Genomic DNA, 72,089 nt, shown 5'->3' with positions numbered 1-72,089 from the left:
CAGAAGAAAGAGAGGGGATCTCATTGAAACATATAAGATTCTGAGGAGGATTGACAAGGTGGATGCTGAGAGGATGTTTCCCCTCGTGGGGGTATCTAGAACTAGGGGGCATAGTTTCAGAATAAGGGGTCGCCCATTTAGGACTGAGATGGGGAGGAATTTCTTCTCTCAGAGGGTCGTGAATCTTTGGAATTCTCTACCCCAGAGAGCTGTGGAGGCGGAGTCAGTGAATATATTCAAGGCGGAGATTGACAGACATTTGAACTACAAGGGGGTCAAAGGTTATGGGGAGCGGGAAAGTAGAGTTGAGGCCAAGATCGGATCAGCCATGATTTTATTGAATGGCGGAGCAGGCTCGAGGGGCCGATTGGCCGACTCCAGCTCCTATTTCTTATGTTCTTATGGTCTTATGTGGCTGAGGTCACCTGCTGCAGCCTGGAAAGTATGGCCCAAGGTGACCTTGACAGCTCCAGGCAGGGCTGTCCATGCCCTGGTTGTCAGTGGTATAACTCAATGAAGTGCTCCTTCAATAGTCTCTGTGGATATGGCCTCTGGTTGAGCGCTCTTCGCCTCCGTAAACTTGAGCTCATCCAAGACCTGCAGCCCCATGTCCTAATTTGCAGCATGCTCCGTGCACGCACCACCCCCCTGTTCTCACTTACCTGTTCAAGAATGAGTTAGATATATTTCTTAAGGCTAAAAGGATCAAGGGATATGGGGAGAAGGCAGGGACAGGGTACTGAATTTGGATGATCAGCCATGATCTCATTGAAAGGTGGAGCAGGCGCGAGAGGCCGAATGGCCTACTCCTGATCCTATTTTCTATGTTTCTATGTTTCTGTGACAAAGAATGGCTCTCGATTGAACAGTGCCTCCAGTTTAAGATTCAGTTTTCAAATCCCTCCATGGCTTCAACCCTCCCGATCTCAGTCCCACAACACTCCCTATCTCAGTCCCACAACCATCCCTATCTCAGTCCCACAACCCTCCCTATCTCAGTCGCACAACCCTCCCAATCTCAGTCACACAACACTCCCTATCTCAGTCCCACAACCCTCCCTATCTCAGTCCCACAACACTCCCTATCTCAGTCCCACAACCCTCCCTATCTCAGTCCCACAACCCTCCCTATCTCAGTCCCACAACCCTCCATATCTTAGTCCCACAACCCTCCATATCTCAGTCCCACAACCCTCCATATCTCAGTCCCACAACCCTCACTATCTCTGTCCCACAACCCTCCCTATCTCAGTCCCACAACCCTCCATATCTCAGTCCCACAACACTCCCTATCTCAGTCCCACAACCCTCACTATCTCCGTCCCACAACCCTCCCTATCTCAGTCCCACAAACCTCCATATCTCAGTCCCACAACCCTCCCTATCTCAGTCCCACAACCATCCCTATCTCAGTCCCACAGCCTTCCCTATCTCAGTCCCACAACCCTCCCAATCTCAGTCCCACAACACTCCCAATCTCAGTCCCACAACCCTCCCAATCTCAGTCCCTCAACCCTCCCTATCTCAGTCCAACAACCCTCCCTATCTCAGTCCCACAACCCTCCATATCTCAGTCCCACAACACTCCCTATCTCAGTCCCACAACACCCCTATCTCTGTCCCTCAACACTCCCTATCTCAGTCCCTCAACCCTCCCTATCTCAGTCCCACAACCGTCCCTATCTCAGTCCCTCGACCCTCCCTATCTCAGTCCCACAACCCTCCGTATCTCAGTCCCTCGACCCTCCCTATCTCAGTCCCTCAAACCTCCCAATCTCAGTCCCCCAACCCCCCCATCTCAGTCCCTCAACCCTCGCTATCTCAGTCCCTCAACCCTCCCTATCTCAGTCCCACAACCCTCCCTATTTCAGTCCCACAATTCTCCCTATCTCAGTCCCACAACACTCCATAACTCAGTCTCTCTACCCTCCCTATCTCAGTCCCTCGACTCTCTCTATCTCAGTCCCACAACCCTCCCTATCTCAGTCCCACAACCCACCCTATCTCAGTCCCACAACCCTCCCTATCTCAGTCCCACAACCCTCCCTATCTCAGTCCCACAACCCTCCCTATCTCAGTCCAACAACCCTCCATATCTCAGTCCCTCAACCCTCCCTATCTCAGTCCCACAACCCTCCCTATCTCAGTCCCTCAAACCTCCCTATCTCAGTCCCACAACCCTCCCTATCTCAGTCCCACAACCCTCCCTATCTCAGTCCAACAACCCTCCACATCTCAGTCCCACAACGCTCGCGATCTCAGTCCGACAACACTCCCTATCTAAGTCCCACAACCCTCCCTATCTCAGTCCCACAACCCTCCCTATCTCAGTCCCGCAACCATCCCTATCACTGTCCCATGACCCTCCCTATCACTGTCCCACAAACCTCCCAATCTCATTCCCATAACCCTCCCTACCTCAGTCCCAAAACCCTCACTATTTCAGTTCCACAACCCTCCCTATCTCAGTCCAACTGTCCTCCCTATCTCAGTTCCACAACCCTCCATATCTCAGTCCCACAACCATCACTATCTCAGTCCTAGGACCCTCCCTATCTCGGCCCCACAACCCTCCCTATCTCAGGCCCACAACCCTCCTTATCTCGGTCCCACAACCATTCACTATCTCAGTCCTAGGACCCTCCCGATCCCGGTCCCACAACCCTCCCTATCTCAGTCCCTCAACCCTCCCTATCTCAGTCACACAACCCTCCCTATCTCAGTCCCACAACCCTCCCCATCTCAGCCCAACAACCGTCCCTATCTCCGTCCCATGGCCCTCCCTATCTCAATCCCACAACCCTCACTATCTCAGTCCCACTATCCTCATTATCTCAGTCCCGCAACCCTCCCTATCTCAGTCGCACAATCTCCCTATATCAGTCATACAACCCTCCCTATCTCAGTCTCACAACCCTCCCTATCTCAGTCCCACGACCCTCCCGATCTCTGTCCCACAACCCTCCCTATCTCAGTCCTCCAATCCTCCCTATCACAGTCCCACAACCCTGCCTATCTCAGTCCCTCAATCCTCCCTATCTCAGTCCCACAACCCTCCCTATCGCAGTCCCGCAACCCTCCCTATCTCATTCGCACAACCCTCCATATCTCAGTCCCACAACCCTCCCTATCTCAGTCCCACAACCCCACATATCTCAGTCCCACAACCATCTCTATCTCAGTCGCACAACCCTCCCAATCTCAGTCAGACAACACTCCCTATCTCAGTCCCACAACCATCCCTATCTCAGTCCCAGAACCCTCCCTATCTCAGTCCCACAACCCTCCCTATCTCAGTCCCTCGACCCTCCCTATCTCAGTCCCTCGACCCTCCCTATCTCAGTCCCTCAACCCTCCCTATCTCAGTCCCCCAACCCCCCCTATCTCAGTCCCTCAACCCTCCCTATCTCAGTCGCTCAACCCTCGCTATCTCAGTCCCACAACCCTCCCTATTTCAGTCCCACAATTCTCCCTATCTCTGTCCCACAACACTCCATATCTCAGTCTCTCTACCCTCCCTATCTCAGTCCCTCGACCCTCTCTATCTCAGTCCCACAACCCTCCCTATCTCAGTCCCACAACCCTCCCAATCTCAGTCCCACAACCCTCCCTATCTCAGTCCCACAACCCTCCCTATCACAGTCCCACAACCCTCCCTATCTCAGTCCAACAACCCTCCATATCTCAGTCCCTCAACCCTCCCTATCTCAGTCCCATAACCCTCCCTATCTCAGTCCCTCAAACCTCCCTATCTCAGTCCCACAACCCTCCCTATCTCAGTCCCACAACCCTCCCTATCTCAGTCCAACAACCCTCCCCATCTCAGTCCCACAACGCTCGCGATCTCAGTCCGACAACACTCCCTATCTAAGTCCCACAACCCTCCCTATTTCAGTCCCACAACCCTCCCTATCTCAGTCCCTCAACCATCCCTATCTCAGTCCCACAACCATCCCTATCACTGTCCCATGACCCTCCCAATCTCGGTCCCACAACCCTCCCTATCTAAGGCCCACAACCCTCCTTATCTCGGTCCCACAACCATCACTATCTCAGTCCAAGGACCCTCCCGATCCTGGTCCCACAACCCTCCCTATCTCAGTCCAACAACCCTCCACATCTCAGTTCCATAACCCTCCCTACCTCAGTCCCTCAACCCACACTATCTCAGTTCCACAAACCTCCCTATCTCAGCACAACTATCCTCCCTATCTCAGTCCCACAACCCTCCATATCTCAGTCCCACAACCATCACTATCTCAGTCCTAGGACCCTCCCTAACTCGGTCCCACAACCCTCCCTATCTCAGTCCCTCAACCCTCCCTATCTCAGTCACACAACCCTCCCCATCTCAGCCCCACAGCCGTCCCTATCTCAGTCCCATGACCCTCCCTATCTTAATCCCACAACCCTCACTATCTCAGTCCCACTATCCTCACTATCTCAGTCCCACAACCCTGCCTATCTCAGTCCCTCAATCCTCCCTATCTCAGTCCCACAACCCTCCCTATCGCAGTCCCGCAACCCTCCCTATCTCATTCCCATAACCCTCCATATCTCAGTCCCACAACCCTCCCTATCTCAGTCCCACAACCCTCCATATCTCAGTCCCACAACCCTCCCAATCTCAGTCCCACAACCCTCCATATCTCAGTCCCACAACCATCTCTATCTCAGTCGCACAACCATCCCAATCTCAGTCACACAACACTCCCAACTCAGTCCCAAAACCATCCCTATCTCAGTCCCACAACCCTCCCAATCTCAGTCCCACAACACTCCCTATCTCAGTCCCACAACCCTCCATATCTCAGTCCCACAACACTCCCTATCTCAGTCCCACAACCCACCTATCACTGTCCCTCAACCCTCCCTATCTCAGTCCCTCAACCCTCCCTATCTCAGTCCCACAACCGTCCCTATCTCACTCCCTCGACCCTCCCTATCTCAGTCCCACAACCCTCCCTATCTCAGTCCCTCGACCCTCCCTATCTCAGTCCCTCGACCCTCCCTATCTCAGTCCCTCGACCCTCCCTATCTCAGTCCCTCAACCCTCCCTATCTCAGTCCCCCAACCCCCCCTATCTCAGTCCCTCAACCCTCCCTATCTCAGTCGCTCAACCCTCCCTATCTCAGTCCCACAACCCTCCCTATTTCAGTCCCACAATTCTCCCTATCTCAGACCCACAACACTCCATATCTCAGTCTCTCTACCATCCCTATCTCAGTCCCTCGACCCTCTCTATCTCAGTCCCACAACCCTCCCTATCTCAGTCCCACAACCCTCCCTATCTCAGTCCCACAACCCTCCCTATCTCAGTCGCACAACACTCCCTATCTCAGTCCCACAACCCTCCCTATCTCAGTCCCACAACCCTCCCTATCTCAGTCCAACAACCCTCCATATCTCAGTCCCTCAACCCTCCCTATCTCAGTCCCACAACTCTCCCTATCTCAGCCCCACAACCCTCCCTATCTCAGTCCAACAACCCTCCACATCTCAGTCCCACAACGCTCGCGATCTCAGTCCGACAACACTCCCTATCTAAGTCCCACAACCCTCCCGTTCTCAGTCCCACAACCCTTCCGATCTCAGTCCCACAACCATCCCTATCTCAGTCCCACATTCATCCCTATCACTGTCCCATGACCCTCCCTATCACTGTCCCACGAACCTCCCAATCTCAGTCCCATAACCCTCCCTACCTCAGTCCCTCAACCCTCACTATCTCAGTTCCACAACCCTCCCTATCTCAGTCCAACTATCCTCCCTATCTCAGTCCCACAACCCTCCATATCTCAGTCCCACAACCATCATTATCTCAGTCCTAGGACCCTCCCTATCTCGGTCCCACAACCCTCCCTATCTCAGTCCCTCAACCCTCACTATCTCAGTCCCACAACCCTCCCCATCTCAGCCCCACAACCGTCCCTATCTCAGTCCCATGACCCTCCCTATCTAAATCCCACAACCCTCACTATCTCAGTCCCGCAACCCTCCCTATCTCAGTCGCACAATCTCCCTATATCAGTCATACAACCCGCCCTATCTCAGTCTCACAACCCTCCCTATCTCAGTCCCACAACCCTCCCGATCTCTGTCCCACAACCCTCCCTATCTCAGTCCCCCAATCCTCCCTATCTCAGTCCCACAACCCTCCCTATCTCAGTCCCACAACCCTGCCTATCTCAGTCCCTCAATGCTCACTATCTCAGTCCCACAAACCTCCCTATCTCAGACCCGCAACCCTCCCTATCTCATTCCCACAATCCACCATATCTCAGTCCCACAACCCTCCCTATCTCAGTCCCACAACCCTCCCCATCTGAGTCCCACAACCCTCCCTATCTCAGTCCCACAATCCTCCCTATCTTAGGCCTAGGAGCCTCCCTATCTCAGTCCCACAACACTCACTGCCTCTGTCCCATGACCCTCCCTATCTCAGTCCCACAACCCTCCCTATCTCAGTCCCACAACCCTCCCTATCTCAGTCCCACAACCATCCCTATCTGAGTCCCACAACCCTCCATATCTCAGTCCCAAAACCCTCACTATCTCAGTCCCACAACCCTCGCTATCTGAGTCCCACATCCCTCCCTATCTCAGTCCCACAACCCTCCCTATCTCAGTCCCACAACCCTCACTATCTCAGTCCCATGACCCTCCCTATCTCAGACCCACAACCCTCCCTATCTCATCCCACAACCATCCCTATCTCTGTCCCATGACCCTTCCTATCTCAGTTGCACAATCTCCCTATATCAGTCATACAACCCTCCTTATCTCAGTCTCACAACCCTCCCTATCTCAGTCCCACAACCCTCCCTATCTCAGTCCCCCAATCCTCACTATCTCAGTCCCACAACCCTCCCTATCTCAGTCCCACAACCCTGCCTATCTCAGTCCCTCAATCCTCCCTATCTCAGTCCCACAACCCTCCCTATCTCAGTCCCGCAACCCTCCCTATCTCATTCCCACAACCCTCCATATCTCATTCCCACAACCCTCCCTATCTCAGTCCCACAACTCTCCCCATCTGAGTCCCACAACCCTCCCTATCTCAGTCCCACAACCCTCCCTATCTCTGTCCCACAATCCTCCCTATCTCAGTCCCACAACCCTCCCTATCTCAGTACCACAACCCTCCCCATCTCAGCCCCACAACCGTCCCTATCTCAGTCCCATGACCCTCCCTATCTCAATCCCACAACCCTCAGTATCTCAGTCCCACTATCCTCACTATCTCAGTCCCGCAACCCTCCCTATCTCAGTCTCACAACCCTCCCTATCTCAGTCCCACAACCCTCCCTATCTCAGTCCCCCAATCCTCCCTATCTCAGTCCCACAACCCTCCCTATCTCAGTCCCACAACCCTGTCTATCTCAGTCCCTCAATCCTCCCTATCTCAAACCCACAACCCTCCTTATCTCAGTCCCACAACCCTCCCTATCTCATTCCCACAACCCTCCATATCTAAGTCCCACAACCCTCCCTATCTCAGTCCCACAACCCTCCCCATCTGAGTCCCACAACCCTCCCTATCTCAGTCCCACAACCCGCCCTATCTCAGGCCTAGGAGCCTCCCTATCTCAGTCCCACTACCCTCGCTATCTGAGTCCCACAACCCTCCCTATCTCAGTCCCACAACCCTCCCTATCTGAGTCCCACAACCCTCCCTATCTCAGTCCCACTTCCCTCACTATCTCAGTCCCATGAGCCTCCCTATCTCACACCCACAACCCTCCCTATCTCAGTCCCACAACACTCCCTATCCCTGTCCCATTACCCTCGCTATCTAAGTCCCACAACCCTCCCTAACTCTGTCCCATGACCCTCACTATCTCAGTCCCTCAACCCTCCCTATCTCAGTCCAACAACCCCCCTATCTCAGTCCCTCAACCCTCCCTATCTCAGTCCCTCAACCCTCCCTATCTCAGTCCCACAACCCTCCCTATTTCAGTCCCACAATTCACCCTATCTCAGTCCCACAACACTCCATATCTCAGTCTGTCTACCCTCCCTATCTCAGTCCCTCGACCCCCTCTATCTCTGTCCCACAACTCTCCCTGTCACAGTCCCACAACCCTCCCTGTCACAGTCCCACAACCCTCCCTATCTCAGTCCCACAACCCTCCCTATCTCAATCGCACAACACTCCCTATCTCAGTCCCACAACCCTCCCTACCTCAGTCCCACAACCCTCCCTATCTCAGTCCAACAACCCTCCATATCTCAGTCCCTCAACCCTCCCTATCTCAGTCCCACAACCCTCCCTATCTCAGTCCCTCAAACCTCCCTATCTCAGTCCCACAACCCTCCCTATCTCAGTCCCACAACCCTCCCTATCTCAGTCCAACAACCCTCCACATCTCAGTCCCACAACGCTCGCGATCTCAGTCCGACAACACTCCCTATCTAAGTCCCACAACCCTCCCTATCTCAGTCCCACAACCCTCCCTATCTCAGTCCCACAACCATCCCTATCTCAGTCCCACAACCATCCCAATCACTGTCCCATGACCCTCCCCATCACTATCCCACGAACCTCCCAATCTCAGTCCCATAACCCTCCCTACCTCAGTCCCTCAACCATCACTATCTCAGTTCCTCAACCCACCCTATCTCAGTCCAACTATCCTCCCTATCTGAGTCCCACAACCCTCCATATCTCAGTCCCACAACCATCACTATCTCAGTCCTAGGACCCTCCCTATCTCGGTCCCACAACCCTCCCTATCTAAGGCCCACAACCCTCCTTATCTCGGTCCCACAACCATCACTATCTCAGTCCTAGGACCCTCCCGATCCCGGTCCCACAACCCTCCCTATCTCAGTCCCTCAACCCTCCCTATATCAGTCACACAACCCTCCCTATCTCAGTCCCACAACCCTCCCCATCTCAGCCCCACAACCGTCCCTATCTCAGTCCCATGACCCTCCCTATCTCAATCCCACAACCCTCACTATCTCAATCCCACTATCCTCACTATCTCAGTCCCGCAACCCTGCCTATCTCAGTCGCACAATCTCCCTATCTCAGTCATACAACCCTCTCTATCTCAGTCTCACAACCCTCCCTATCTCAGTCCCACAACCCTCCCGATCTCTGTCCCACAACCCTCCCTATCTCAGTCCCCCAATCCTCCCTATCTCAGTCCCACAACCCTCCCTATCTCAGTCCCACAACCCTCCCAATCTCAGTCCCTCAATGCTCCCTATCTCAGTCCCACAACCCTCCCTATCTCAGTCCCGCAACCCTCCCAATCTCATTCCCACAACCCTCCCTATCTCAGTCCCACAACCATCCCTATCTCAGTCCCACAACCATCCCAATCACTGTCCCATGACCCTCCCCATCACTATCCCACGAACCTCCCAATCTCAGTCCCATAACCCTCCCTACCTCAGTCCCTCAACCATCACTATCTCAGTTCCTCAACCCACCCTATCTCAGTCCAACTATCCTCCCTATCTGAGTCCCACAACCCTCCATATCTCAGTCCCACAACCATCACTATCTCAGTCCTAGGACCCTCCCTATCTCGGTCCCACAACCCTCCCTATCTAAGGCCCACAACCCTCCTTATCTCGGTCCCACAACCATCACTATCTCAGTCCTAGGACCCTCCCGATCCCGGTCCCACAACCCTCCCTATCTCAGTCCCTCAACCCTCCCTATATCAGTCACACAACCCTCCCTATCTCAGTCCCACAACCCTCCCCATCTCAGCCCCACAACCGTCCCTATCTCAGTCCCATGACCCTCCCTATCTCAATCCCACAACCCTCACTATCTCAATCCCACTATCCTCACTATCTCAGTCCCGCAACCCTGCCTATCTCAGTCGCACAATCTCCCTATCTCAGTCATACAACCCTCTCTATCTCAGTCTCACAACCCTCCCTATCTCAGTCCCACAACCCTCCCGATCTCTGTCCCACAACCCTCCCTATCTCAGTCCCCCAATCCTCCCTATCTCAGTCCCACAACCCTCCCTATCTCAGTCCCACAACCCTCCCAATCTCAGTCCCTCAATGCTCCCTATCTCAGTCCCACAACCCTCCCTATCTCAGTCCCGCAACCCTCCCAATCTCATTCCCACAACCCACCATATCTCAGTCACACAACCCTCCCTATCTCAGTCCCACAACCATCCCCATCTGAGTCCCACAACCCTCCCTATCTCAGTCCCACAACCCACCCTATCTCAGTCCCACAACCATCCCTATCTGAGTCCCACAACCCTCCATATCTCAGTCCCACAGCCCTCCCTATCTCAGTCCCACAACCCTCGCTATCTGAGTCCCACAACCCTCCCTATCTCAGTCCCACAACCCTCCTTATTTCAGTCCCCCAATCCTCCCTATCTCAGTCCCACAACCCTGCCTATCTCAGTCCCTCAATCCTCCCTATCTCAGTCCCACAACCCTCCCTATCTCAGTCCCGCAACCCTCCCTATCTCATTCCCACAACCCTCCATATCTCAGTCCCACAACCCTCCCTATCTCAGTCCCACAACCCTCCCCATCTGAGTCCCACAGCCCTCCCTATCTCAGTCCCACAAACCTCCCTATCTCTGTCCCACAATCCTCCCTATCTCAGTCCCACAACCCTCCCTATCTCAGTCCCACAACCCTCCCCATCTCAGCCCCACAACTGTCCCTATCTCAGTCCCATGACCCTCCCTATCTCAATCCCACAACCCTCACTATCTCAGTCCCACTATCCTCACTATCTCAGTCCCGCAACCCTTCCTATCTCAGTCGCACAATCTCCCTATATCAGTCATACAACCCTCCCTATCTCAGTCTCACAACCCTCCCTATCTCAGGCCTAGGAGCCTCTCTATCTCAGTCCCACAACCCTCGCTATCTGAGTCCCACAACCCTCCCTATCTCAGTCCCACAACCCTCCCTATCTGAGTCCCACAACCCTCCCTATCTCAGTCTCACAACCCTCCCCATCTGAGTCCCACAACCCTCCCTATCTCAGTCCCACAACGCTCCCTATCTCAGGCCTAGGAGCCTCCCTATCTCACTCCCACAATCCTCGCTATCTGAGTCCCACAACCCTCCCTATCTCAGTCCCACAACCCTCCCTATCTGAGTCCCACAACCCTCCCTATCTCAGTCCCACAACCCTCACTATCTCAGTCCCATGGCCCTCCCTATCTCAGACCCGCAACCCTCCCTATCTCAGTCCCACAACACTCCCTATCTCTGTCCCATGACCCTCGCTATCTAAGTCCCACAACCCTCCCTATCTCTGTCCCATGACCCTCCCTATCTCAGTCCCTCAACCCTCCCTATCTCAGTCCAACAACGCCCCCTATCGCAGTCCCTCAACCCTCCCTATCTCAGTCCCTCAACCCTCCCTATCTCAGTCCCAAAACCCTCCCTATTTCAGTCCCACAATTCACCCTATCTCAGTCCCACAACACTCCATATCTCAGTCTCTCTACACTCCCTATCTCAGTCCCTCGACCCTCTCTATCTCAGTCCCACAACCCTCCCTGTCTCAGTCCCACAACCCTCCCTATCTCAGTCCCACAACCCTCCCTATCTCAGTCGCACAACACTCCCTATCTCAGTCCCACAACCCTCCCTATCTCAGTCCCACAAACCTCCCTATCTCAGTCCAACAACCCTCCATATCTCAGTCCCTCAACCCTCCCTATCTCAGTCCCACAACCCTCCCTATCTCAGTCTCTCAAACCTCCGTATCTCAGTCCCACAACCCTCCCTATCTCAGTCCCACAACCCTCCCTATCTCAGTCCAACAACCCTCCACATCTCAGTCCCACAACGCTCGCGATCTCAGTCCGACAACACTCCCTATCTAAGTCCCACAACCCTCCCTATCTCAGTCCCACAACCCTCCCTATCTCAGTCCCACAACCATCCCTATCTCAGTCCCACAACCATCCCTATCACTGTCCCATGACCCTCCCTATCACTGTCCCACGAATCTCCCAATCTCAGTCCCATAACCCTCCCTACCTCAGTCCCTCAACCATCACTATCTCAGTTCCACAAACCTCCCTATCTCAGTCCAACTATCCTCCCTATCTGAGTCCCACAACCCTCCATATCTCAGTCCCACAACCATCACTATCTCAGTCCTAGGACCCTCCCTATCTTTTTCCCACAACCCTCCCTATCTCAGGCACACAATCCTCCTTATTTCGGTCCCACAACCATCACTATCTCAGTCCTAGGACCCTCCCGATCCCGGTCCCACAACCCTCCCTATCTCAGTCCCTCAACCCTCCCTATCTCAGTCACACAACCCTCCCTATCTCAGTCCCACAACCCTCCCCATCTCAGCCCCACAACCGTCCCTATCTCAGTCCCAAGACCCTCCCAATCTCAATCCCACAACCCTCACTATCTCAATCCCACTACCCTCACTATCTCAGTCCCGCAACCCTCCCTATCTCTGTCGCACAATCTCCCTATCTCAGTCATACAACCCTCCCTATCTCAGTCTCACAACCCTCCCTATCTCAGTCCCACAACCCTCCCGATCTCTGTCCCACAACCCTCCCTATCTCAGTCCCCCAATCCTCCCTATCTCAGTCCCACAGCCCTCCCTATCTCAGTCCCACAACCCTGCCTATCTCAGTCCCTCAATCCTCCCTATCTCAGTCCCACAACCCTCCCTATCTCAGTCCCGCAACCCTCCCTATCTCATTCCCACAACCCTCCATATCTCAGTCCCCCAACCCTCCCTATCTCAGTCCCACAACCCTCCCCATCTGAGTCCCACAACCCTCCCTATCCCAGTCCCACAACCCTCCCTATCTCAGTCCCACAACCCTCCCTATCTCAGTCCCAAAACCATCCCTATCTGAGTCCCACAACCCTCCATATCTCAGTCCCACAACCCTCCCTATCTCAGTCCCACAACCCACACTATCTGAGTCCCACAACCCTCACTATCTCAGTCCCACAACCCTCCCTATCTCAGTCCCACAACCCTCACTATCTCAGTCCCATGACCCTCCCTATCTCAGACGCACAACCCTCCCTATCTCTGTCCCACAACCCTCCCTATCTCTGTCCCATGATCCTTCATTTCTCAGTCCCACAACCCTTCCTATCTCAGGCCTAGGAGCCTCCCTATCTCAATACCACAACCCTCACTATCTCAGTCCCATGCCACTCCCTATCTCAGTCCCACAACCACCCCTATCTCGGTCCCACAACCCTCCCTATCTCAGTCTCACAACACTTCCTATCTCAGTCCAACAACCCTCCCTATCTCTGTCCCACAACCATCACTATCTCAGTCATACGACCCTCCCTATTTCGGTCCCTCAACCCTCCCTATCTCAGTCTCTCAAACCTCTCTATCTCAGTCCCACAACAATCACTATCTCAGTCCTACGACCCTCCCTATCTCGGTCCCACAACCCTCCCTATCTCAGTCCCTCAACCCTCCCTATCTCAGTCCAACATCCCTCCCTATTTCTTTCCCACAATCTCCCTATCTCAGTCCCAAAACCCTCCCTATCTCATTCCCACAATCCTCACTATCTCAGCCCCACAACTCTCCCTTTCTCAGTCCCAAAATCTCCCTATCTCAGTCCCACAACCCTCCCTATCTCAGTCTCTCAATCCTCACTATCTCAGTCCCACAACCCTCCCTATCTCAGTCCCTCAATCCTCCCTATCTCAGTCACACAGCCCTCCCCATCTCAGTACCGCAACCCTCCTTATCTCAGTTCCACAACCCTCCCTATCTCAGTCCCACAAACCACCCTATTTCAGTCCCATGTCCCTCCCTATTTTACTCCCACAACCCTCCCTATCTCAGTCCCACAACCCTCCCTATATCAGTCCCTCAACCCTCCCTATCTCTGTCCCACAACCCTCTCTATCTCAGTCCCATTACCCTCCCTATCTCAGTCCCACAACCCTCCCTATCTCAGTCCCACAGCCCTCCCTATCTCAGTCCCTGAACCTCCCCTATCTCAGTCCCACAACCCTCCCTATCTCAATCCCATTACCCTCCCTATCTCAGTCCGACAACCTTCCCTATCTCAGTCCCAGAGCCTTCCCTATCTCAGTCCCTGAACCTCCCCTATCTCAGTCCCACAAACATCCCTATCTCAGTCCCACAAAATTCCCTATCTCAATCCTACAACCCTCACTATCTCAGTCCCACAACCCTCCCTATCTCAGTCCCACAACCCTCCCTATCTCTGTCCCATGACCCTCCCTATCTCAGTCCCACAATCCTCCCTATCTCAGTCCAACAACCCTCCATATCTCATTCCCACAACCCTCCCTATCTCAGTCCCACAACACTCCCTATCTCAGTCTCACAAAACTCCCTATCTCTGTCCCACAACCTGCCTATGTCAGTCCTTCAACCCTCCCTATCTCTGTCCAACAACCCTCCCTGTCACTGTCCCATGACCCTCCCTATCTCAGTCGCACGAACCTCCCAATCTCAGTCCCACAATTCTCCCTACCACAGTCCCTCAACCCCCACTATCTCAGTTCTACATCCCTCCCTATCTCAGTCACAAAACCTTCCCTATCTCAGTGCCACAACCCTCCCAATCTCAGTCCCACAACACTCCCTATCTCAGTCCAACAACCCTCCCTATCTCAGCCCCACAACCCTCCCTATCTCAGTCCCACAACCATCACTATCTCAGTCTCTCAAACCTCCCTATCTAGGTCCCACAACAATCACTATCTCAGTCCTACGACCCTCCCTATCTCGGTCCCACAACCCTCCCTATCTCAGTCCCTCAACCCTCCCTATCTCAGTCCAACATCCCTCCCTATTTCAGTCCCACAATCTCCCTACCTCAGTCCCAAAACCTCCCTATCACAGTCCCACAACCCTCCATATCTCAGTCCCACAACCCTCCCCATCTCAGTCCCAAACCCTCCGTATCTCAGTCCCACAACCCTCCTTAACTCTGTCCCACAACCCTCCCTATCGCAATCCCTCAATCCTCCCTATCTCAGTCCCACAACCCTCCCTATCTCAGTCCCACAACCCTCCCTATCTCAGTCCCTCAATCCCCCCTATCTCAGTCACACAGCGCTCCCCATCTCAGTCCCGCAACCCTGCCTATCTCAGTTCCACAACCCTCCCTATCTCAGTCCCACCACCCTCCCTATTTCAGTCCCATGACCCTCCCTATCACAGTCCCAAAACCCTCCCTATCTCAGTCCCACAACCCTCCCTAGCTCAGTCCCACAACCCTCCCTATCTCAGCCCCACAACCCTCCCTAGCTCAATCCCACAACCCTTCCTATCTCAGGCCTAGGAGCCTCCCGATCTCAGTACCACAACCCTCACTATCTCAGTCCCATGACACTCCCTATCTCAGTCCCACAACCATCCCTACCTCAGTCCCACAACCATCCCTATCTCAGTCCCACAACACTCGCTATCTCAGTCCCACAACCTTCCCTATCTGTGTCCCCCAACCCTCCCTATCTCAGTCCCAGGACTCTCCATATCTCCGTCCCAGGTCCCCCCCATCTCAGTCCCACAACCCTCCCTATCTCAGTCCCACAACCCACCCTATCTCAGTCCCACAACCCTCCCTATCTCAGACCCACAAACCTCACTACACAGTCCCACAACCTATCTATCTCAGTCACTGGACCCTCCCTATCTCAGTCCCAGGGCCCTCCCTATCTCAGTCCCTCAACCCTCCATACCTCAGTTCCATAAACCTAGATATCTCAGTCCCACAACCCTCCATATCTCAGTCTCACGACCCTCCCTATCTCAATCACACAACCCTTCTTATCTCCGTCCCTCAACCCTCCCTATCTCAGTCCCACAACCCTCTTTATCTCCGTCCCACAATCCTCCGTATCTCAGTCCCAGAACCCTCCATATCTCAGTCTCACAACCCTCCCTATCTCAGTCGCACAACCCTCACTATCTCAGTCCCTCAACTCTCCCTATATCAGTCCCACAACCCTCCCTACCTCGGTCCAACAACCCTCCCTATCTCAGTCCCGCAACCCTCTCTATCTCAGTCCCACAACCCTCCCTATCTCAGTCCCACAACCCTCCCTATCTGAGTCCCACAACCCTCCCTATCTCAGTCCGACAACCCTCCCTATCTCAGTCCCACAACCCTCCCTATCTCAGTCCCACAACCCTCCCTATCTCACTCCCACAACCCTCCCTATCTCAGTGCCACAATCCTCCCTATTTCAGTCCCACAATCATCCCTATCTCAGTCCCACAACCCTCCCTATCTCATTCCCAGGACCCCCCCTATCCCAGACACACAACCCTCCCTATCTCAGTCCCAGGACACTCCCTATCTCAGGCCCAAAAACCTCCCTATCTCAGTCCCACTACCCTCACTATCTCAGTCCCACAACCCTCCCTATCTCAGTCCCACAAACATCCCTATCTCTGTCCCACAACCCTCCCTATCTCAGTCCCACAACTCTCCCTATCTCAGTCCCACAACCCTCCCCATCTTAGTCCCACAACCCTCCCTATCTCAGTCCCATTACCCTCCCTACCTCAGTCCCTCAACCTTCCCAATCTCAGTCCCACAACCCTCCCTATCTCAGTCCCACAAACCTCCCTATCTCAGTCCCACAACCCTCCCCATCTCAGTCCCACAACCCTCCCTATCTAAGTCCCACAACCCTCCCTATCTCAGGCCCACAACCCTCCCTATCTCAGTCCCAAAACCATCACTATCTGAGTCCCACAACCCTCCATATCTCAGTCCCACAGCCCTCCCTATCTCAGTCCCACAAACCACACTATCTGAGTCCCACAACCCTCACTATCTCAGTCCCACAACCCTCCCTATCTCAGTCCCACAACCCTCACTATCTCAGTCCCATGACCATCCCTATCTCAGACGCACAACCCTCCCTATCTCTGTCCCACAACCCTCCCTATCTCTGTCCCATGATCCTTCTTATCTCAGTCCCACAACCCTTCCTATCTCAGGCCTAGGAGCCTCCCTATCTCAATACCACAACCCTCACTATCTCAGTCCCATGACACTCACTATCTCAGTCCCACAACCATCCCTATCTCAGTCCCACAACCCTCCCTATCTCAGTCCCACAACACTCCCTATCTCAGTCCAACAACCCTCCCTATCTCTGTCCCACAACCATCACTATCTCAGTCATACGACCCTCCCTATTTCGGTCCCTCAACCCTCCCTATCTCAGTCTCTCAAACCTCTCTATCTCAGTCCCACAACAATCACTATTTCAGTCCTACGACCCTCCCTATCTCGGTCCCACAACCCTCCCTATCTCAGTCCCTCAACCCTCCCTATCTCAGTCCAACATCCCTCCCTATTTCAGTCCCACAATCTCCCTATCTCAGTCCCAAAACCCTCCCTATCTCATTCCCACAACTCTCCCCATCTCAGTCCCAAAGCCCTCACTATCTCAGTCCCACAATCCTCACTATCTCAGCCCCACAACCCTCCCTATCTCAGTCCCAAAATCTCCCTATCTCAGTCCCAAAACCCTCCCCTATCTCAGTCTCTCAATCCTCACTATCTCAGTCCCACAAACCTCCCTAGCTCAGTCCCTCAATCCTCCCTATCTCAGTCACACAGCCCTCCCCATCTCAGTCCCGCAGCCCTCCTTATCTCAGTTCCACAACCCTCCCTATCTCAGTCCCACAAACCACCCTATTTCCATCCCATGACCCTCCCTATTTTACTCCCACAACCCTCCCTATCTCAGTCCCACAACCCTCCCTATCTCAGTCCCTCAACCCTCCCTATCTCTGTCCCACAACCCTCTCTATCTCAGTCCCATTACCCTCCCTATCTCAGTCCCACAACCCTCCCTATCTCAGTCCCACAGCCCTCCCTATCTCAGTCCCTGAACCTCCCCTATCTCAGTCCCACAACCCTCCCTATCTCAGTCCCATTACCGTCCCTATCTCAGTCCGACAACCTTCCCTATCTCAGTCCCAGAGCCTTCCCTATCTCAGTCCCTGAACCTCCCCTATCTCAGTCCCACAAACCTCCCTATCTCAGTCCCAAAAATTCCCTATCTCAGACCTACAACCCTCACTATCTCATTCCCACAACCCTCCCTATCTCAGTCCCACAACCCTCCCTATCTCTGTCCCATGACCCTCCCTATCTCAGTCCCACAATCCTCCCTATCTCAGTCCAACAACCCTCCATATCTCATTCCCACAACCCTCCCTATCTCAGTCCCACAACACTCCCTATCTCAGTCTCACAAACCTCCCTATCTCTGTCCCACAACCTGCCGATGTCAGTCCTTCAACCCTCCCTATCTCTGTGCAACAACCCTCCCTGTCACTGTCCCATGACCCTCCCTATCTCAGTCCCACAAAACTCCCAATCTCTGTCCCGCAATTCTCCCTACCACAGTCCCTCAACCCCCACTATCTCAGTTCTACATCCCTCCCTATCTCAGTCACAAAACCCTCCCCATCTCAGTGCCACAACCCTCCCTATCTCAGTCCCACAACACTCCCTATCTCAGTCCAACAACCCTCCCTATCTCAGCCCCACAACCCTCCCTATCTCAGTCCCACAACCATCACTATCTCAGTCTCTCAAACCTCTCTATCTAGGTCCCACAACAATCACTATCTCAGTCCTATGACCCTCCCTATCTCGGTCCCACAACCCTCCCTATCTCAGTCCCTCAACCCTCCCTATCTCAGTCCAACAACCCTCCCTATTTCAGTCCCACAATCTCCCTATCTCAGTCCCAAAACCCTCCCTATCACAGTCCCACAACCCTCCATATCTCAGTCCCACAACCCTCCCCATCTCAGTCCCAAATCCTCCCAATCTCAGTACCATGACCCTCCCTATCTCAGTCCCACAACCCTCCCTATCTCAGTCCCACAACCCTCCTTAACTCTGTCCCACAACCCTCCCTATCGCAATCCCTCAATCCTCCCTATCTCAGTCCCACAACCCTCCCTATCTCAGTCCCACAATCCTCCCTATCTCAGTCCCTCAATCCCCCCTATCTCAGTCACACAGCCCTCCCCATCTCAGTCCCGCAACCCTGCCTATCTCAGTTCCACAACCCTCCCTATCTCAGTCCCACAACCCTCCCTATTTCAGTCCCATGACCCTCCCTATCACAGTCCCAAAACCCTCCCTATCTCAGTCCCACAACCCTCCCAAGCTCAGTCCCACAACCCTTCCTATCTCAGGCCGAGGAGCCTCCCGATCTCAGTACCACAACCATCCCTAACGCAGTCCCACAACCATCCCTATCTCAGTCCCACAACACTCGCTATCTCAGTCCCACAACCTTCCCTATCTGTGTCCCACAACCCTCCCTATCTCAGTCCCAGGACTCTCCATATCTCCGTCACAGGTCCCCCCCCCATCTCAGTCCCACAACCCTCCCCATCTCAGTCCCACAACCCACCCTATCTCAGTCCCACAACCCTCCCTATCTCAGACCCACAAACCTCACTACACAGTCCCACAACCCTCCCTATCTCAGTCACTGGACCCTCCCTGTCTCAGTCCCAGGGCCCTCCCTATCTCAGTCCCACAACCCTCCATACCTCAGTTCCATAAACCTAGATATCTCAGTCCCACAACCCTCCATATCTCAGTCTCACGACCCTCCCTACCTCAATCACACAACCCTTCTTATCTCTGTCCCTCAACCCTCCCTATCTCAGTCCCACAACCCTCCTTATCTCCGTCCCACAACCCTCGCTATCTCAGTCCCAGAACCCTCCATATCTCAGTCTCACAACCCTCCCTATCTTAGTCGCACAACCCTCACTATCTCAGTCCCTCAGCTCTCCCTATATCAGTCCCACAACCCTCCCTATCTCGGTCCAACAACCCTCCCTATCTCAGTCCCGCAACCCTCTCTATCTCAGTCCCACAACCCTCCCTATCTGAGTCCCACAACCCTCCCTATCTGAGTCCCACAACCCTCCCTATCTCAGTCCCACAACCCTCCCTATCTCAGTCCCACAACCCTCCCTATCTCACACCCACAACCCTCCCTATCTCAGTGCCACAATCCTCCCTATTTCAGTCCCACAATCATCCCTATCTCAGTCCCACAACCCTCCCTATCTCATTCCCAGGACCCCCCCTATCCCAGACACACAACCCTCCCTATCTCAGTCCCAGGACACTCCCTATCTCAGGCCCAAAAACCTCCCTATCTCAGTCCCACTACCATCACTATCTCAGTCCCACAACCCTCCCTATCTCAGTTCCACAAACATCCCTATCTCTGTCCCACAACCCTGCCTAAGTCAGTCCCACAACCCTCCCTATCACAGTCCCACAACCCTCCCCATCTTAGTCCCACAACCCTCCCTATCTCAGTCCCACAACCCTCCCCATCTTAGTCCAACAACCCTCCCTATCTCAGTCCCACAGCCCTCCCTATCTCAGTCCCTCAACCTTCCCAATCTCAGTCCCACAACCCTCCCTATCACAGTCCCACAAACCTCCCTATCTCAGTCCCACAACCCTCCCCATCTCAGTCCCACAACCCTCCCTATCTAAGTCCCACAACCCTCCCTATCTCAGTCCCACAAAACTCCCTATCTCAGTCCCAGAACCCTCCCTATCTCAATCCCACAACCCTTCCTATCTCAGTCCTTCAGCCCTCCCTATCTCTGTCCCACCACCTGCCCTATCTCAGTCCCACAACCCTCCGTATCTCAGTCCCACAACCCTCCGTATCTCAGTCCCTCGTCGCTCCATATCTCAGTCCCACAACCTTCCCTATCTCAGTCCCACAACCCTCCCTATCTCAGTCCCACAACCCTCCGTATCTCAGTCCCTCGTCGCTCCATATCTCAGTCACACAACCCTCCCTATCTCAGTCCCACAACCCTCCCAATCTCAGTCCCACAACCCTCCCTATCTCAGTCCCACAACCATCCAAATCTCAGTCCCACAACCCTCCCTACCTCAGTCCCACAACCCTCCCTATCTCAGTCCCACAAACCTCCCTATCTCAGTCACACAACCCTCCCTATCTCAGTCCCACAACACTCCCTATCTCATTCCCACAACGCTCCATATCTCCGTCCCTCAAACCTCCCTATCTCCGGCCCACAACCCTCCCTATCTCATCCCACAACCCTCAATATCTCAGTCCCGCTTCCCTCTCTATTTCAGGCCCAAAACCCTCCCTATCTCAGGCCCACAACCCTCCCTATCTCTGTCCCACAAACCTCCCAATCTCAGTCCCACAACCCTCCCTAACGCAGTCCCACAACCATCCCTATCTCAGTCCCACAACCCTCGCTATTTCAGTCCCACAACACTCCCTATCTCAGTCCCACAACCCTCCTTATCTCAGTCCCACAACCCTCCCTATCTCAGTCCCACAACCCTCCCTATCTCAGTCCCACAACCCTCCCAATCTCATTCACACAACCCTCCCTATCTCTGTCCCACAACACTCCCTATCTCATTCCCACAACGCTCCATATCTCCGTCTCTCAAAGCTCCCTATCTCCGGCCCACAACCCTCCCTATCTCATCCCACAACCCTCCCTATCTCAGTCCCGCTTCCCTCTCTATCTCAGGCCCACAACCCTCCCTATCTCAGGCCCACAACCCTCCCTATCTCAGTCCCACAAACCTCCCAATCTCAGTCCCACAACCCTCCCTAACGCAGTCCCACAACCCTCCCTATCTAAGTCCCACAATCCTCGCTATTTCAGTCCCACAACACTCCCTATCTCAGTCCCATAACCCTCCTTATCTCAGTCCCACAACCCTCCATATCTCAGTCCCCAGACCCTCCCTATCTCAGTCCCAGGACCCTCCCTATCTCAGTCCCACAACCCTCCCTAACTCAGTCCCACAACCCTCGCTATCTCAGACCCACAACACTCCCTCTCTCAGTCCCACAACCTACCCTATCTGAGTACCACAACGCTCCCTATCTCATTCCCAGGACCCTCCATATCTCAGTCCCAGGACCCTCCCGATCTCAGTCCCACAACCCTCACTATCTCAGTCCCACAACACTCCCTATCTCAGTCCCACAACCCTACCTATCTCAGTCCCACAACCCTCCCTATCTCTGTCCCATGACCCTCCCTATCTCAGTCCCACAACTCTCCCAATCTCAGTCCCACAACCCTCCCTATCTCAGTCCCACAACCCTCCCTATTTCAGTCCCTCGACCCTCCCTATCTCAGTCCCACAATCCTCCCTATTTCAGTCCCACAATCATCCCTATCTCAGTCCCAGGACCCCCTCTATCCCAGTCCCACAACCCTCCCTATCTCAGTCCCAGGACACTCCCTATCTCAGGCCCACAAACCTCCCTATCTCAGTACCACTACCCTCCCTATCTCAGTCCCACAACCCTCCCTATCTCAGTCCCATTACCCTCCCTATCTCAGTCCAACAACCCTCCCTATCTCAGTCCCACAACCCTCCCTATCTCAGTCCCAAAAACCTCCCTATCTCTGTCCCATGTCACTCCATACTTCAGTCCCACAACCCTCCCAATCTCAGTCCCACAACCCCTCCCTATCTCAGTCTCACAACCCTCCCTATCTCAGTCCCACAACCCTCCCTATCTCAGTCCCACAACCCTCCCTATCTCAATCCCACAACCCTCCCTATCTCAGTCCCACATCCCTCCCTATCTCAGTCCCACAACCCGCCCTACCTCAGTCCCACAACCCTCCCTATCTCAGTCCCACAACACTCCCTATCTCATTCCCACAACGCTCCATATCTCCGTCCCTCAAACCTCCCTATCTACGGGCCACAACCCTCCCTATCTCAGTCCCACAACCCTCCCTATCTCACTCCCACAACCCTCCCTATCTCTGTCTCACAACCCTCCCTATTTCAGTCCCTCGACCCTCCCTATCTCAGTCCCACAATCCTCCCTATTTCAGTCCCACCATCATCCCTATCTCAGTCCCACAACCCTCCCTATCTGAGTCCCAGGACCCTCTCTATCCCAGTCCCACAACCCTCCCTATCTCAGTCCCAGGACCTTCCCTATCTCAGTACAACAACCCTCCCTATCTCAATCCTTCAGCCCTCCCTATCTCTGTCCCACAACCCTCCCTATCTCAGTCCCACAACCCTCCCTATCTCAGTCCCACAACCCTCCCTATCTCAGTCCCACAACCATCCCTATCTCAGTCCCACAACCCTCCCTATCTCAGTCCTTCAGCCCTCCCTATCTCTGTCCCACAACTCACCCTATCTCAGTCCCACAACCCTCCCTATCTCAGTCCCACAACACTCCCTATCTCAGTCCCACAACCTTCCCAACTCAGTCCCACAACCCTCCCTATCTCAGTCCCACAACCCTCACTATCTCAGTCCCACAACCCTCCCTATCTCAGTCCCAGAACCCTCCCTATCACAGTCCCACAACTCTCCCTATCTCAGTCCCACATCCCTCCCTATCTCACTCCCACAACCCTCACTATCTCTGTCCCACAACCCTCACTATCTCAGTTCCTCGACCCTCCCTATCTCAGTCCCACAATCCTCCCTATTTCAGTCCCACAAACATCCTTATCTCAGTCCCACAACCATCACTATCTCAGTCCCATGATCCCCCTATCCCAGTATCACAACACTCCCTATCTCAGTCCCACGACCCTCCCTATCTCAGTCCCACAACCCTCCCTATCTCAGCCACACAACTTTCGCTATCTCGGTCCCACAACACTCCCGATCTCATTCCCACAACACTCCCTATCTCATTCCCACAACGCTCCATTTCTCAGTCCCACAACACTCCCTATCTCATTCCCATAACGCTCCATATCTCCGTCCCTCAAACCTCCCTATCTACGGCCCACAACTCTCCCTATCTCAGTCCCGCATTCCTCTCTATCTCAGACCCACAACCCTCCCTATCTCAGGCCCACAACCCTCCGTATCTTAGTCCCACAATCCTCCCAATCTCAGTCCCACAACCCTCCCTATCTCAGTCCCACAACCCTCCCCATCTCAGTCCCACAACCCTCGCTATTTCAGTCCCACAACCCTCGCTATCTCAGTCCCACAACCCTCCTTATCTCATTCCCAGGACCCTCCATATCTCAGTCCCAGGACCCTCCCTATCTCAGTCCCACAACCCTCCCTATCTCAGTCCCACAACCCTCCCTATCTCAGTCCCACAACCCTCCTTATCTCATTCCCAGGACCCTCCATATCTCAGTCCCAGGACCCTCCCTATCTCAGTCTCACAACCCTCCCTATCTCAGTCCCACAACCCTCCCGATCTCAGTCCCACCACCGTCCCTATCTCTGTTCCACAACCCTCCATATCTCAGTCCCACAACCCTCATTATCTCAGTCCCACAACACTCCCTATCTCAGTCCCACAACCTTCCCTATCTGAGTCCCACAACCCTCCCTATCTCAGTCCCAGGACCCTCCATATCTCCGTCCCAGTTCCTCCCCCTATCTCAGTCCTTCAACCTTCCCTATCTCAGTCCCACAACCCTCCCTATCTCAGTCCCACAACCCTCCCTATCTCAGTCCCACAACCCTCCCTAACTCAGTCCCAGGACCCTCCCTATCTCAGTCCCAGGACCCTCCCTATCTCAGTTCCTCAACCCTCCATACCTCAGTCCCATAAACCTAGATATCTCAGTCCCACAACCCTCGCTATCTCAGTCTCACGACCCTCCCTATCTCAATCCCACATCCCTCCCTATCTCAGTCCCACAACCCTCCCTATCACAGTCCCACAACCCTCATTATCCCAGTCGCTCAACCCTCCCTATCTCAGTCCCACAACCCTCCTTATCTCCATCCCACAACCCTCCCTATCTCGGTCCCACTACCCTCCATATCACAGTCTCACAACCCTCCCTATCTCAGTCCCACAACACTCACTATCTCAGTCCCTCAACCCTCCTGATCTCAATCCCACAACCCTCCCTATCTCAGTCCCACAACCCTCCTTATCTCAGTCCCACAAACCTCCCTATCTCAGTCCCAAAACCCTCCCTATCTCAGTCACACAACCCTACATATTTCAGTCCCACAACACTCACTATCTCTGTCCCATAACCGTCTCTATCTCAGTCCCACAAGCCTCCCCATCTCAGTCTCACAACCATCCCTATCTCAGTCCCTCAACCCTCCATACCTCAGTCCCACAACCCTCATAATCTCAGTCCCACAACCCTCCCTATCTCAGTCCTTCAACCCTCCCTATTTCAGTCCTTCAACCCTCCCTATCTCTGTCCCACAGCCCTCATTATCTCAGTCCCACAACCCTCCATATCTCAGTCCCTCAACACTCACTATCTCAGTCGCACAACCCTCCCTATCTCAGTCCCACAACCATCCCTATCTCAGTCCCGCGACCCTCCCTATCTCAGTCCCAAAACCCTCCCTATCTCAGTCGCACAACCTTCACTGTCTCGGTCGCACAACCCTCCCTATCTCAATCCCTCGACCCTCCCTATCTCAGTCCCACAACCCTCCCTATCTCAGACCCACAACCCTCCGATCTCAGTCCCACAACCCTCCCCATCTCAGTCCCACAACCCTCACTATCTCAGTCCCACAACCGTCCCTATCTCAGTCCCACAACCCTCCCTATCTCAGTCCCACAACCCTCCCTATCTCAGTCCCACAACCCTCCCTATCTCAGTCCTACAACCCTCCCTATCTCAGGCCCACAACCCTCCCTATCTCAGTCCCACAATCCTCCCTATCTCAGTCCCACAACCCTCCATATCTCAGTCCCACAACACTCCCTATTTCAGTCCCACAACCCTCCCTATCTCAGTCGCAGGACCCTCCCTATCTGAGGCCTAGGAGCCTCCCTATTTCAGTTCCACAACCCTCACTATCTCAGTCCCATGACCCTCCCTATCTCAGTCCTACAACCCTCCCTATCTCAGTCCCACAAACCTCCCTAACTCAGTCCCACAACACTCCCTATCTCAGTCACACAACCTTCCCTATCTGAGTCCCACAACCATCCTGATCTCAGTCCCAGGACACTCCATATCTCAGTCCCACAACCCTCCCTATCTCAGTCCCACAACCCTCCCTATCTCAGTCACAGAAACCTCACTATCTCAGTCTCACAACCCTCCCTATCTCAGTCCCACAACCCTCCATATCTCAGTCCCAGGACCCGCTCTATTTCAGTCCCAGGACCCTCCCTATCTCAGTCCCTCAACCCTCCATACCTCAATCCCATAACCCTAGATATCTCAGTCCCACAACCCTCCCTATCTCAGTCTCACAACCCTCCCTATCTCAAGCCCACAACCCTCCGACTCTCAGTCGCACAACCCTCCCTATCTCAGTCCCACAACCCTCCCTATCTCAGTCACTCAACCCTCCCTATCTCAGTCCCACAACCCTCCTCATTTCTGTCCCACAACCCTCCCTATCTCGGTCCCACAACCGTCCGCATCTCAGTCCCAAAACCCTCCCTATCTCAGTCCCACAACCATCCCTATCCCAGTTCACAACTCTCCCAATCTCAGTCCCACAACACTCCCTATCTCAGTCCCACAACCCTACCTATCTCAGTCCCACAACCCTCCCTATCTCTGTCCCATGACCCTCCCTATCTCAGTCCCACAACTCTCCCAATCTCAGTCCCACAACCCTCCCTATCTCAGTCCCACAACCCTCCCTATTTCAGTCCCTCGACCCTCCCTATCTCAGTCCCACAATCCTCCCTATTTCAGTCCCACAATCATCCCTATCTCAGTCCCAGGACCCCCTCTATCCCAGTCCCACAACCCTCCCTATCTCAGTCCCAGGACACTCCCTATCTCAGGCCCACAAACCTCCCTATCTCAGTACCACTACCCTCCCTATCTCAGTCCCACAACCCTCCCTATCTCAGTCCCATTACCCTCCCTATCTCAGTCCAACAACCCTCCCTATCTCAGTCCCACAGCCCTCCCTATCTCAGTCCCAAAAGCCTCCCTATCTCTGTCCCATGTCACTCCATACTTCAGTCCCACAACCCTCCCAATCTCAGTCCCACAACCCTCCCTATCTCAGTCTCACAACCCTCCCTATCTCAGTCCCACAACCCTCCCTATCTCAGTCCCACAACCCTCCCTATCTCAATCCCACAACCCTCCCTATCTCAGTCCCACATCCCTCCCTATCTCAGTCCCACAACCCGCCCTACCTCAGTCCCACAACCCTCCGTATCTCAGTCCCACAACACTCCCTATCTCATTCCCACAACGCTCCATATCTCCGTCCCTCAAACCTCCCTATCTATGGGCCACAACCCTCCCTATCTCAGTCCCACAACCCTCCCTATCTCACTCCCACAACCCTCCCTATCTCTGTCTCACAACCCTCCCTATTTCAGTCCCTCGACCCTCCCTATCTCAGTCCCACAATCCTCCCTATTTCAGTCCCACCATCATCCCTATCTCAGTCCCACAACCCTCCCTATCTGAGTCCCAGGACCCTCTCTATCCCAGTCCCACAACCCTCCCTATCTCAGTCCCAGGACCTTCCCTATCTCAGTACAACAACCCTCCCTATCTCAATCCTTCAGCCCTCCCTATCTCTGTCCCACAACCCTCCCTATCTCAGTCCCACAACCCTCCCTATCTCAGTCCCACAACCCTCCCTATCTCAGTCCCACAACCATCCCTATCTCAGTCCCACAACCCTCCCTATCTCAGTCCTTCAGCCCTCCCTATCTCTGTCCCACAACTCACCCTATCTCAGTCCCACAACCCTCCCTATCTCAGTCCCACAACACTCCCTATCTCAGTCCCAGAACCCTCCCTATCACAGTCCCACAGCTCTCCCTATCTCAGTCCCACATCCCTCCCTATCTCACTCCCACAACCCTCACTATCTCTGTCCCACAACCCTCACTATCTCAGTTCCTCGACCCTCCCTATCTCAGTCCCACAATCCTCCCTATTTCAGTCCCACAAACATCCTTATCTCAGTCCCACAACCATCACTATCTCAGTCCCATGATCCCCCTATCCCAGTATCACAACACTCCCTATCTCAGTCCCACGACCCTCCCTATCTCAGTCCCACAACCCTCCCTATCTCAGCCACACAACTTTCGCTATCTCGGTCCCACAACACTCCCGATCTCATTCCCACAACACTCCCTATCTAATTCCCACAACGCTCCATTTCTCAGTCCCACAACACTCCCTATCTCATTCCCATAACGCTCCATATCTCCGTCCCTCAAACCTCCCTATCTACGGCCCACAACCCTCCCTATCTCAGTCCCGCATTCCTCTCTATCTCAGACCCACAACCCTCCCTATCTCAGGCCCACAACCCTCCGTATCTTAGTCCCACAATCCTCCCAATCTCAGTCCCACAACCCTCCCTATCTCAGTCCCACAACCCTCCCCAGCTCAGTCCCACAACCCTCGCTATTTCAGTCCCACAACCCTCCCTATCTCAGTCCCACAACCCTCCTTATCTCATTCCCAGGACCCTCCATATCTCAGTCCCAGGACCCTCCCTATCTCAGTCCCACAACCCTCCCTATCTCAGTCCCACAACCCTCCCTATCTCAGTCCCACAACCCTCCTTATCTCATTCCCAGGACCCTCCATATCTCAGTCCCAGGACCCTCCCTATCTCAGTCTCACAACCCTCCCTATCTCAGTCCCACAACCCTCCCGATCTCAGTCCCACAACCGTCCCTATCTCTGTTCCACAACCCTCCATATCTCAGTCCCACAACCCTCATTATCTCAGTCCCACAACACTCCCTATCTCAGTCCCACAACCTTCCCTATCTGAGTCCCACAACCCTCCCTATCTCAGTCCCAGGACCCTCCATATCTCCGTCCCAGTTCCTCCCCCTATCTCAGTCCTTCAACCTTCCCTATCTCAGTCCCACAACCCTCCCTATCTCAGTCCCACAACCCTCCCTATCTCAGTCCCACAACCCTCCCTAACTCAGTCCCAGGACCCTCCCTATCTCAGTCCCAGGACCCTCCCTATCTCAGTTCCTCAACCCTCCATACCTCAGTCCCATAAACCTAGATATCTCAGTCCCACAACCCTCGCTATCTCAGCCTCACGACCCTCCCTATCTCAATCCCACATCCCTCCCTATCTCAGTCCCACAACCCTCCCTATCACAGTCCCACAACCCTCATTATCCCAGTCGCTCAACCCTCCCTATCTCAGTCCCACAACCCTCCTTATCTCCATCCCACAACCCTCCCTATCTCGGTCCCACTACCCTCCATATCACAGTCTTACAACCCTCCCTATCTCAGTCCCACAACACTCACTATCTCAGTCCCTCAACCCTCCTGATCTCAATCCCACAACCCTCCCTATCTCAGTCCCACAACCCTCCTTATCTCAGTCCCACAAACCTCCCTATCTCAGTCCCAAAACCCTCCCTATCTCAGTCACACAACCCTACATATTTCAGTCCCACAACACTCACTATCTCTGTCCCATAACCGTCTCTATCTCAGTCCCACAAGCCTCCCCATCTCAGTCTCACAACCATCCCTATCTCAGTCCCTCAACCCTCCATACCTCAGTCCCACAACCCTCATAATCTCAGTCCCACAACCCTCCCTATCTCAGTCCTTCAACCCTCCCTATTTCAGTCCTTCAACCCTCCCTATCTCTGTCCCACAGCCCTCATTATCTCAGTCCCACAACCCTCCATATCTCAGTCCCTCAACACTCACTATCTCAGTCGCACAACCCTCCCTATCTCAGTCCCACAACCATCCCTATCTCAGTCCCGCGACCCTCCCTATCTCAGTCCCAAAACCCTCCCTATCTCAGTCCCACAACCTTCACTGTCTCGGTCGCACAACCCTCCCTATCTCAGTCCCTCGACCCTCCCTATCTCAGTCCCACAACCCTCCCTATCTCAGACCCACAACCCTCCGATCTCAGTCCCACAACCCTCCCCATCTCAGTCCCACAACCCTCACTATCTCAGTCCCACAACCGTCCCTATCTCAGTCCCACAACCCTCCCTATCTCAGTCCCACAACCCTCCCTATCTCAGTCCCACAACCCTCCCTATCTCAGTCCTACAACCCTCCCTATCTCAGGCCCACAACCCTCCCTATCTCAGTCCCACAATCCTCCCTTTCTCAGTCCCACAACCCTCCATATCTCAGTCCCACAACACTCCCTATTTCAGTCCCACAACCCTCCCTATCTCAGTCGCAGGACCCTCCCTATCTGAGGCCTAGGAGCCTCCCTATTTCAGTTCCACAACCCTCACTATCTCAGTCCCATGACCCTCCCTATCTCAGTCCTACAACCCTCCCTATCTCAGTCCCACAAACCTCCCTAACTCAGTCCCACAACACTCCCTATCTCAGTCACACAACCTTCCCTATCTGAGTCCCACAACCATCCTGATCTCAGTCCCAGGACACTCCATATCTCAGTCCCACAACCCTCCCTATCTCAGTCCCACAACCCTCCCTATCTCAGTCACAGAAACCTCACTATCTCAGTCTCACAACCCTCCCTATCTCAGTCCCACAACCCTCCCTATCTCAGTCCCAGGACTCGCTCTATTTCAGTCCCAGGACCCTCCCTATCTCTGTGCCTCAACCCTCCATACCTCAATCCCATAACCCTAGATATCTCAGTCCCACAACCCTCCCTATCTCAGTCTCACAACCCTCCCTATCTCAAGCCCACAACCCTCCGACTCTCAGTCGCACAACCCTCCCTATCTCAGTCCCACAACCCTCCCTATCTCAGTCACTCAACCCTCCCTATCTCAGTCCCACAACCCTCCTCATTTCTGTCCCACAACCCTCCCTATCTCGGTCCCACAACCGTCCGTATCTCAGTCCCAAAACCCTCCCTATCTCAGTCCCACAACCATCCCTATCCCAGTTCACAACTCTCCCAATCTCAGTCCCACAACACTCCCTATCTCAGTCCCACAACCCTCCCTATTTCACTCCCACAACCCTCCCTATCTCACTCCCACAACCCTCCCTATCTCAGTCCCAGGACCCTACCTATCTGAGTCCCACAAACCTCCCTATCTCAGTCCCACAACCCTCCCTATCTCAGTCCCACCACCCTCCCTATCTCAGTCCCATTACCCTCCCTATCTCAGTCCCACAACCCTCCCTATCTCAGTCCCACAGCTCTCCCTATCTCAGTCCCACAACCCTCCTTATCTCACTCCCACAACCCTCGCTATCTCAGTCCCACAACCCTCCCTATCTCACTCCCACAACCCTCGCTATCTCAGTCCCACGGCCCTCCCTATCGCAGTCCCACGACCCTCCCTATCTCAGTCCCACAATCCTCCCCATCTCCGTCCTTCAACCCTCCCTATCTCAGTCCCACAACCCTCCCTATCTCAGTCCCACAACCCACCCTATCTCAGTCCCACGATCCTTCCTATCTCAGTCCCACAACCCTCCCTATCTCAGTCCCTCGACCCTCCCTATCTCAGTCCCACAACCCTCCCTATCTCAGTCCCACAACCATCCCTATCTGTCCCACAACCCTTCCTATCTAAGTCCCAGGACCCTCCCTAACTCAGTCCCACAACCATCCCTATCTCAGTCCCAAAATCCTCCCTATCTCTGTCCCACAACCCTGCCTATCTCAGTCCCACAACCCTCCCTATCTGAGTCCCACAACCCTCGCTATCTCAGTCCCTCGACCCTCCCTATCTCAGTCCCACAACCCTCACTATCTCAGACCCACAACCCTCCCTATCTCAGTCCCACGACCCTCCCTATCTCAGTCCCACAAACCTACCTATCTCAATCCCACAACCCTCCCTATCTCAGTCGCAGGACCCTCCCTCTCTCAGGCCTAGGAGACTCCCTATGTCAGTTCCACAACCCTCACTATCTCAGTCGCATGACCCTCCCTATCTCAGTCCAACAACCCTCCCTATCTCAGTCCCACAACTCTCCCTAACTCAGTCCCACAACACTCCCTATCTCAGTCCCACAACCTTCCCCATCTGAGTCCCACAACCCTCCTGATCTCAGTCCCAGGACACTCCATATCTCAGTCCCACAAACCTCCCTATCTCAGTCCCACAACCCTCCCTATCTCAGTCACAGAAACCTCACTATCTCAGTCCCACAACCCTCCGAATCTCAGTCCCACAACCCTCCCTATTTCAGTCCCACAACCCTCCATATCTCAGTCACTCAACCCTCCCTATCTCAGTCCCACAACCCTCCTCATTTCTGTTCCACAACCCTCCCTATCTCGGTCCCACAACCCTCCCTATCTCAGTCCCACAACCCTCCCTATCTCAGTCCTTCAACCCTCCCTATCTCTGTCCCAGAACCCTCCTTATCTCAGTCCCACAACCCTCCCTATCTCAGTCCCACAACCCTCCCTAACTCAGTCCCACAACCCTCCCTATCTCGGTCCCACAACCCTCCCTATCTCAGTCCCACAACCCTCCCTATCTCAGTCCTTCAACCCTCCCCATGTCAGTCTCACAACCCTCCCTATCTCAGTCCCACAACCCTCCCTCTCTCAGTCCCACAACCCTCCCTATCTCAGTCCCACAACCCTCATAATCTCAGTCCCACAACCCTCCCTATCTCAGTCCTTCAACCCTCCCTATCTCTGTCCCACAGCCCTCATTATCTCAGTCCCACAACCCACCATATCTCAGTCCCACAACACTCCCTATCTCAATCGCACAACCCTCCCTATCTCTGTCCCACAACCCTCCCTATCTGTCACACAACCATCCCTATCTAAGTCCCAGGACCCTCCCTATCTCAGTCCCGCAACCCTCCCCATCTCAGTCCCACAACCCTCACTATCTCAGTCCCACAACCCTGCCTATCTCAGTCCCACAACCCTCCCTATCTCAGTCCCACAACCCTCACTATCTCAGTCCCACAACCCTCCCTATCTCAGTCCTACAACCCTCCCTATCTCAGGCGCACAATCCTCCCTATCTCAGTCCCACAATCCTCCCTATTTCAGTCCCACAACCCTCCCTATCTCAGTCCCACAACCCTCCCTACATCAGTCCCACAACCCTCCCTATCTCAGTGCCACAACCCTCCCTATCTCAGTCCCACAACCCTCCCTATCTCAGTCCCACAACCCTCCCTATCTCAGTCCCACAAACCTACCTATCTCAGTCCCACAACCCTCCCTATCTCAGTCGCAGGACCCTCCCTATCTCAGTCCTAGGAGCCTCCCTATGTCAGTTCCACAACCCTCACTATCTCAATCCCATGACCCTCCCTATCTCAGTCCTAGAACCCTCCCTATCTCAGTCCCATAACCCTAGATATCTCAGACCCACAACCCTCCCTATCTCAAGCCCACAACCCTCCGAATCTCAGTCGCACAACCCTCCCTATCTCAGTCCCACAACCCTCCCTATCTCAGTCACTCAGCCCTCCCTATCTCAGTCCCACAACCCTCCTCATTTCTGTCCCACAACCCTCCCTATCTCGGTCCCACAACCATCCGTATCTCAGTCCCACAACCCTCCATATCTCAGTCCCACAACCCTCCCCATCTCAGTCCCACAACCCTCCCTATCTCAGTCCCACAACTCTCCCTATCTCAGTCCCACAACCATCCCTATCTCAGTTCACAGCTCTCCCAATCTCAGTCCCACAACACTCTCTATCTCAGTCCCACAACCCTCCCTATTTCACTCCCACAACCCTCCCTATCTCACTCCCACAACCCTCCCTATCTCAGTCCCACAACACTCCCTATCTCAGTCCCACCACCCTCCCTATCTCAGTCCCATTACCCTCCCTATCTCCGTCCCACAACCCTCCCTATCTCAGTCCCACAGCCCTCCCTATCTCAGTCCCTCTACCTTCCCTATCTCAGTCCCACAACCGACCCCATCTCAGTCCCACAAATCTCCCTATCTCGGTCCCACAACCCTCCCCATCTCAGTCCCACAAACTTCCCTATCTCAGTCCCACAACCCTCCCGACCTCAGTCCCACAACCCTCCCTATCTCACTCCCACAACCCTCCCTATCTCAGTCCCACAACCCTCCCTATCTCAGTCCCACAACCCTCCCTATCTCAGTCCCACAAACCTACCTATCTCAGTCCCACAACCCTCCCTATCTCAGTCGCAGGACCCTCCCTATCTCAGTCCTAGGAGCCTCCCTATGTCAGTTCCACAACCCTCACTATCTCAATCCCATGACCCTCCCTATCTCAGTCCTAGAACCCTCCCTATCTCAGTCCCATAACCCTAGATATCTCAGACCCACAACCCTCCCTATCTCAAGCCCACAACCCTCCGAATCTCAGTCGCACAACCCTCCCTATCTCAGTCCCACAACCCTCCCTATCTCAGTCACTCAGCCCTCCCTATCTCAGTCCCACAACCCTCCTCATTTCTGTCCCACAACCCTCCCTATCTCGGTCCCACAACCATCCGTATCTCAGTCCCACAACCCTCCATATCTCAGTCCCACAACCCTCCCCATCTCAGTCCCACAACCCTCCCTATCTCAGTCCCACAACTCTCCCTATCTCAGTCCCACAACCATCCCTATCTCAGTTCACAGCTCTCCCAATCTCAGTCCCACAACACTCTCTATCTCAGTCCCACAACCCTCCCTATTTCACTCCCACAACCCTCCCTATCTCACTCCCACAACCCTCCCTATCTCAGTCCCACAACACTCCCTATCTCAGTCCCACCACCCTCCCTATCTCAGTCCCATTACCCTCCCTATCTCCGTCCCACAACCCTCCCTATCTCAGTCCCACAGCCCTCCCTATCTCAGTCCCTCTACCTTCCCTATCTCAGTCCCACAACCGACCCCATCTCAGTCCCACAAATCTCCCTATCTCGGTCCCACAACCCTCCCCATCTCAGTCCCACAAACTTCCCTATCTCAGTCCCACAACCCTCCCGACCTCAGTCCCACAACCCTCCCTATCTCACTCCCACAACCCTCGCTATCTCAGTCCCACGGCCCTCCCTATCGCAGTCCCACGACCCTCCCTATCTCAGTCCCACAATCCTCCCCATCTCCGTCCTTCAACCCTCCCTATCTCAGTCCCACAACCCTCCCTATCTCAGTCCCACAACCCTCACTATCTCAGTCGCACAACCCTCCCTATCTCAGTCCCGCAACCCACCCTATCTCAGTCCCACGATCCTCCCTATCTCAGTCCCACAACCCTCCCTATCTCAGTCCCACAACCCTCCTTATCTCAGTCCCACAACCTTCGCTATCTCGGTCCCACAACACTCCCTATCTCAGTCCCTCGACCCTCCCTATCTCAGTCCCACAACCCTCCCTATCTCAGTCCCACAACCATCCCTATCTGTCCCACAACCCTTTCTATCTAAGTCCCAGGACCCTCCCTAACTCAGTACCACAACCATCCCTATCTCAGTCCCAAAATCCTCCCTATCTCTGTCCCACAACATTGCCTATCTCAGTCCCACAACCCTCCCTATCTGAGTCCCACAACCCTCCCTATCTCAGTCCCTCGACCCTCCCTATCTCAGTCACACAACCCTCCCTATCTCAGACCCACAACCCTCCCTATCTCAGTCCCACAACACCCCCAATCTCACTCCCACAAACCTACCTATCTCAGTCCCACAACCCTCCCTATCTCAGTCGCAGGACCCTCCCTATCTCAGGCCTAGGAGCCTCCCTATGTCAGTTCCACAACCCTCACTATCTCAGTCCCATGACCCTCCCTATCTCAGTCCAACAACCCTCCCTATCTCAGTCCCACAACCCTCCCTATCTCACTCCCACAACACTCGCTATCTCAGTCCCACAACCCTCCCTATCTCACTCCCACAACCCTCGCTATCTCAGTCCCACGGCCCTCCCTATCGCAGTCCCACGACCCTCCCTATCTCAGTCCCACAATCCTCCCCATCTCCGTCCTTCAACCCTCCCTATCTCAGTCCCACAACCCTCCCTATCTCAGTCCCACAACCCTCCCTATCTCAGTCCCGCAACCCACCCTATCTCAGTCCCACGATCCTTCCTATCTCAGTCCCACAACCCTCCCTATCTCAGTCCCTCGACCCTCCCTATCTCAGTCCCACAACCCTCCCTATCTCAGTCCCACAACCATCCCTATCTGTCCCACAACCCTTCCTATCTAAGTCCCAGGACCCTCCCTAACTCAGTTCCACAACCATCCCTATCTCAGTCCCAAAATCCTCCCTATCTCTGTCCCACAACCCTGCCTATCTCAGTCCCACAACCCTCCCTATCTGAGTCCCACAACCCTCCCTATCTCAGTCCCTCGACCCTCCCTATCTCAGTCCCACAACCCTCACTATCTCAGACCCACAACCCTCCCTATCTCAGTCCCACGACCCTCCCTATCTCAGTCCCACAAACCTACCTATCTCAATCCCACAACCCTCCCTATCTCAGTCGCAGGACCCTCCCTCTCTCAGGCCTAGGAGCCTCCCTATGTCAGTTCCACAACCCTCAATATCTCAGTCGCATGACCCTCCCTATCTCAGTCCAACAACCCTCCCTATCTCAGTCCCACAACTCTCCCTAACTCAGTCCCACAACACTCCCTATCTCAGTCCCACAACCTTCCCCATCTGAGTCCCACAACCCTCCTGATCTCAGTCCCAGGACACTCCATATCTCAGTCCCACAAACCTCCCTATCTCAGTCCCACAACCCTCCCTATCTCAGTCACAGAAACCTCACTATCTCAGTCTCACAACCCTCCCTATCTCAGTCCCACAACCCTCCCTATCTCTGTCCCAGGACCCGCCCTATCTCAGTCCCAGGACCCTCCCTATCTCAGTCCCTCAACCCTCCATACCTCAGTCCCATAACCCTAGATATCTCAGTCCCACAACCCTCCGAATCTCAGTCCCACAACCCTCCCTATTTCAGTCCCACAACCCTCCCTATCTCAGTCACTCAACCCTCCCTATCTCAGTCCCACAACCCTCCTCATTTCTGTTCCACAACCCTCCCTATCTCGGTCCCACAACCCTCCCTATCTCAGTCCCACAACCCTCCCTATCTCAGTCCTTCAACCCTCCCTATCTCTGTCCCAGAACCCTCCTTATCTCAGTCCCACAACCCTCCCTATCTCAGTCCCACAACCCTCCCTAACTCAGTCCCACAACCCTCCCTATCTCGGTCCCACAACCCTCCCTATCTCAGTCCCACAACCCTCCCTATCTCAGTCCTTCAACCCTCCCCATCTCAGTCTCACAACCCTCCCTATCTCAGTCCCACAACCCTCCCTCTCTCAGTCCCACAACCCTCCCTATCTCAGTCCCACAACCCTCATAATCTCAGTCCCACAACCCTCCCTATCTCAGTCCTTCAACCCTCCCTATCTCTGTCCCACAGCCCTCATTATCTCAGTCCCACAACCCTCCATATCTCAGTCCCACAACACTCCCTATCTCAATCGCACAACCCTCCCTATCTCTGTCCCACAACCCTCCCTATCTGTCACACAACCATCCCTATCTAAGTCCCAGGACCCTCCCTATCTCAGTCCCGCAACCCTCCCCATCTCAGTCCCACAACCCTCACTATCTCAGTCCCACAACCCTGCCTATCTCAGTCCCACAACCCTCCCTATCTCAGTCCCACAACCCTCCCTTTCTCAGTCCCACAACCCTCCCTATCTCAGTCCTACAACCCTCCCTATCTAAGGCGCACAATCCTCCCTATCTCAGTCCCACAATCCTCCCTATTTCAGTCCCACAACCCTCCCTATCTCAGTCCCACAACCCTCCCTACCTCAGTCCCACAACCCTCCCTATCTCAGTGCCACAACCCTCCCTATCTCAGTCCCACAACCCTCCCTATCTCAGTCCCACAACCCTCCCTATCTCAGTCCCACAAACCTACCTATCTCAGTCCCACAACCCTCCCTATCTCAGTCGCAGGACCCTCCCTATCTCAGTCCTAGGAGCCTCCCTATGTCAGTTCCACAACCCTCACTATCTCAGTCCCATGACCCTCCCTATCTCAGTCCTAGAACCCTCCCTATCTCAGTCCCATAACCCTAGATATCTCAGACCCACAACCCTCCCTATCTCAGTCTCACAACCCTCCCTATCTCAAGCCCACAACCCTCCGAATCTCAGTCGCACAACCCTCCCTATCTCAGTCCCACAACCCTCCCTATCTCAGTCACTCAGCCCTCCCTATCTCAGTCCCACAACCCTCCTCATTTCTGTCCCACAACCCTCCCTATCTCGGTCCCACAACCATCCGTATCTCAGTCCCACAACCCTCCATATCTCAGTCCCACAACCCTCCCCATCTCAGTCCCACAACCCTCCCTATCTCAGTCCCACAACTCTCCCTATCTCAGTCCCACAACCATCCCTATCTCAGTTCACAGCTCTCCCAATCTCAGTCCCACAACACTCTCTATCTCAGTCCCACAACCCTCCCTATTTCACTCCCACAACCCTCCCTATCTCACTCCCACAACCCTCCCTATCTCAGTCCCACAACACTCCCTATCTCAGTCCCACCACCCTCCCTATCTCAGTCCCATTACCCTCCCTATCTCCGTCCCACAACCCTCCCTATCTCAGTCCCACAGCCCTCCCTATCTCAATCCCTCTACCTTCCCTATCTCAGTCCCACAACCGACCCCATCTCAGTCCCACAAATCTCCCTATCTCGGTCCCACAACCCTCCCCATCTCAGTCCCACAAACTTCCCTATCTCAGTCCCACAACCCTCCCTACCTCAGTCCCACAACCCTCCCTATCTCACTCCCACAACCCTCGCTATCTCAGTCCCACGGCCCTCCCTATCGCAGTCCCACGACCCTCCCTATCTCAGTCCCACAATCCTCCCCATCTCCGTCCTTCAACCCTCCCTATCTCAGTCCCACAACCCTCCCTATCTCAGTCCCACAACCCTCACTATCTCAGTCGCACAACCCTCCCTATCTCAGTCCCGCAACCCACCCTATCTCAGTCCCACGATCCTCCCTATCTCAGTCCCACAACCCTCCCTATCTCAGTCCCACAACCCTCCTTATCTCAGTCCCACAACCTTCGCTATCTCGGTCCCACAACACTCCCTATCTCAGTCCCTCGACCCTCCCTATCTCAGTCCCACAACCCTCCCTATCTCAGTCCCACAACCATCCCTATCTGTCCCACAACCCTTTCTATCTAAGTCCCAGGACCCTCCCTAACTCAGTACCACAACCATCCCTATCTCAGTCCCAAAATCCTCCCTATCTCTGTCCCACAACATTGCCTATCTCAGTCCCACAACCCTCCCTATCTGAGTCCCACAACCCTCCCTATCTCAGTCCCTCGACCCTCCCTATCTCAGTCACACAACCCTCCCTATCTCAGACCCACAACCCTCCCTATCTCAGTCCCACAACACCCCCAATCTCACTCCCACAAACCTACCTATCTCAGTCCCACAACCCTCCCTATCTCAGTCGCAGGACCCTCCCTATCTCAGGCCTAGGAGCCTCCCTATGTCAGTTCCACAACCCTCACTATCTCAGTCCCATGACCCTCCCTATCTCAGTCCAACAACCCTCCCTATCTCAGTCCCACAACCCTCCCTATCTCACTCCCACAACACTCGCTATCTCAGTCCCACAACCCTCCCTATCTCACTCCCACAACCCTCGCTATCTCAGTCCCACGGCCCTCCCTATCGCAGTCCCACGACCCTCCCTATCTCAGTCCCACAATCCTCCCCATCTCCGTCCTTCAACCCTCCCTATCTCAGTCCCACAACCCTCCCTATCTCAGTCCCACAACCCTCCCTATCTCAGTGCCACAACCCTCCCTATCTCAGTCCCACAACCCTCCCTATCTCAGTCCCACAACCCTCCCTATCTCAGTCCCACAAACCTACCTATCTCAGTCCCACAACCCTCCCTATCTCAGTCGCAGGACCCTCCCTATCTCAGTCCTAGGAGCCTCCCTATGTCAGTTCCACAACCCTCACTATCTCAGTCCCATGACCCTCCCTATCTCAGTCCTAGAACCCTCCCTATCTCAGTCCCATAACCCTAGATATCTCAGACCCACAACCCTCCCTATCTCAGTCTCACAACCCTCCCTATCTCAAGCCCACAACCCTCCGAATCTCAGTCGCACAACCCTCCCTATCTCAGTCCCACAACCCTCCCTATCTCAGTCACTCAGCCCTCCCTATCTCAGTCCCACAACCCTCCTCATTTCTGTCCCACAACCCTCCCTATCTCGGTCCCACAACCATCCGTATCTCAGTCCCACAACCCTCCATATCTCAGTCCCACAACCCTCCCCATCTCAGTCCCACAACCCTCCCTATCTCAGTCCCACAACTCTCCCTATCTCAGTCCCACAACCATCCCTATCTCAGTTCACAGCTCTCCCAATCTCAGTCCCACAACACTCTCTATCTCAGTCCCACAACCCTCCCTATTTCACTCCCACAACCCTCCCTATCTCACTCCCACAACCCTCCCTATCTCAGTCCCACAACACTCCCTATCTCAGTCCCACCACCCTCCCTATCTCAGTCCCATTACCCTCCCTATCTCCGTCCCACAACCCTCCCTATCTCAGTCCCACAGCCCTCCCTATCTCAATCCCTCTACCTTCCCTATCTCAGTCCCACAACCGACCCCATCTCAGTCCCACAAATCTCCCTATCTCGGTCCCACAACCCTCCCCATCTCAGTCCCACAAACTTCCTTATCTCAGTCCCACAACCCTCCCTACCTCAGTCCCACAACCCTCCCTATCTCACTCCCACAACCCTCGCTATCTCAGTCCCACGGCCCTCCCTATCGCAGTCCCACGACCCTCCCTATCTCAGTCCCACAATCCTCCCCATCTCCGTCCTTCAACCCTCCCTATCTCAGTCCCACAACCCTCCCTATCTCAGTCCCACAACCCTCACTATCTCAGTCGCACAACCCTCCCTATCTCAGTCCCGCAACCCACCCTATCTCAGTCCCACGATCCTCCCTATCTCAGTCCCACAACCCTCCCTATCTCAGTCCCACAACCCTCCTTATCTCAGTCCCACAACCTTCGCTATCTCGGTCCCACAACACTCCCTATCTCAGTCCCTCGACCCTCCCTATCTCAGTCCCACAACCCTCCCTATCTCAGTCCCACAACCATCCCTATCTGTCCCACAACCCTTTCTATCTAAGTCCCAGGACCCTCCCTAACTCAGTACCACAACCATCCCTATCTCAGTCCCAAAATCCTCCCTATCTCTGTCCCACAACATTGCCTATCTCAGTCCCACAACCCTCCCTATCTGAGTCCCACAACCCTCCCTATCTCAGTCCCTCGACCCTCCCTATCTCAGTCACACAACCCTCCCTATCTCAGACCCACAACCCTCCCTATCTCAGTCCCACAACACCCCCAATCTCACTCCCACAAACCTACCTATCTCAGTCCCACAACCCTCCCTATCTCAGTCGCAGGACCCTCCCTATCTCAGGCCTAGGAGCCTCCCTATGTCAGTTCCACAACCCTCACTATCTCAGTCCCATGACCCTCCCTATCTCAGTCCAACAACCCTCCCTATCTCAGTCCCACAACCCTCCCTATCTCACTCCCACAACACTCGCTATCTCAGTCCCACAACCCTCCCTATCTCACTCCCACAACCCTCGCTATCTCAGTCCCACGGCCCTCCCTATCGCAGTCCCACGACCCTCCCTATCTCAGTCCCACAATCCTCCCCATCTCCGTCCTTCAACCCTCCCTATCTCAGTCCCACAACCCTCCCTATCTCAGTCCCACAACCCTCCCTATCTCAGTCCCGCAACCCACCCTATCTCAGTCCCACGATCCTTCCTATCTCAGTCCCACAACCCTCCCTATCTCAGTCCCTCGACCCTCCCTATCTCAGTCCCACAACCCTCCATATCTCAGTCCCACAACCATCCCTATCTGTCCCACAACCCTTCCTATCTAAGTCCCAGGACCCTCCCTAACTCAGTCCCACAACCATCCCTATCTCAGTCCCAAGATCCTCCCTATCTCTGTCCCACAACCCTGCCTATCTCAGTCCCACAACCCTCCCTATCTGAGTCCCACAACCCTCCCTATCTCAGTCCCTCGACCCTCCCTATCTCAGTCCCACAACCCTCACTATCTCAGACCCACAACCCTCCCTATCTCAGTCCCACGACCCTCCCTATCTCAGTCCCACAAACCTACCTATCTCAATCCCACAACCCTCCCTATCTCAGTCGCAGGACCCTCCCTCTCTCAGGCCTAGGAGCCTCCCTATGTCAGTTCCACAACCTTCAATATCTCAGTCGCATGACCCTCCCTATCTCAGTCCAACAACCCTCCCTATCTCAGTCCCACAACTCTCCCTAACTCAGTCCCACAACACTCCCTATCTCAGTCCCACAACCTTCCCCATCTGAGTCCCACAACCCTCCTGATCTCAGTCCCAGGACACTCCATATCTCAGTCCCACAAACCTCCCTATCTCAGTCCCACAACCCTCCCTATCTCAGTCACAGAAACCTCACTATCTCAGTCTCACAACCCTCCCTATCTCAGTCCCACAACCCTCCCTATCTCTGTCCCAGGACCCGCCCTATCTCAGTCCCAGGACCCTCCCTATCTCAGTCCCTCAACCCTCCATACCTCAGTCCCATAACCCTAGATATCTCAGTCCCACAACCCTCCGAATCTCAGTCCCACAACCCTCCCTATTTCAGTCCCACAACCCTCCCTATCTCAGTCACTCAACCCTCCCTATCTCAGTCCCACAACCCTCCTCATTTCTGTTCCACAACCCTCCCTATCTCGGTCCCACAACCCTCCCTATCTCAGTCCCACAACCCTCCCTATCTCAGTCCTTCAACCCTCCCTATCTCTGTCCCAGAACCCTCCTTATCTCAGTCCCACAACCCTCCCTATCTCAGTCCCACAACCCTCCCTAACTCAGTCCCACAACCCTCCCTATCTCGGTCCCACAAGCCTCCCTATCTCAGTCCCACAACCCTCCCTATCTCAGTCCTTCAACCCTCCCCATCTCAGTCTCACAACCCTCCCTATCTCAGTCCCACAACCCTCCCTCTCTCAGTCCCACAACCCTCCCTATCTCAGTCCCACAACCCTCATAATCTCAGTCCCACAACCCTCCCTATCTCAGTCCTTCAACCCTCCCTATCTCTGTCCCACAGCCCTGATTATCTCAGTCCCACAACCCTCCATATCTCAGTCCCACAACACTCCCTATCTCAATCGCACAACCCTCCCTATCTCTGTCCCACAACCCTCCCTATCTGTCACACAACCATCCCTATCTAAGTCCCAGGACCCTCCCTATCTCAGTCCCGCAACCCTCCCCATCTCAGTCCCACAACCCTCACTATCTCAGTCCCACAACCCTGCCTATCTCAGTCCCACAACCCTCCCTATCTCAGTCCCACAACTCTCCCTATCTCAGTCCCACAACCCTCCCTATCTCAGTCCTACAACCCTCCCTATCTCAGGCGCACAATCCTCCCTATCTCAGTCCCACAATCCTCCCTATTTCAGTCCCACAACCCTCCCTATCTCAGTCCCACAACCCTCCCTACCTCAGTCCCACAACCCTCCCTATCTCAGTGCCACAACCCTCCCTATCTCAGTCCCACAACCCTCCCTATCTCAGTCGCAGGACCCTCCCTATCTCAGTCCTAGGAGCCTCCCTATGTCAGTTCCACAACCCTCACTATCTCAGTCCCATGACCCTCCCTATCTCAGTCCTAGAACCCTCCCTATCTCAGTCCCATAACCCTAGTATCTCAGACCCACAACCCTCCCTATCTCAGTCTCACAACCCTCCCTATCTCAAGCCCACAACCCTCCGAATCTCAGTCGCACAACCCTCCCTATCTCAGTCCCACAACCCTCCCTATCTCAGTCACTCAGCCCTCCCTATCTCAGTCCCACAACCCTCCTCATTTCTGTCCCACAACCCTCCCTATCTCGGTCCCACAACCATCCGTATCTCAGTCCCACAACCCTCCATATCTCAGTCCCACAACCCTCCCCATCTCAGTCCCACAACCCTCCCTATCTCAGTCCCACAACTCTCCCTATCTCAGTCCCACAACCATCCCTATCTCAGTTCACAGCTCTCCCAATCTCAGTCCCACAACACTCTCTATCTCAGTCCCATAACCCTCCCTATTTCACTCCCACAACCCTCCCTATCTCACTCCCACAACCCTCCCTATCTCAGTCCCACAACACTCCCTATCTCAGTCCCACCACCCTCCCTATCTCAGTCCCATTACCCTCCCTATCTCCGTCCCACAACCCTCCCTATCTCAGTCCCACAGCCCTCCCTATCTCAGTCCCTCTACCTTCCCTATCTCAGTCCCACAACCGACCCCATCTCAGTCCCACAAACCTCCCTATCTCGGTCCCACAACCCTCCCCATCTCAGTCCCACAAACTTCCCTATCTCAGTCCCACAACCCTCCCTACCTCAGTCCCACAACCCTCCCTATCTCACTCCCACAACCCTCGCTATCTCAGTCCCACGGCCCTCCCTATCGCAGTCCCACGACCCTCCCTATCTCAGTCCCACAATCCTCCCATCTCCGTCCTTCAACCCTCCCTATCTCAGTCCCACAACCCTCCCTATCTCAGTCCCACAACCCTCACTACCTCAGTCGCACAACCCTCCCTATCTCAGTCCCGCAACCCACCCTATCTCAGTCCCACGATCCTCCCTATCTCAGTCCCACAACCCTCCCTATCTCAGTCCCACAACCCTCCTTATCTCAGTCCCACAACCTTCGCTATCTCGGTCCCACAACACTCCCTATCTCAGTCCCTCGACCCTCCCTATCTCAGTCCCACAACCCTCCCTATCTCAGTCCCACAACCCTCCGAATCTCAGTCCCACAACCCTCCCTATTTCAGTCCCACAACCCTCCCTATCTCAGTCACTCAACCCTCCCTATCTCAGTCCCACAACCCTCCTCATTTCTGTTCCACAACCCTCCCTATCTCGGTCCCACAACCCTCCCTATCTCAGTCCCACAACCCTCCCTATCTCAGTCCTTCAACCCTCCCTATCTCTGTCCCAGAACCCTCCTTATCTCAGTCCCACAACCCTCCCTATCTCAGTCCCACAACCCTCCCTAACTCAGTCCCACAACCCTCCCTATCTCGGTCCCACAACCCTCCCTATCTCAGTCCCACAACCCTCCCTATCTCAGTCCTTCAACCCTCCCATCTCAGTCTCACAACCCTCCCTATCTCAGTCCCACAACCCTCCCTCTCTCAGTCCCACAACCCTCCCTATCTCAGTCCCACAACCCTCATAATCTCAGTCCCACAACCCTCCCTATCTCAGTCCTTCAACCCTCCCTATCTCTGTCCCACAGCCCTCATTATCTCAGTCCCACAACCCTCCATATCTCAGTCCCACAACACTCCCTATCTCAATCGCACAACCCTCCCTATCTCTGTCCCACAACCCTCCCTATCTGTCACACAACCATCCCTATCTAAGTCCCAGGACCCTCCCTATCTCAGTCCCGCAACCCTCCCCATCTCAGTCCCACAACCCTCACTATCTCAGTCCCACAACCCTGCCTATCTCAGTCCCACAACCCTCCCTATCTCAGTCCCACAACCCTCCCTTTCTCAGTCCCACAACCCTCCCTATCTCAGTCCTACAACCCTCCCTATCTAAGGCGCACAATCCTCCCTATCTCAGTCCCACAATCCTCCCTATTTCAGTCCCACAACCCTCCCTATCTCAGTCCCACAACCCTCCCTACCTCAGTCCCACAACCCTCCCTATCTCAGTGCCACAACCCTCCCTATCTCAGTCCCACAACCCTTCCTATCTCAGTCCCACAACCCTCCCTATCTCAGTCCCACAAACCTACCTATCTCAGTCCCACAACCCTCCCTATCTCAGTCGCAGGACCCTCCCTATCTCAGTCCTAGGAGCCTCCCTATGTCAGTTCCACAACCCTCACTATCTCAGTCCCATGACCCTCCCTATCTCAGTCCTAGAACCCTCCCTATCTCAGTCCCATAACCCTAGATATCTCAGACCCACAACCCTCCCTATCTCAGTCTCACAACCCTCCCTATCTCAAGCCCACAACCCTCCGAATCTCAGTCGCACAACCCTCCCTATCTCAGTCCCACAACCCTCCCTATCTCAGTCACTCAGCCCTCCCTATCTCAGTCCCACAACCCTCCTCATTTCTGTCCCACAACCCTCCCTATCTCGGTCCCACAACCATCCGTATCTCAGTCCCACAACCCTCCATATCTCAGTCCCACAACCCTCCCCATCTCAGTCCCACAACCCTCCCTATCTCAGTCCCACAACTCTCCCTATCTCAGTCCCACAACCATCCCTATCTCAGTTCACAGCTCTCCCAATCTCAGTCCCACAACACTCTCTATCTCAGTCCCACAACCCTCCCTATTTCACTCACACAACCCTCCCTATCTCACTCCCACAACCCTCCCTATCTCAGTCCCACAACACTCCCTATCTCAGTCCCACCACCCTCCCTATCTCAGTCCCATTACCCTCCCTATCTCCGTCCCACAACCCTCCCTATCTCAGTCCCACAGCCCTCCCTATCTCAGTCCCTCTACCTTCCCTATCTCAGTCCCACAACCGACCCCATCTCAGTCCCACAAAGATCCCTATCTCGGTCCCACAACCCTCCCCATCTCAGTCCCACAAACTTCCCTATCTCAGTCCCACAACCCTCCCTACCTCAGTCCCACAACCCTCCCTATCTCACTCCCACAACCCTCGCTATCTCAGTCCCACGGCCCTCCCTATCGCAGTCCCACGACCCTCCCTATCTCAGTCCCACAATCCTCCCCATCTCCGTCCTTCAACCCTCCCTATCTCAGTCCCACAACCCTCCCTATCTCAGTCCCACAACCCTCACTATCTCAGTCGCACAACCCTCCCTATCTCAGTCCCGCAACCCACCCTATCTCAGTCCCACGATCCTCCCTATCTCAGTCCCACAACCCTCCCTATCTCAGTCCCACAACCCACCTTATCTCAGTCCCACAACCTTCGCTATCTCGGTCCCACAACACTCCCTATCTCAGTCCCTCGACCCTCCCTATCTCAGTCCCACAACCCTCCCTATCTCAGTCCCACAACCATCCCTATCTGTCCCACAACCCTTTCTATCTAAGTCCCAGGACCCTCCCTAACTCAGTACCACAACCATCCCTATCTCAGTCCCAAAATCCTCCCTATCTCTGTCCCACAACATTGCCTATCTCAGTCCCACAACCCTCCCTATCTGAGTCCCACAACCCTCCCTATCTCAGTCCCTCGACCCTCCCTATCTCAGTCACACAACCCTCCCTATCTCAGACCCACAACCCTCCCAATCTCAGTCCCACAACACCCCCAATCTCACTCCCACAAACCTACCTATCTCAGTCCCACAACCCTCCCTATCTCAGTCGCAGGACCCTCCCTATCTCAGGCCTAGGAGCATCCCTATGTCAGTTCCACAACCCTCACTATCTCAGTCCCATGACCCTCCCTATCTCAGTCCAACAACCCTCCCTATCTCAGTCCCACAACCCTCCCTATCTCACTCCCACAACCCTCCCTAACTCAGTCCCACAACCCTCCCTATCTCGGTCCCACAACCCTCCCTATCTCAGTCCCACAACCCTCCCTATCTCAGTCCTTCAACCCTCCCCATCTCAGTCTCACAACCCTCCCTATCTCAGTCCACAACCCTCCCTCTCTCAGTCCCACAACCCTCCCTATCTCAGTCCCACAACCCTCATAATCTCAGTCCCACAACCCTCCCTATCTCAGTCCTTCAACCCTCCCTATCTCTGTCCCACAGCCCTCATTATCTCAGTCCCACAACCCTCCATATCTCAGTCCCACAACACTCCCTATCTCAATCGCACAACCCTCCCTATCTCTGTCCCACAACCCTCCCTATCTGTCACACAACCATCCCTATCTAAGTCCCAGGACCCTCCCTATCTCAGTCCCGCAACCCTCCCCATCTCAGTCCCACAACCCTCACTATCTCAGTCCCACAACCCTGCCTATCTCAGTCCCACAACCCTCCCTATCTCAGTCCCACAACCCTCCCTATCTCAGTCCCACAACCCTCCCTATCTCAGTCCTACAACCCTCCCTATCTCAGGCGCACAATCCTCCCTATCTCAGTCCCACAATCCTCCCTATTTCAGTCCCACAACCCTCCCTATCTCAGTCCCACAACCCTCCCTACCTCAGTCCCACAACCCTCCCTATCTCAGTGCCACAACCCTCCCTATCTCAGTCCCACAACCCTCCCTATCTCAGTCCCACAACCCTCCCTATCTCAGTCCCACAAACCTACCTATCTCAGTCCCACAACCCTCCCTATCTCAGTCGCAGGACCCTCCCTATCTCAGTCCTAGGAGCCTCCCTATGTCAGTTCCACAACCCTCACTATCTCAGTCCCATGACCCTCCCTATCTCAGTCCTAGAACCCTCCCTATCTCAGTCCCATAACCCTAGATATCTCAGACCCACAACCCTCCCTATCTCAGTCTCACAACCCTCCCAATCTCAAGCCCACAACACTCCGAATCTCAGTCGCACAACCCTCCCTATCTCAGTCCCACAACCCTCCCTATCTCAGTCACTCAGCCCTCCCTATCTCAGTCCCACAACCCACCTCATTTCTGTCCCACAACCCTCCCTATCTCGGTCCCACAACCATCCGTATCTCAGTCCCACAACCCTCCATATCTCAGTCCCACAACCCTCCCCATCTCAGTCCCACAACCATCCCTATCTCAGTCCCACAACTCTCCCTATCTCAGTCCCACAACCATCCCTATCTCAGTTCACAGCTCTCCCAATCTCAGTCCCACAACACTCTCTATCTCAGTCCCACAACCCTCCCTATTTCACTCCCACAACCCTCCCTATCTCACTCCCACAACCCTCCCTATCTCAGTCCCACAACACTCCCTATCTCAGTCCCACCACCCTCCCTATCTCAGTCCCATTACCCTCCCTATCTCCGTCCCACAACCCTCCCTATCTCAGTCCCACAGCCCTCCCTATCTCAGTCCCTCTACCTTCCCTATCTCAGTCCCACAACCGACCCCATCTCAGTCCCACAAACCTCCCTATCTCGGTCCCACAACCCTCCCCATCTCAGTCCCACAAACTTCCCTATCTCAGTCCCACAACCCTCCCTACCTCAGTCCCACAACCCTCCCTATCTCACTCCCACAACCCTCGCTATCTCAGTCCCACGGCCCTCCCTATCGCAGTCCCACGACCCTCCCTATCTCAGTCCCACAATCCTCCCCATCTCCGTCCTTCAACCCTCCCTATCTCAGTCCCACAACCCTCCCTATCTCAGTCCCACAACCCTCACTATCTCAGTCGCACAACCCTCCCTATCTCAGTCCCGCAACCCACCCTATCTCAGTCCCACGATCCTCCCTATCTCAGTCCCACAACCCTGCCTATCTCAGTCCCACAACCCTCCTTATCTCAGTCCCACAACCTTCGCTATCTCGGTCCCACAACACTCCCTATCTCAGTCCCTCGACCCTCCCTATCTCAGTCCCACAACCCTCCCTATCTCAGTCCCACAACCATCCCTATCTGTCCCACAACCCTTTCTATCTAAGTCCCAGGACCCTCCCTAACTCAGTCCCACAACCATCCCTATCTCAGTCCAAAATCCTCCCTATCTCTGTCCCACAACATTGCCTATCTCAGTCCCACAACCCTCCCTATCTGAGACCCACAACCCTCCCTATCTCAGTCCCTCGACCCTCCCTATCTCAGTCACACAACCCTCCCTATCTCAGACCCACAACCCTCCCTATCTCAGTCCCACAACCCCCCCAAACTCACTCCCACAAACCTACCTATCTCAGTCCCACAACCCTTCCTATCTCAGTCGCAGGACCCTCCCTATCTCAGGCCTAGGAGCCTCCCTATGTCAGTTCCACAACCCTCACTATCTCAGTCCCATGACCCTCCCTATCTCAGTCCAACAACCCTCCCTATCTCAGTCCCACAACCCTCCCTAACTCAGTCCCACAACACTCCCTATCTCAGTCCCACAACCTTCCCTATCTGAGTCCCACAACCCTCCTGATCTCAGTCCCAGGACACTCCATATCTCAGTCCCACAACCCTCCCTATCTCAGTCCCACAACCCTCCCCATCTGAGTCACAGAAACCTCACTATCTCAGTCTCACAACCCTCCCTATCTCAGTCCCACAACCCTCCCTATCTCAGTCCCAGGACCCGCCCTATTTCAGTCCAGGACCCTCCCTATCTCAGTCCCTCAATGCTCCATACCTCAGTCCCGTAACCCTAGATATCTCAGTCCCACAACCCTCCCTGTCTCAGACTCACAACCCTGCCTATCTCAAGCCCACAATCCTCCGAATCTCAGTCGCACAACCCTCCCTATCTCAGTCCCACAACCCTCCCTATCTCAGTCACTCAACCCTCCCTATCTCAGTCCCACAACCCTCCTCATTTCTGTCCCACAACCCTCCCTATCTCGGTCCCACAACCGTCCGTATCTCAGTCCCACAACCCTCCATATCTCAGTCCCACAACCCTCCCCATCTCAGTCCCACAACCCTCCCTATCTCAGTCCCACAACTCTCCCTATCTCAGTCCCACAACCATCTCTATCTCAGTTCACAACTCTCCCAATCTCAGTCCCACAACACTCCCTATCTCAGTCCCACAACCCTCCCTATTTCACTCCCACAACCCTCCCTATCTCACTCCCACAACCCTCCCTATCTCAGTCCCAGGACCCTACCTATCTCAGTCCCACAAACCTCCCTATCTCAGTCCCACAACCCTCCCTATCTCAGTCCCACCACCATCCCTATCTCAGTCCCATTACCCTCCCTATCTCAGTCCCACAACCCTCCCTATCTCAGTCCCAAAGCCCTCCCTATTTCAGTCCCACAACCCTCCCTATCTCACTCCCACAACCCGCGCTATCTCAGTCCCACAACCCTCCCTATCTCACTCCCACAACCCTCGCTATCTCAGTCCCACGGCCCTCTCTAACGCAGTCCCACGACCCTCCCTATCTCAGTCCCACAATCCTCCCCATCTCCGTCCTTCAACCCTCCCTATCTCAGTCCCACAACCCTCCCTATCTCAGTCCCACAACCCTCACTATCTCAGTCGCACAACCCTCCCTATCTCAGTCCCGCAACCCACCCTATCTCAGTCCCACGATCCTTTCTATCTCAGTCCCACAACCCTCCCTATCTCAGTCCCTCGACCCTCCCTATCTCAGTCCCACAACCCTCCCCATCTCAGTCCCACAACCCTCCCTATCTCAGTCCCACAAACCTACCTATCTCAGTCCCACAACCCTCCCTATCTCAGTCGCAGGACCCTCCCTATCTCAGTCCTAGGAGCCTCCGTATGTCAGTTCCACAACCCTCACTATCTCAGTCCCATGACCCTCCCTATCTCAGTCCTACAACCCTCCCTATCTCAGTCCCACAAACCTCCCTAACTCAGTCCCATAACCCTAGATATCTCAGTCCCACAACCCTCCCTATCTCAGTCTCACAACCCTCCCTATCTCAAGCCCACAACCCTCCGAATCTCAGTCGCACAAGCCTCCCTATCTCAGTCCCACAACCCTCCCTATCTCAGTCACTCAACCCTCCCTATCTCAGTCCCACAACCCTCCTCATTTCTGTCCCACAACCCTCCCTATCTCAGTCCCACAACCCTCCCCATCTCAGTCCCACAACCCTCCCTATCTCAGTCCCACAACTCTCCCTATCTCAGCCCCACAACCATCCCTATCTCAGTTCACAACTCTCCCAATCTCAGTCCCACAACACTCCCTATCTCAGTCCCACAACCCTCCCTATTTCACTCCCACAACCCTTCCTAACTCACTCCCACAACCCTCCCTATCTCAGTCCCACAACCCTCCCTATCTCAGTCCCAACACCCTCCCTATCTCAGTCCCATTACCCTCCATATCTCAGTCCCACAACCCTCCCTATCTCAGTCCCACAGCCCTCCCTATCTCAGTCCCTCTACCTTCCCTATCTCAGTCCCACAACCGACCCCATCTCAGTCCCACAAACCTCCCTATCTCGGGCCCACAACCCTCCCCATCTCAGTCCACAAACCTCCCTATCTCAGTCCCACAACCCTCCCTACCTCAGTCCAACAACACTCCCTATCTCACTCCCACAACCCTCGCTATCTCAGTCCCACGGCCCTCCCAATCGCAGTCCCATGACCCTCCCTATCTCAGGCCCACAATCCTCCCCATCTCCGTCCTTCAACCCTCCCTATCTCAGTCCCACAACCCTCCCTATCTCAGTCCCACAACCATCACTATCTCAGTCGCACAACCCTCCCTATCTCAGTCCCGCAACCCTCCCTATCTCAGTCACACGATCCTCCCTATCTCAGTCCCACAACCCTCCCTGTCTCAGTCCCACAACCCTCCTTATCTCAGTCCCACAACCCTCCCTATCTCAGACCCACAACCCTCCCTATCTCAGTCCCACAACTCCCCCTATCTCAGTCCCACAAACCTACCTATCTCAGTCCCACAACCCTCCCTATCTCAGTCGCAGGACCCTCCCTATCTCAGGCCTAGGAGCCTCCCTATGTCAGTTCCACAACCCTCACTATCTCTGTCCCATGACCCTCCCTATCTCAGTCCAACAACCCTCACTATCTCAGTCCCACAACCCTCCCTAACTCAGTCCCACAACACTCCCTATCTCAGTCCCACAACCTTCCCTATCTGAGTCCCACAACCCTCCTGTTCTCAGTCCCAGGATACTCCATATCTCAGTCCCACAACCCTCCCTATCTCAGTCCCACAACCCTCCCTATCTGAGTCACAGAAACCTCACTATCTCAGTCTCACAACCCTCCCTATCTCAGTCCCACAACCCTCCCTATCTCAGTCCCAGGACACGCCCTATCTCAGTCCCAGGACCCACCCAATCTCAGTCCCTCAACCCTCCATACCTCAGTCCCATAACCCTAGATATCTCAGTCCCACAACCCTCCGAATCTCAATCCCACAACCCTCCCTATCTCAGTCCCACAACCCTCCCTATCTCAGTCACTCAACACTCCCTATCTCAGTCCCACAACCCTCCTCATTTCTGTCCCACAACCCTCCCTATCTCGGTCCCACAACCCTCCCTATCTCAGTCCCACAACCCTCCCTATCTCAGTCCTTCAACCCTCCCTATCTCTGTCCCACAACCCTCCTTATCTCAGTCCCACAACCCTCCCTATCTCAGTCCCACAACCCTCCCTATCTCAGTCCCACAAGCCCTCCCTATCTCGGTCCCACAACCCTCCCTATCTCAGTCCCACAACCCTCCCTATCTCAGTCCTTCAACCCTCCCCATCTCAGTCTCACAACCCTCCCTATCTCAGTCCCACAACCCTCCATATCTCAGTTGCACAACCCTCCCTATCTCAGTCCCACAGCCCTCCCTATCTCAGTCCCACAACCCTGCCTATCTCAGTCCTTCAACCATCCATATCTCAGTCCAATAACCCTCCCTATCTCAGTCCCACAACCCTCCCTATCTCAGTCCCACAACCCTCATAATCTAAGTCCCACAACCCTCCCTATCTCAGTCCTTCAACCCTCCCTATCTCTGTCCCACAGCCCTCATTATCTCAGTCCCACAACCCTCCATATCTCAGTCCCATAACACTCCCTATCTCAATCGCACAACCCTCCCTATCTCAGTCCCACAACCCTCCCTATCTGTCTCACAACCATCCCTATCTAAGTCCCAGGACCCTCCCTATGTCAGTCCCACATCCCACCCATCTCAGTCCCACAACCCTCACTATCTCAGTCCCACAACCCTGCCTATCTCAGTCCCACAACCCTCCCTATCTCAGTCCCACAATCCTCCCTATCTCAGTCCCACAACCCTCCATATCTCAGTCCCACAACACTCCCTATCTCAGTCCCACAACCCTCCCTATCTCAGTCCCAGGACACGCCCTATCTCAGTCCCAGGACCCACCCTATCTCAGTCCCTCAACCCTCCATACCTCAGTCCCATAACCCTAGATATCTCAGTCCCACAACCCTCCGAATCTCAATCCCACAACCCTCCCTATCTCAGTCCCACAACCCTCCCTATCTCAGTCACTCAACACTCCCTATCTCAGTCCCACAACCCTCCTCATTTCTGTCCCACAACCCTCCCTATCTCGGTCCCACAACCCTCCCTATCTCAGTCCCACAACCCTCCCTATCTCAGTCCTTCAACCCTCCCTATCTCTGTCCCACAACCCTCCTTATCTCAGTCCCACAACCCTCCCTATCCCAGTCCCACAACCCTCCCTATCTCAGTCCCACAACCCTCCCTATCTCGGTCCCACAACCCTCCCCATCTCAGTCCCACAACCCTCCCTATCTCAGTCCTTCAACCCTCCCCATCTCAGTCTCACAACCATCCCTATCTCAGTCCCACAACCCTCCATATCTCAGTTGCACAACCCTCCCTATCTCAGTCCCACAGCCCTCCCTATCTCAGTCCCACAACCCTGCCTATCTCAGTCCTTCAACCATCCATATCTCAGTCCAATAACCCTCCCTATCTCAGTCCCACAACCCTCCCTATCTCAGTCCCACAACCCTCATAATCTAAGTCCCACAACCCTCCCTATCTCAGTCCTTCAACCCTCCCTATCTCTGTCCCACAGCCCTCATTATCTCAGTCCCACAACCCTCCATATCTCAGTCCCATAACACTCCCTATCTCAATCGCACAACCCTCCCTATCTCAGTCCCACAACCCTCCCTATCTGTCTCACAACCATCCCTATCTAAGTCCCAGGACCCTCCCTATGTCAGTCCCACATCCCACCCATCTCAGTCCCACAACCCTCACTATCTCAGTCCCACAACCCTGCCTATCTCAGTCCCACAACCCTCCCTATCTCAGTCCCACAATCCTCCCTATCTCAGTCCCACAACCCTCCATATCTCAGTCCCACAACACTCCCTATCTCAGTCCCACAACCCTCCCTACCTCAGTCCCACAACCCTCCCTATCTCAGTGCCACAACCCTCCCTATCTCAGTCCCACAACCCTCCCTATCTCAGTCCCCCAACCCTCCCTATCTCAGTCCCACAAACCTACCTATCTCAGTCCCACAACCCTCCCTATCTCAATCGCAGGACCCTCCCTATCTCAGTCCTAGGAGCCTCCCTATGTCAGTTCCACAACCCTCACTACCTCAGTCCCATGACCCTCCCTATCTCAGTCCTACAACCCTCCCTATCTCAGTCCCACAACCCTCCCTAACTCAGTCCCACAACACTCCCTATCTCAGTCCCACAACCTTCCCTATCTGAGTCCCACAACCCTCCTGATCTCAGTCCCAGGACACTCCATATCTCAGTCCCACAACCCTCCCTATCTCAGTCCCACAACCCTCCCTATCTCAGTCACAGAAACCTCACTATCTCAGTCTCACAACCCTCCCTATCTAAGTCACACAACCCTCCCTATCTCAGTCCCACAACCCTCCCTATCTCAGACCCTCAACCCTCCCTATCTCAGTCCCACAACCCTCCATACCTCAGTCCCATAACCCTAGACATCTCAGTCCCAGAACCCTCCCTATCTGAGTCCCACAACCCTCCCTATCTCAATCACTCAGCCCTCCCTATCTCGGTCCCACAACCCTCCCTATCTCAGTCCCACAACCCTCCATATCTCAGTCCCACAACCCTCCCTATCTCAGTCCCACAACCCTCCCTATCTCAGTCCCACAACTCTCCCTATCTCAGTCCCACAACCCTCCCTATCTCAGTTCACAACTCTCCCAATCTCAGTCCCACAACACGCCCTATCTCAGTCCCACAACCCTCCCTATTTCACTCCCACAACCCTCCCTATCTTAGTCCCACAACCCTCCCTATCTCAGTCCCTCGACCCACCCTATTTCAGTCCCACAATCATCCCTATCTCAGTCCCACAACCCTCCCTATCTCAGTCCCAGGACCCTACCTATCTCAGTCACACAAACCTCCCTATCTCAGTTCCACAACCCTCCCTATCTCAGTCCCACAACCCTCCGTATCTCAGTCCCATTACCCTCCCTATCTCAGTCCCGCAACCCTCCCTATCTCAGTCCCACAACCCTCCCTATCCCGGTCCCACAACCCTCACCATCTCAGTCCCACAAACCTCCCTATCTCAGTCCCACAACACTCCCTATCTCAGTCCTACAACCCTCCCTATCTCACTCCCACAACCCTCGCTATCTCAGTCCCCCGACCCTCCATATCGCAGTCCCACGAACCTCCCTTTCTCAGTCCCACAATCCTCCCTATCTCCGTCCTTCAACTCTCCCTATCTCTGTCCCACAACCCTCCCTATCTCAGTCCCACAACCCTCCCTATCTCAGTCCCTCGACCCTCCCTATCTCAGTCCCACAACCCTCCCTATCTCAGACCCACAACCCTCGCTATCTCAGTCCCACAACCCTCCCTATCTCAGTCCCACAACCCTCCCTATCTGTCTCACAACCATCCCTATCTAAGTCCCAGTACCCTCCCTATCTCAGTCCCACAACCCTCCCCATCTCAGTCCCACAACCCTCCCTATCTCAGTCCCACATCCCTCCCTATCCCAGTCCCACAACCCTCCCTATCTCAGTCCCACAAACCTCCCTATCTCAGTCCCACAACCCTCCCTATCTCCGTCCTATACCCCTCCCTATCTCAGTCCCACAACCCTCCCTATCTCAGTCCTATAACCCTCCCTATCTCAGGCCCACAACCCTCCCTATCTCAGACCCACAATCATTCCTATCTCAGTCCCACAACCCTCCCTATCTCAGTCCCACAACCCTCCCTATCTCAGTCCCACAACCCTCCATATCTCAGTCCCACAACCCTCCCTATCTCAGTCCCACAACCCTCCATATCTCAGTCCCACAACCCTCCATATCTCAGTCCCACAACCCTCCCTATCTCAGTCCCACAACCCTCCCTATCTCAGTCCCACAACCCTCCCTATCTCAGTCCCACAACCCTCCATATCTCAGTGCCACAACCCTCCCTATCTCAGTCCCACAAACCTACCTATCTCAGTCCCACAACCCTCCCTATCTCAGTCGCAGGACCCTCCCTATCTCAGGCCTAGCAGCCTCCCTATGTCAGTTCCACAACCCTCACTATCTCAGTCCCATGACCCTGCCTATCTCAGTCCTACAACCCTCCCTATCTCAGTCCCACAACCCTCCCTAACTCAGTCCCACAGCACTCCCTATCTCAGTCCCACAACCTTCCCTATCTGAGTCCCACAACCCTCCTGATCTCAGTCCCAGGACAATCCATATCTCAGTCCCACAACCCTCCCTATCTCAGTCCCAGGACCCTCCCTATCTCAGTCACAGAAACCTCACTATCTCAGTCTCACAACCCTCCCTATCTCAGTCCCACAACCTTCCCTATCTCAGTCCCAGGACCCGCCCTAACTCAGTCCCACAACCCTCCGTATCTCAGTCCCAAAATCCTCCCTATCTCTGCCCAGAACCCTCCCTATCTCAGTCCCACAACGGTCCATATCTCAATCCCTCAACCCTGACTATCACACTCCCACAATCCTCCCTATCTCAGTCCCAGTACCCTCCCTATCTCAGTCCCAAAACCCTGCCTATCTCAGTCCCACAACCCTCCATATCTCAGTCCCACAACACTCCCTATCTCAGTCCCACTACGCTCCATGTCTCAGTCACTCAACCCTCCCTATCTCCGTCCCACAACCCTCCCTATATCAGACCCACAACCCTCCCTATCTCAGTCCCACAACCCTCCCTATCTCAGTCCCACAACCCTCCCTATCTGTCTCACAACCATCCCTATCTAAGTCCCAGTACCCTCCCTATCTCAGTCACACAACCCTCCCCATCTCAGTCCCACAACCCTCCCTATCTCAGTCCTATAACCCTCCCTATCTCAGTCCTATACCCCTCCCTATCTCAGTCCCACAACCCTCCCTATCTCAGTCCTATAACCCTCCCTATCTCAGGCCCACAACCCTCCCTATCTCAGTCCCACAATCATTCCTATCTCAGTCCCACAACCCTCCCTATCTCAGTCCCACAAACCTCCCTATCTCAGTCCCACAACCCTCCATATCTCAGTGCCACAACCCTCCCTATCTCAGTCCCACAAACCTACCTATCTCAGTCCCACAAGCCTCCCTATCTCAGTCGCAGGACCCTCCCTATCTCAGGCCTAGCAGCCTCCCTATGTCAGTTCCACAACCCTCACTATCTCAGTCCCATGACCCTGCCTATCTCAGTCCTACAACCCTCCCTATCTCAGTCCCACAACCCTCCCTAACTCAGTCCCACAGCACTCCCTATCTCAGTCCCACAACCTTCCCTATCTGAGTCCCACAACCCTCCTGATCTCAGTCCCAGGACAATCCATATCTCAATCCCACAACCCTCCCTATCTCAGTCCCAGGACCCTCCCTATCTCAGTCACAGAAACCTCACTATCTCAGTCTCACAACCCTCCCTATCTCAGTCCCACAACCTTCCCTATCTCAGTCCCAGGACCCGCCCTAACTCAGTCCCACAACCCTCAGTATCTCAGTCCTAAAATCCTCCCCTATCTCTGCCCAGAACCCTCCCTATCTCAGTCCCACAACGGTCCATATCTCAATCCCTCAACCCTGACTATCACACTCCCACAATCCTCCCTATCTCAGTCCCACTACGCTCCATGTCTCAGTCACTCAACCCTCCCTATCTCCGTCCCACAACCCTCCCATCTCAGCCCCACAACATTCGCTATCTCTGTCCCACAACCCTCCCTATCTCAGTCCCTCGACCCTCACTATCTCAGTTCCACAACCCTCCCCATCTCAGTCCCACAACCCTCCCTATCTCAGTCCCACAACCATCCCTATCTGTCCCACAACCCTTCCTATCTAAATCCCAGGACCCACCCTATCTCAGTCCCACAACCCTCCCTACCTCAGCCCCACAACACTCCCTATCTCAGTCCCACAACGCTCCCTACCTCAGCCCCACAACACTCCCTATCTCAGTCCCACAACACTCCCTATCTCAGTCCCACAACCCTCCCTATCTCAGTCCCACAAACCTCCCTATCTCAGTCCCACAACCCTCCCTATCTCAGTCCTATACCCCTCCCTATCTCAGTCCCACAACCCTCCCTATCTCAGTCCTATAACCCTCCCTATCTCAGGCCCACAACCCTCCCTATCTCAGTCCCACAATCATTCCTATCTCAGTCCCACAACCCTCCCTATCTCAGTCCCACAAACCTCCCTATCTCAGTCCCACAACCCTCCATATCTCAGTGCCACAACCCTCCCTATCTCAGTCCCACAAACCTACCTATCTCAGTCCCACAAGCCTCCCTATCTCAGTCGCAGGACCCTCCCTATCTCAGGCCTAGCAGCCTCCCTATGTCAGTTCCACAACCCTCACTATCTCAGTCCCATGACCCTGCCTATCTCAGTCCTACAACCCTCCCTATCTCAGTCCCACAACCCTCCCTAACTCAGTCCCACAGCACTCCCTATCTCAGTCCCACAACCTTCCCTATCTGAGTCCCACAACCCTCCTGATCTCAGTCCCAGGACAATCCATATCTCAATCCCACAACCCTCCCTATCTCAGTCCCAGGACCCTCCCTATCTCAGTCACAGAAACCTCACTATCTCAGTCTCACAACCCTCCCTATCTCAGTCCCACAACCTTCCCTATCTCAGTCCCAGGACCCGCCCTAACTCAGTCCCACAACCCTCAGTATCTCAGTCCTAAAATCCTCCCCTATCTCTGCCCAGAACCCTCCCTATCTCAGTCCCACAACGGTCCATATCTCAATCCCTCAACCCTGACTATCACACTCCCACAATCCTCCCTATCTCAGTCCCAGTACCCTCCCTATCTCAGTCCCACAACCCTGCCTATCTCAGTCCCACAACCCTCCATATCTCAGTCCCACAACACTCCCTATCTCAGTCCCACTACGCTCCATGTCTCAGTCACTCAACCCTCCCTATCTCCGTCCCACAACCCTCCCATCTCAGCCCCACAACATTCGCTATCTCTGTCCCACAACCCTCCCTATCTCAGTCCCTCGACCCTCACTATCTCAGTCCCACAACCCTCCCCATCTCAGTCCCACAACCCTCCCTATCTCAGTCCCACAACCATCCCTATCTGTCCCACAACCCTTCCTATCTAAGTCCCAGGACCCACCCTATCTCAGTCCCACAACCCTCCCTACCTCAGCCCCACAACACTCCCTATCTCAGTCCCACAACGCTCCCTACCTCAGCCCCACAACACTCCCTATCTCAGTCCCACAACACTCCCTATCTCAGTCCCACAACCCTCCGTATCTCAGTCCCATTACCCTCCCTATCTCAGTCCCGCAACCCTCCCTATCTCAGTCCCACAACCCTCCCTATCTCGGTCCCACAACCCTCGCCATCTCAGTCCCACAAACCTCCCTATCTCAGTCCCACAACACTCCCTATCTCAGTCCTACAACCCTCCCTATCTCACTCCCACAACCCTCGCTATCTCAGTCCCCCGACCCTCCCTATCGCAGTCCCACGACCCTCCCTTTCTCAGTCCCACAATCCTCCCTATCTCCGTCCTTCAACTCTCCCTATCTCTGTCCCACAACCCTCCCTATCTCAGTCCCACAACCCTCCCTATCTCAGTCCCACAACCATCCCTATCTGTCCCACAACCCTTCCTATCTAAGTCCCAGGACCCTCCCTAACTCAGTCCCACAACCATCCCTATCTCAGTCCCAAAATCCTCCCTATCTCAGTCCCACAACCCTCCCTATCTGAGTCCCACAACCCTCCCTATCTCAGTCCCACAACCCTCCCTATCTGAGTCACAGAAACCTCACTATCTCAGTCTCACAACCCTCCCTATCTCAGTCCCACAACCCTCCCTATCTCAGTCCCAGGACCCGCCCTATCTCAGTCCCAGGACCCACCCTATCTCAGTCCCTCAACCCTCCATACCTCAGTCCCATAACCCTAGATATCTCAGTCCCACAACCCTCCGAATCTCAATCCCACAACCCTCCCTATCTCAGTCCCACAACCCTCCCTATCTCAGTCACTCAACACTCCTTATCTCAGTCCCACAACCCTCCTCATTTCTGTCCCACAACCCTCCCTATCTCGGTCCCACAACCCTCCCTATCTCAGTCCCTCAACCCTCCCTATCTCAGTCCTTCAACCCTCCCTATCTCTGTCCCACAACCCTCCTTATCTCAGTCCCACAACCCTCCCTATCTCAGTCCCACAACCCTCCCTATCTCAGTCCCACAACCCTCCCTATCTCGGTCCCACAATGCTCCCTATCTCAGTCCCACAACCCTCCCTATCTCAGTCCTTCAACCCTCCCCATCTCAGTCTCACAACCCTCCCTATCTCAGTCCCACAACCCTCCATATCTCAGTCGCACAACCCTCCCTATCTCAGTCCCACAGCCCTCCCTATCTCAGTCCCACAACCCTGCCTATCTCAGTCCTTCAACCATCCATATCTCAGTCCAATAACCCTCCCTATCTCAGTCCCACAACCCTCCCTATCTCAGTCCCACAACCCTCATAATCTCAATCCCACAACCCTCCCTATCTCAGTCCTTCAACCCTCCCTATCTCTGTCCCACAGCCCTCATTATCTCAGTCCCACAACCCTCCATATCTCAGTCCCACAACACTCCCTATCTCAATCGCACAACCCTCCCTATCTCAGTCCCACAACCCTCCCTATCTGTCTCACAACCCTCCCTATCTCAGTCCCACAACCCTCCCTAACTCAGTCCCACAGCACTCCCTATCTCAGTCCCACAACCTTCCCTATCTGAGTCCCACAACCCTCCTGATCTCAGTCCCAGGACAATCCATATCTCAGTCCCACAACCCTCCCTATCTCAGTCCCAGGACCCTCCCTATCTCAGTCACAGAAACCTCACTATCTCAGTCTCACAACCCTCCCTATCTCAGTCCCACAACCTTCCCTATCTCAGTCCCAGGACCCGCCCTAACTCAGTCCCACAACCCTCCGTATCTCAGTCCCAAAATCCTTCCTATCTCTGCCCAGAACCCTCCCTATCTCAGTCCCACAACGGTCCATATCTCAATCCCTCAACCCTGACTATCACACTCCCACAATCCTCCCTATCTCAGTCCCAGTACCCTCCCTATCTCAGTCCCACAACCCTGCCTATCTCAGTCCCACAACCCTCCATATCTCAGTCCCACAACACTCCCTATCTCAGTCCCACTACGCTCCATGTCACAGTCCCTCAACCCTCCCTATCTCCGTCCCACAACCCTCCCATCTCAGCCCCACAACATTCGCTATCTCTGTCCCACAACCCTCCCTATCTCAGTCCCTCGACCCTTACTATCTCAGTCCCACAACCCTCCCTATCTCAGTCCCACAACCCTCCCTATCTCAGTCCCACAACCATCCCTATCTGTCCCACAACGCTTCCTATCTAAGTCCCAGGACCCACCCTATCTCAGTCCCACAACCCTCCCTACCTCAGCCCCACAACACTCCCTATCTCAGTCCCACAACGCTCCCTACCTCAGCCCCACAACACTCCCTATCTCAGTCCCACAACACTCCCTATCTCAGTCCCACAACCCTCCGTATCTCAGTCCCATTACCCTCCCTATCTCAGTCCCGCAACCCTCCCTATCTCAGTCCCACAACCCTACCTATCTCGGTCCCACAACCCTCCCCATCTCAGTCCCACAAACCTCCCTATCTCAGTCCCACAACACTCCCTATCTCAGTCCTACAACCCTCCCTATCTCACTCCCACAACCCTCGCTATCTCAGTCCCCCGACCCTCCCTATCGCAGTCCCACGACCCTCCCTTTCTCTGTCCCACAATCCTCCCTATCTCCGTCCTTCAACTCTCCCTATCTCTGTCCCCCAACCCTCCCTATCTCAGTCCCACAACCCTCCCTATCTCAGTCCCACAACCATCCCTATCTGTCCCACAACCCTTCCTATCTAAGTCCCAGGACCCTCCCTAACTCAGTCCCACAACCATCCCTATCTCAGTCCCAAAATCCTCCCTATCTCAGTCCCACAACCCTCCCGATCTGAGTCCCACAACCCTCCCTATCTCAGTCCCACAACCCTCCCTATCTGAGTCACAGAAACCTCACTATCTCAGTCTCACAACCCTCCCTTTCTCATTCCCACAACCCTCCCTATCTCAGTCCCAGGACCCGCCCTATCTCAGTCCCAGGACCCACCCTATCTCAGTCCCTCAACCCTCCATACCTCAGTCCCATAACCCTAGATATCTCAGTCCCACAACCCTCCGAATCTCGATCCCACAACCCTCCCTATCTCAGTCCCACAACCCTCCCTATCTCAGTCACTCAACACTCCCTATCTCAGTCCCACAACCCTCCTCATTTCTGTCCCACAACCCTCCCTATCTCGGTCCCACAACCCTCCCTATCTCAGTCCCACAACCCTCCCTATCTCAGTCCTTCAACTCTCCCTATCTCTGTCCCACAACCCTCCCTATCTCAGTCCCACAACCCTCCCTATCTGTCTCACAACCATCCCTATCTAAGTCCCAGTACCCTCCCTATCTCAGTCCCACAACCCTCCCCATCTCAGTCCCACAACCCTCCCTATCTCAGTCCCACAACCCTCCCTATCCCAGTCCCACAACCCTCCCTATCTCAGTCCCACAAACCTCCCTATCTCAGTCCCACAACCCTCCCTATCTCAGTTCTATACCCCTCCCTATCTCAGTCCCACAACCCTCCCTATCTCAGTCCTATAACCCTCCCTATCTCAGGCCCACAACCCTCCCTATCTCAGTCCCACAATCATTCCTATCTCAGTCCCACAACCCTCCCTATCTCAGTCCCACAACCCTCCCTATCTCAGTCCCACAACCCTCCATATCTCAGTCCCACAACCCTCCCTATCTCAGTCCCACAACCCTCCATATCTCAGTCCCACAACCCTCCATATCTCAGTCCCACAACCCTCCCTATCTCAGTCCCACAACCCTCCCTATCTCAGTCCCACAACCCTCCCTATCTCAGTCCCACAACCCTCCATATCTCAGTGCCACAACCCTCCCTATCTCAGTCCCACAAACCTACCTATCTCAGTCCCACAACCCTCCCTATCTCAGTCGCAGGACACTCCCTATCTCAGGCCTAGCAGCCTCCCTATGTCAGTTCCACAATCCTCACTATCTCAGTCCCACAACCCTGCCTATCTCAGTCCCACAACCCTCCATATCTCAGTCCCACAACACTCCCTATCTCAGTCCCACTACGCTCCATGTCTCAGTCCCTCAACCCTCCCTATCTCCGTCCCACAACCCTCCCATCTCAGCCCCGCAACATCGCTATCTCTGTCCCACAACCCTCCCTATCTCAGTCCCTCGACCCTCACTATCTCAGTCCCACAACCCTCCCTATCTCAGTCCCACAACTCTCGCTATCTCAGTCCCACAACCATCCCTATCTGCCCCACAACCCTTCCTATCTAAGTCCCAGGACCCACCCTATCTCAGTCCCACAACCCTCCCTACCTCAGCCCCACAACACTCCATATCTCAGTCCCACAACGCTCCCTACCTCAGCCCCACAACACTCCCTATCTCAGTCCCACAACACTCCCTATCTCTGTCCCACAACCCTCCGTATCTCAGTCCCATTACCCTCCCTATCTCAGTCCCGCAACCCTCCCTATCTCAGTCCCACAACCTTACCTATCTCGGTCCCACAACCCTCCCCATCTCAGTCCCACAAACCTCCCTATCTCAGTCCCACAACACTCCCTATCTCAGTCCTACAACCCTCCCTATCTCATTCCCACAACCCTCGCTATCTCAGTCCCCCGACCCTCCCTATCGCAGTCCCACGACCCTCCCTTTCTCAGTCCCACAATCCTCCCTATCTCCGTCCTTCAACTCTCCCTGTCTCTGTCCCACAACCCTCCCTATCTCAGTCCCACAATCCTCCCTATCTCAGTCCCACAACCATCCCTATCTGTCCCACAACCCTTCCTATCTAAGTCCCAGGACCCTCCCTAACTCAGTCCCACAACCATCCCTATCTCAGTCCCAAAATCCTCCCTATCTCAGTCCCACAACCCTCCCGATCTGAGTCCCACAACCCTCCCTATCTCAGTCCCACAACCCTCCCTATCTGAGTCACAGAAACCTCACTATCTCAGTCTCACAACCCTCCCTTTCTCATTCCCACAACCCTCCCTATCTCAGTCCCAGGACCCGCCCTATCTCAGTCCCAGGACCCACCCTATCTCAGTCCCTCAACCCTCCATACCTCAGTCCCATAACCCTAGATATCTCAGTCCCACAACCCTCCGAATCTCAATCCCACAACCCTCCCTATCTCAGTCCCACAACCCTCCCTATCTCAGTCACTCAACACTCCCTATCTCAGTCCCACAACCCTCCTCATTTCTGTCCCACAACCCTCCCTATCTCGGTCCCACAACCCTCCCTATCTCAGTCCCACAACCCTCCCTATCTCAGTCCTTCAACCCTCCCTATCCCTGTCCCACAACCCTCCCTATCTCAGTCCCACAACCCTCTCTATCTGTCTCACAACCATCCCTATCTAAGTCCCAGTACCCTCCCTATCTCAGTCCCACAACCCTCCCCATCTCAGTCCCACAACCCTCCCTATCTCAGTCCCACAACCCTCCCTATCCCAGTCCCACAACCCTCCCTATCTCAGTCCCACAAACCTCCCTATCTCAGTCCCACAACCCTCCCTATCTCAGTCCAAAGCCCTCCCTATCTCAGTCCCACAACCCTCCCTATCTCAGTCCTATAACCCTCCCTATCTCAGGCCCACAATCCTCCCTATCTCAGTCCCACAATCATTCCTATCTCAGTCCCACAACCCTCCCTATCTCAGTCCCAAAACCCTCCCTATCTCAGTCCCACAACCCTCCATATCTCAGTCCCACAACCCTCCCTATCTCAGTCCCACAACCCTCCATATCTCAGTCCCACAACCCTCCATATCTCAGTCCCACAACCCTCCCTATCTCAGTCCCACAACCCTCCCTATCTCAGTCCCACAACCCACCCTATCTCAGTCCCACAACCCTCCATATCTCAGTGCCACAACCCTCCCTATCTCAGTCCCACAAACCTACCTATCTCAGTCCCACAACCCTCCCTATCTCAGTCGCAGGACACTCCCTATCTCAGGCCTAGCAGCCTCCCTATGTCAGTTCCACAACCCTCACTATCTCAGTCCCATGACCCTGCCTATCTCAGTCCTACAACCCTCCCTATCTCAGTCCCACAACCCTCCCTAACTCAGTCCCACAGCACTCCCTATCTCAGTCCCACAACCTTCCCTATCTGAGTCCCACAACCCTCCTGATCTCAGACCCAGGACAATCCATATCTCAGTCCCACAACCCTCCCTATCTCAGTCCCAGGACCCTCCCTATCTCAGTCACAGAAACCTCACTATCTCAGTCTCACAACCCTCCCTATCTCAGTCCCACAACCTTCCCTATCTCAGTCCCAGGACCCGCCCTAACTCAGTCCCACAACCCTCCGTATCTCTGTCCCAAAATCCTCCCTATCTCTGCCCAGAACCCTCCCTATCTCAGTCCCACAACGGTCCATATCTCAATCCCTCAACCCTGACTATCACACTCCCACAATCCTCCCTATCTCAGTCCCAGTACCCTCCCTATCTCAGTCCCACAACCCTGCCTATCTCAGTCCCACAACCCTCCATATCTCAGTCCCACAACACTCCCTATCTCAGTCCCACTACGCTCCATGTCTCAGTCCCTCAACCCTCCCTATCTCTGTCCCACAACCCTCCCATCTCAGCCCCACAACATTCGCTATCTCTGGCCCACAACCCTCCCTATCTCATTCCCTCGACCCTCACTATCTCAGTCCCACAACCCTCCCTATCTCAGTCCCACAACCCTCCCTATCTCAGTCCCACAACCATCCCTATCTGTCCCACAACCCTTCCTATCTAAGTCCCAGGACCCACCCTATCTCAGTCCCACAACCCTCCCTACCTCAGCCCCACAACACTCCCTATCTCAGTCCCACAACGCTCCCTATCTCAGCCCCACAACACTCCCTATCTCAGTCCCACAACACTCCCTATCTCAGTCCCACAACGCTCCATATCTCAGTCCCTCAACCCTCCCTATCTCCGTCCCACAACCCTCCCTATCTCAGTCCCACAACACTCCCTATCTCAGTCCTACAACCCTCCCTATCTCACTCCCACAACCCTCGCTATCTCAGTCCCCCGACCCTCCCTATCGCAGTCCCACGACCCTCCCTTTCTCAGTCCCACAATCCTCCCTATCTCCGTCCTTCAACTCTCCCTATCTCTGTCCCACAACCCTCCCTATCTCAGTCCCACAACCCTCCCTATCTCTGTCCCACAACCCTCACTATCTCAGTCGCACAACCCTCCCTATCTCAGTCCCGCAACCCACCCTATCTCAGTCCCACGATCCTCCCTATCTCAGTCCCACAACCCTCCCTATCTCAGTCCCACAACCCTCCCTATCTCAGTCCCACAACCTTCGCTATCTCGGTCCCACAACCCTCCCTATCTCAGTCCCTCGACCCTCACTATCTCAGTCCCACAACCCTCCCTATCTCAGTCCCACAGCCCTCCCTATCTCAGTCCCACAACCATCCCTATCTGTCCCACAACCCTTCCTATCTAAGTCACAGGACCGTCCCTAACTCAGTCCCACAACCATCCCTATCTCAGTCCCAAAATCCTCCCTATCTCAGTCCCACAACCCTCCCTATCTGAGTCCCACAACCCTCCCTATCTCAGTCCCTCGACCCTCCCTATCTCAGTCCCACAACCCTCCCTATCTCAGACCCACAACCATCCCTATCTCAGTCCCACAACCCTCCCTATCACAGTCCCACAACCCTCCCTATCTGTCTCACAACCATCCCTATCTAAGTCCCAGTACCCTCCCTATCTCAGTCCCACAACCCTCCCCATCTCAGTCCCACAACCCTCCCTATCTCAGTCCCACAACCCTCCCTATCCCAGTCCCACAACCCTCCCTATCTCAGTCCCACAAACCTCCCTATCTCAGTCCCACAACCCTCCCTATCTCAGTCCTATACCCCTCCCTATCTCAGGCCCACAACCCTCCCTATCTCAGTCCCACAATCATTCCTATCTCAGTCCCACAACCCTCCCTATCTCAGTCCCACAACCCTCCCTATCTCAGTCCCACAACCCTCCATATCTCAGTCCCACAACCCTCCCTATCTCAGTCCCACAACCCTCCATATCTCAGTCCCACAACCCTCCATATCTCAATCCCACAACCCTCCCTATCTCAGTCCCACAACCCTCCCTATCTCAGTCCCACAACCCTCCCTATCTCAGTCCCACAACCCTCCATATCTCAGTGCCACAACACTCCCTATCTCAGTCACACAAACCTACCTATCTCAGTCCCTCAACCCTCCCTATCTCAGTCGCAGGACCATCCCTATCTCAGGCCTAGCAGCCTCCCTATGTCAGTTCCACAACCCTCACTATCTCAGTCACATGACCCTGCCTATCTCAGTCCTACAACCCTCCCTATCTCAGTCCCACAACCCTCCCTAACTCAGTCCCACAGCACTCCCTATCTCAGTCCCACAACCTTCCCTATCTGAGTCCCACAACCCTCCTGATCTCAGTCCCAGGACAATCCATATCTCAGTCCCACAACCCTCCCTATATCAGTCCCAGGACCCTCCCTATCTCAGTCACAGAAACCTCACTATCTCAGTCTCACAACCCTCCCTATCTCAGTCCCACAACCTTCCCTATCTCAGTCCCAGGACCCGCCCTAACTCAGTCCCACAACCCTCCGTATCTCAGTCCCAAAATCCTCCCTATCTCTGCCCAGAACCCTCCCTATCTCAGTCCCACAACTTCCATATCTCAATCCCTCAACCCTGACTATCCCACTCCCACAATCCTCCCTATCTCAGTCCCAGTACCCTCCCTATCTCAGTCCCACAACCCTGCCTATCTCAGTCCCACAACCCTCCATATCTCAGTCCCACTACGCTCCATGTCTCAGTCCCTCAACCCTCCCTATCTCCGTCCCACAACCCTCCCATCTCAGCCCCACAACATTCGCTATCTCTGTCCCACAACCCTCCCTATCTCAGTCCCTCGACCCTCACTATCTTAGTCCCACAACCCTCCCTATCTCAGTCCCACAACCCTCCCTATCTCAGTCCCACAACCATCCCTATCTGTCCCACAACCCTTCCTATCTAAGTCCCAGGACCCACCCTATCTCAGTCCCACAACCCTCCCTACCTCAGCCCCACAACACTCCCTATCTCAGTCCCACAACGCTCCCTACCTCAGCCCCACAACACTCCCTATCTCAGTCCCACAACACTCCCTATCTCAGTCCCACAACGCTCCATATCTCAGTCCCTCAACCCTCCCTATCTCCGTCCCACAACCCTCCCTATCTCAGTCCCACAACCCTCCCTATCTCAGTCCCACAACCCTCCATATCTCAGTCCCACAACCCTCCCTATCTCAGGCCCACAACCCTCCCTATCTGAGTCCCACAAACCTCTCTATCTCAGTCCCAGTACCCTCCCGAACTGAGTCCCACAACCCTCCCTATCTCAGTCCCACAACCCTCCCTTTCTCAGTCCCACAACCCTCCCTATCTCAGTCCCACAACCCTCCCTATCTCAGTCCCACAACCCTCCCTATCTCAGTCCCACAATCCCCTCTATCTCAGTCCCACAACCCTCCCTATCTCAGTCCCACAGCCCTGCCTTTCTCAGTCCCACAACCCTCCCTATCTCAGTCCCACAACCCTCCCTATCTCAATCCAAAACACTCCCTATCTCAGTGCCACAACGCTCCATATCTCAGTCCCTCAACCCTCCCCATCTCTGTCCCACAACCCTCCCTATCTCAGTCCAACAACCCTCCCTATCTCAGTCCCACAACCCTCCCTATATCAGTTCCACTACTCACCCTATCTCAGTCTCACGTCCCTCCCTATCTCAGTCCCATGACCCTCCCTAAGTCAGTCTCATGACCCTCCCTATCTCAGTCACCCAACCCTCCGTATCTCAGTCCCAAAACACTCCCTATCTCAGTCGTACAACCCTCCCTATCTCAGTCCCACAACCCTCCCTATCTCAGTCCCACAACCCTCCCTATCTCAGTCCCACAACCCTCCCTATCTCAGTCCCACAACACTCCCTATCTCAGTCCCACAACCCTCCCTATCTCAGTCCCACAACTCTCCCTATCTCAGTCCCATGACCCTCCCTAAGTCAGTCTCACGACTCTCCCTATCTCAGTCACCCAACCCGCCCTATCTCAGTGCCACAAGTCTCCCTAACTCAGTCCCACAACCCTCCCTATCTCAGTCCCACAACCCTCCCTATCTCTGTCCCACAACCCTCCCTATCTCAGTCCCACATCTCTCCCTATCTCAGACCCACAACCCTCCCTATCTCAGTCCCACAACCCTCCCTATCTCAGTCCCACAATACTCCCTATCTCAATCCCACAACGATCCATATCTCAGTCCCTCAACCCTCCCTATCTCAGTCCCACAACCCTCCCTAACTCAATCTTTCAACCCTCCCTATCTCAGTCCCACAACCATCCCTTTCTGTACCACAACCCTTCCTATCTAAGTCCCAGGACCATCCCTATCTCAGTCCCACAACACTCCCTACCTCAGTCCCACAACCCTCCCTATCTCAGTCCCACAACCCTGCCTATCTCAGTCCCACAACACTCCCTATCTCAGTCCCACAACCCTCCCTATCTCAGTCCCACAACCCTCCCTATCTCAGTCCCACAACCCTGCCTATCTCAGTCCCACAGCACTCCCTATATCAGTCCCACAACCCTCTCTATCTCAGTCCCACAACCCTCCCTTTCTCAGTCCCACAACCCTCCCTATCTGTCCCACAACCTTCCCTATCTAAGTCCCGGGAGCCTCCCTTTCTCAGTCCCACAACCCACTCTATCTCTGTCCCACAACCCTCCCTATCTGAGTCCCACAAACCTCCCTATCTGAGTCCCACAAACCTCCCTATCTCATTCCCTCGACCCACCCTATCTCAGTCCCACAACCCTCCCTATCTGAGTCCCACAAACCTCCCTATCTCATTCCCTCGACCAACCCTATCTCAGTCCCACAACCCTACTTATTTCAGTCCCACAATCATCCCTATCTCAGTCCCACACCCCTCCCTATCTCAGTCCCAGGGCCCCCCCACCTCAGTCCCACAACCCTCCCTATCTCAGTCCCAGGACCCTCCCTATCTCAGTCCCACAAACCTTCATATCTCAGTCCCATTACACTCCCTATCTCAGTCCCACAACCCTCCCTATCTCAGTCCCACAACCCTCCCTATCTCAGTCCCACAACACTCCCTATCTCAGTCCCACAACCCTCCCTATCTCAGTCCCACAACTCTCCCGATCTCAATCCCATGACCCTCCCTAAGTCAGTCTCACGACCCTCCCTATCTCAGTCACCCAACCGTCCCTATCTCAGTGCCACAAGACTCCCTAACTCAGTCCCACAACCCTCCCTATCTCAGTCCCACAACCCTCCCTATCTCTGTCCCACAACACTCCCTATCTCAGTCCCACAACGCTCCATATCTCAGTCCCTCAACCCTCCCTATCTCAGTCCCACAACCCTCCCTAATTCAGTCTTCCGACCCTCCCTATCTCAGTCCCACAACCCTCCCTATCTCAGTCCCACAACCCTCCCCATCTCAGTCCCACAACCCTCCCTATCTCCATCCCACAACCCTCACTATCTGAGTCCCAAAACCCTCCCTATCTCAGTCCCACTAACCTCCCTACCTCAGTCCCTCAATGCTCCATATCTCAGTCCCTCAACCATCCCTATCTCCATCCCTCAACCCTCCCTATCTCAGTCCCACAACCCTCCCTTTCTCAGTCCCACAATCCTCCCTATCTCAGTCCCACAACCCTCCCCATCTCAGTCCCACAACGCTC

This window comes from Somniosus microcephalus, chromosome 12, assembly GCF_052327205.1.
Source record: "Somniosus microcephalus isolate GS21.2 chromosome 12, FLI_Smic_1.0, whole genome shotgun sequence".
Classification (NCBI taxonomy): domain Eukaryota; kingdom Metazoa; phylum Chordata; class Chondrichthyes; order Squaliformes; family Somniosidae; genus Somniosus; species Somniosus microcephalus.
Note: the sequence above shows the minus strand (reverse complement) of the source record.